Raw genomic sequence first — 72,089 nt, 5'->3', positions numbered from 1 at the left:
TACAAAGCAATGTCACGCACTCCTTTTTCTGACCAAATTGATTTACAACCAGCTCTTCGTTCTCACTCTTCTACCTTTCCTTTTTCTTTCTCTCTTAAATTAATGAACGCGTTCTCGCCCACGAGGCGCTCACGAGCAAATAAGCAGATTAAACAAATGAATAAATAAATATCGCCCTTATCGCCATCAACAACGACGACGACGAAGACTGTGGCCCACCCTCCCTTCTTCTTTCCTCTCAAAGTACCTACCAACCGATGGATTGAGGTTTGTTTTGCTGCAGGCGCTCCATGTGCTCCGTGGGTGGACCTCATGTGCATACATACTCCCTTCCCCTGTATTTTGTTTCCTCTCCTCTTCTCTCTCTCGCCTTGTATTGTAAGTGGATTCGAAGAGGAAGAAGAGCAAGAGGTTTGTATTGAGATATCAGTATGGCAAAAAGGAAGGAGGGGAGAGACATGCCGGCCGGTAATGGCCTGGTCATTCTCGGAAGAGAGCATTGCCACCACTGCTCTGGGATAGAGAGAGAGAGAGAGAAGAAGAGAGAGATGAGCAGTCCATACCACACGTATACTTACCTGCCAGTACCACTATACATGCATATCCCTGGAGAGCTTTGGCTTAGATATGCGCAAGCAGAATTGTGTGTTCTTTCTTTCTCTCTCTGAATTGTTTTTTTTTTTTTTTTTTTTTCACTTTCAACCTTGTGTTGGCCATTTATGCGCTTTACATATACATAGACATACATGTATTGCATTGATTCAGAGGGAACTTTAGGAAGCCAAGTTTCAGGGGACTCTTCTTACTTAAATCTATGTGTGTCCACTCTTTCGTTTGCATTTCCAGACATATACATAAAAATCGCAAATTTTCGCTTGCGCATAATTCTTCTTAATTTTTTTCAACGATATATTTTTCTTTTTTTTTCTTGGTAAGATTAGACTTAAAACAAGTTCAATAATGTTGTATATAACACATAGACGTTTAGTGCGTTGAGTTCTCCAATTATTTATTTACTGCCGTTAACGTACGTACAAATTTCGACGAAGCCGTATTTATTATTTAAAAAACAAAAAGTACTATTTTATGTGACAAAAAATAAATTTTTGATTAAATAACATTTTTTTTAAATAACGTAATAGACACTTGATATTTTAATTACAGTATTTTTAATTACTTTGAATTTATTATTCAAAATACTTTCAATACATCTACAAAACTTTTTGTATCTAAATACCTTACTTCAAATAGAATATTTAAAAAAATGTGTTTTGAATACTAAAGATTTGAAACAAAATTATATTTGCTTAATGTATTTTAATACCAATTCTAAATTACAATAAAAAAATCATAGTTTTAGAGGTATCCAAAAGTATTTTTCATATCATTATATATTTTATATTAATGCATGCAACGATTTAATCAAACAAAACCGATTAACATAGCTAGATTTTTGTTTATTATAAGATAGTACCAAATATTAACCAAGTAAAGTGTGAAAAATGCGGATTAAAAAGTAAGGAAAAAAGGTCGGCTTCGAAAAAGTGGAAAATAGTCACGTGCGACGGTCGCAAATCAACGTGGTTCATAAATCACCATCGGAAACCTATTCTATTCAAATGAAATCCTCTTGCGCTTCTCTTTTTCCTTCTTATCTCTCGCTTCTGGCTCTTCTCTCTCTCTCTCTCTCTCTCTCTCTCTCACCCTTTACTCCGCTCTTTCTTCCTCTAACTTTATCCTTTTCTCCTTCTTATCTTCATCTTAATCTTTCATTTGCAAACGCGTTCAATGCTATCGATTGTTGTTCTCTGAACCGTTATCCCCAGCATCTCGATGAATTTTTCAACTTTATGTTAATAAGCGATCAACCACAGAATTTTTTTCGGAGCTCCATGGAAATGAAAATGCAGGTTTAAATCTACTGACCAGCATCTACGTCGACTTGCTGTAAAGGTATATTATTTTTGAAACTATAGAATTATTGATGTGGGGGAGAGCATACACATATTAACACTTTCAACTGTGTAGTAGTGTTTGTTTATGAGAAACTTAAAAGTTTAGAAGTGATTGGTGTGCTCAGCGATCTTTTGCAATTGAAAAGATTGAACAAAGATTTTGAATTTAATTTTGTATAAAAAAATGGATTTAAGTGCTGTAAAACTCTTGAAATATTGTCACTGGCATATGGTGAGTCTACTCTGAGTAAAAAAAATATGTGCAAGTTACACAAGCAGTTCCGAAAAGATGTCAATGATTAACAGCGCATGGACGCCCCATTTCACGTTCAAGCAGTGAAAGAAATTATGTTAAATAATCGTCGACTCACCATAAGAGAAGTTACTGTAGACTTTATCATGTCAGTTGGATTTAGCTCTACAAATCTGCCAGATGCTTTGGTCATGAGACGTGTGTTAGGGAAATTCGTTTCATGATAGCTGAATTTGCCGTATAAGTACGGTCTGACGAATATCGTTCAGAAGCAGTTAAGTAAAGTTAATAATAATCCTAATTTTCTCAAAAGGTGAAAAATCGTGAGTATAACTAAAGCCTAATTAATCAAATAGAAGAGAAGAATCTAGAAAAGCCAACACCGAAAAAAGCACTCCAAGTTCGATCAAATCATTTTTTGAAAACTTTTAAGATGATTTTGAAACTTAATAAAAATAAGTATATGTTTTGTTACTATGATGTTCCTTTAAAAAATTTTTTTTTTAATTTACGTGTGTACACGTATTTTTTTATAATATTACAGGCTCAACTTATTCAAGTTAAATGCACTCCACACCTTGGTTATATTCCTCCCACTAGTAGGGTTAAAGAAGTCATTATCACTAGTTCAGTTTGACCAAAAAAATATGTTGTTAGGTAAAGTAATAAGTAGCTTGAAGAATATAATTTTTTGTACAATTTTTAAGATGAGTAAAATGCTGATTACAATTTGCATAGGCCATAATTAACAGCGTTAGCACTTTTCTTGTCGGAAGTGTACCCCAACCACTCTAAGGTTTTATTCAGATAAAAAAATTAATTTATTTAATATTGCGATTCCCGCAATAAAATTTAAATAATATAATAGTATTGTTTGTGTACAATAACATTTATGTAATGACATAATGTATTTTTTATAATTAAATCATAATGGATTGTCATGAATTTTTTGTTACCTCATACACTTAGAAAGCCGTTTTATTATCTCTATAAAAGAGTAAAGAAACTATAATCCTGTAATTACTTTGAAACTTGAGTAGTGATCGATGCTAACAGTTTTCTAATAGTTTGCCTTTAGTAATTTTAATAAAAATTACTAGGACTTTCCACTTCTTACGATAATCTTATCCATTAAATAGTTATGAAAATTAGCAGTCAATAATTCCAATTTCATTGGACGATTAAATGATTCTCAATTTAATTTTCAAAATTCATTTAAAGTCAGATAAATGTGCTCAAGGTACAGATAATACCTCAAGTGTTTTTTACACATAGATGCATGTAGTTTAGCTTATTCTTCAATGATATGACAAGAGTAGCTTGCTTAAAAACTAAGGCTGAAAGGAACAGTAAAGCTCACAGGAAAACAGATAAAAACATATCTTTACCACAACTGGATACTCATATGTGTGTATTGGAATTGACACCGAAGTCTAAACTGCAGTTTCGCAATCGTTATAAAAAAACTCTTGATTTTCCGTACACACCAAGGGTCAAACCAGCTAACCACTCCTAGTAGCCTTTTGCTCGCACTCCCACTTCGAAGAAGTGTGGAATACACTATAGAGCTGATGATCAAACCACCTCCCACGTTTTATTTTCTTGTCCCTGGGGCACTTACTGTCCCCATACGTACTTAGACCAGTGCAGGCGGTCGCGCAGAAAGCAACGCTAATAAAGTTGCATGGTTATCGGGCGAAGCGTCTCTCTACTCTTTCTCTGTTTTTGCTTCTTGTTTTTGCGACACGAGGGTCCAGTTGATAAGCTGCGGCTACTGGTGCTGCGAAGCTATGTTTCTCTAGGGTTAATGTGATGCAGTAGCTATTGGGTAACGGTTTTATTTTTGCAACAATGTGTATACGTGTACCATTAAATAATTGACAAGTACAAGAGACCACCTTCTTTTAACGAATTTTAAGTACGTCCACTATGCTTTCTTAACTTATATAATGTTGAATAAGATATGGTTATCATATACTTCTAAGATGAAGATAAGTAAGAAAGCAGTATCCAGTTATCTTGTTCTGCTGGTTTTTCTTTGGCAAATACTGCAAATAAATTTTCATCATCGAAAAGCAAACCATAACATATCTTATTGTAATTTAATAACTCAAATAGTTAAACTGAAGTGCGAATTTACAATATTTCGTAATTTTGGAATTGCATGTCTGACTAATTTTGTGGTTGGATAAGCAATGGGATAATAATAAAAAGTAAGTGATGAAAGAAATAGAATCGTAAATGAAAAAATCAAATCACACGAGGAAAAGTTCCTAAGGAAGAAGTAAGACCAACATGAAGAGACTCACTGTACTAAAAGACATGAACGAATGTAACTTGGAAAAAACATACTTAAGCCTCATCTTCTGAAATTTTTAGTTATTTTCAAACATTTTTTCCACTATGCTGATCCATGCGAAGTTCCTTGTTTCTATCTATTTTCATGGGCTATATGTTCTAATAAACTCAGCTTCACGTTTTTTTTCATTCCCCATATCCTACTTTGTAGATGCCATAAATCGTACATTTTTCCATCTTTTCCGTACAAATTTTGACTTTCCGGACTCACATGTTATTCCAAAAGTAGCAATACCATAACTCAAAACTTGGCTATCTTAATGTGCGCATTAGCAGTATAATCCAGGTGTGTTTCAAAGATGTGATGGCCGATAACACCAAGCGAGAGATTAATAGCCAAAAATTTATATAACTCCTTTATTTGCATTTAAGGTAACACTCCGCGCGTTATCTAAAAGGCGTGGAGGAAAACTAATATACATAATAAGTGCACCGTGGACCGACCTCGTGTATGAGTCAGCTCGCGTGCTATGACATATTAATCTGCTCTAGCGACAACTTGCATAACGATTATGTGTTGTGCGTGCAACGTGTGTATCATTACTCCGCAAGCTCAACCAGGCCGTGGATAGTAAGCCAATTTCCTCTTATACGTCACTTTCCGTAACTCACGCTCTCTGCACCTTTTTACATTTTCTTTTTTTTTTCTTTTTTTTTCCTCCACGCAGTAACAATCTTTCGCTATTTTCTTCCTTAAGGTCTGCAGCATCCACTTTTACCTCCCACTTGTTCATCGCTTCATTCACTTCTTCGCGTCTTCACCGCATCTTACGTTTTTTGTCGGAGTTGGTTCATCATCGCTTTACTGCTGTACACGAGACGCGTACACAAAGAAGAAGAAGACGAAGAAAAAAAAGAAGCGCAGCTAACGGTAAGACCGCACGCATATACACGCGTACCACATGTTACGCTACCAGTCTCTTTTCTCCGGGACTCTACAGGTTGTTTCTCTCTACGGACGCATGTTTGGACACACACGGGCGAACGTGGACGTATCGCGAGCACGTGTAAGTGTGGATTCAAAGCGTACACGTGAGCGTGCAAATAAAGAAGTGTGCGACGAGACGAGGAAGAGAGCATTAAAGTGGCCGGTGGCTATAGAAGCGTGAAATGAAATGGTTAGAAGGAGAAGTTGACCTGCCTCCTGGGGGAAATGTGCGCGAGTATCTAGGTCAGTTGGTCTTTTTTTTTTTCCTTTGCTAATTCCACTGTGGTGTCGACTCAAGTTGCCGGCTGCTGTTACTTTGTTCGGTAAAACAAGATGCAATGTTACTAGATGTTGACTTGAAATGATTTGGTTATGAAAAACAGGGCAACCTATTGTTATCTGAGAACATCCTTCATGAAAACCTGCATGATTTAGTCAACTGATCTTTATTTGTAATATTCTTTTATTGACCTAAATATCTCTTCTTCTAGAAGATTCAGTAAATAATAGATAGTTGTGATTCCAAATTTCAATGCTGCACAGATCATAAAAATTAATCTTTACAACTGACGTGAGACTATTATACTTCCTGCATTAAGTAAATTATTAAGGTAAGTTAGTAATCCTGCAATAAGTAAAAAATTAAAAATTTGGAAATGAATCCAAGTTTTTATTAGCTAGTCGATCTCTGTTCCTTTCTTTCCTAATGACTTCGTATGACATATTTGCATTTGTTAAAAATTGTCCTAACATCCATTGAAACAATTGTTTTGGAAATCATTAATAAAAATGGACAATGATTTCTTTTGAAGAAAATAGTTATAAATTGTAAGAAGATGGAATTAAAGGCTGTAATAACTAAGGAACAACATGGAAAAATGTACTTCGATGTAGTAAGCCTAATACGATATAACAAAGTCCTCGAATGAAAAGGAAAATAGAGCCAGTGATAGCAAAAAACTGCATCATTTGCTTGCGTGTATGCAAGTGTGCTTCGTAGTCATAATGTTGAGTTATCAGGACGACGTAAGGCACAGTTTTACGTTCTAATCCAATTATTTAATGTTATAACATGTATCTATTTCCCCTTCTCTTTTTCTTGCCTTCATTATTATCGAGCCGTGCATAGTCATTACGACAACTAACTTGGCTCATCTTTATAAGTGTGTAATTGAGGAAACAAAAGCTTACCTGTTGTGCAAGATGGAGTTACTTTAATTAGCATTTAACTACTACAAATGGTAACAGATCAGCTATATCTGTAGGTGAATTACGTTTTCAGAAACATGCTGCATTTCATTACGTAGTACCAATTTATTACTAATTAGTTAATTATGGCTTTGGTTCTTAATTCAAGCTATTAACAATACCAAGCTTATAAAGTGCCAGAAAGGTAAATGTCTTACATTAGATTTTAAACTGGCAATATTCGCAAGTTTCTAGATCCAATAGTTTATTTCTAAAGTTTAAGCCAACTGTACCGCAAGAGCTAAAAAATTAGGAATGACTTGAGGTTTTTTTTGTTTAACTCAAGTAAGAAACACCTACAAATAGTTAACCATGGACATGGTGATATTCAGTTCGTTTGAGACCAGCAACTGACCTCACTAAGAATTTAATACAGAAACAGACCTAAAATTTGTGTCCATAAGCTTCAATCTGTTCGCAACTTGTAGCTTTTATAATATTGACACACATTAAATATGAATTTTAAATTCAAGCTAGTAACAATACAATACACATAATAGGATCTTTTTTTAATTATGTACAAATGATACGCTAAGGCTCTTAGACCTAGGTTAGCAAAGTTTTAAAACCCGTCACTATACAGACAAAGAGAAACATTTAATAGATTCAAATTTTTCACAGCTCCATAGCGTTATGAAAGACGTATTGATGTTGAAAATCTAGGCACATCAGGTAATAAAAAAAGTGATAACTGGTCCATGCCTCGAACCTGGAATTTTATTCTAACCAAGAAAACGCGTTAGCAATTTTGCTTCCTCAAATCCTGCCACTAAAGTAGGGAAATTTCGTCACTTGGCTTTATTTGAGGGACAGATGTTATACCTAAATTATTTTTTGATGACAATTTTTTTCAACTACGTTGAATGACAATTCCTTAGCACACCCGTTGTTTTAGCTAAATAATTAATATGATTATTCGTATTTACTCGAAATTCAAAAGAAATATCGGGAGGATTAAGATGTAACGAATCATCGGAAAACAAATCAGCCAAATGCACTTGTATCACTTTCATTGTCAAACAAACAAAGAGTTTTTTACCTAAGCAATCAGTTCTTCTAAAAGTATAACAAGAACCTGCATCTGTTAACGTGTGCTCAACTGCACAGCATCATGTCATTGCGATGATAGTTTGGTGACTAATGCTAACAGATTGTGTTTTTGAGACTCTAAAAATTTTTCAAGAGCTCTTTTTTAGTAAAGTAAAATATTGTGAGGTAATCAATGGTTGAATACCCTCTAATAAATTGGAAATATTTTATCCTCAGTAAACTACAAGTTATATCATAATTCAACCATGACTAAGTGACACATCTTTTTGGAACAATATGAAATAGATGGACTGAGATATTGGGAGGAAAATTAGTCTCTGTTTTACAATTTACGGAAGTTATATTATTTTAAGATGGATAGCTCTCTTATTCTTATGAATGTGGTATAAAAGGTTACTTTTGGTTAAGATGATATATATCACAAACATATTCCATCAAAAAAGGATTAGAAAATTAATAGAAGACAGAAAATACTTATGAGTATTATTTATTCCTTGATTCAACTTACCACTGTGACTGACCTTATGCTTATTAACAGTTCCTATATAAAATCTATTATTTAGTCATATTGATCTTCACCATACCTTCAAATGATCTCCGAGCTAGTTTCATACTTTTGTTCCAAACATGAATGTACAAAATATTTTATTACAATGACTTTTAATGCCTCGTTGCATACGAACGCATATCCAAGCGCTATGTAATAGATGATAAATTTATTGGAAAATCTTTAATAGTTAATGACAACGCTAACTGACATAGTAAGTTATAACTATAAGACTATCGACAAAAATCACGGACTAACATTGTACAGAGCGTACAATGAGTGTCTATGTAAATACACTCTACTAAAACTTGCTTGCTCTTGTTGGTCGATTCCAATGTTTCTTCACTGGATCGGCAAAATTGTATATTATTTTTCTTTACAGCATTTAATTTCGTTACTTAGGAAGAAAACTTTAAAGCCAGAGTAGAAGCAAGTAGAAATAATGAGAAAGAAAGAGAGCGAGGGAGAGAGCTCTCTTCATACAGGTTGCTCGAGCTGCTCTACTTTTACTGCATTTTCGCGCCTCGCACACTTGCTCTATGAATGAGAGCACTTGAACGATGATGTTGTATGTAAGAGATCATTAAATTCGAGGAAATAGTGTTTATTCCTTTCTGTATCTTTATCTCTGTCTCTCTCTCTCTTTGTTTCTGGAAGCAAGTAGGCGTTCCACAAGTTTTATTTCACCGCCTAATGGAGTGCTTGTGCCACTGCAAAGCTATTACAAATATACGTGAGTATAAGTATGACTTGCACGTAAATGAACTTAAGAAAAAAGAAAGAGCGTCTATATAGTGGCGGTAGTGGCGTCCTCGGCCTTGCCGAGCACGGCTCCTTTCATTCAGCGCTAATATACCCTCACCACAGTATTCCGATCGCGTATACATACCCATACATAGGTGTATGTACGAATGATCACTTACGTACAATCACTAGGCAGTCACGTTAATTCGCACACTTATTTAGCTTGTAAACAGACTTGAAATACCTTTTACTCAAAATTTTTTGTAAAATTGACATTTTGTTTTTTCGTTGGCACTTCAAGGAACAAATTTGTCTTATGTAACTAACTGACTCTACAGCAATCCCTTTCTTTTTTTTCTGTGACATACACTGTATCTAAAACGTCAGTGCTTGCAGTCGTATCAGCAAATCAGTTTTTTTTTCTACGTACTAAAAAAATGATCCATCACAGTTAATGCAGTAAAAACGATTGCCATTGTTAAGCATCGGGGGCTTTACTGTAACTATAAGCTGATACATATCGGCTACTCGGTCCTTCATATTTCTAAGTGATTGATTGAGCTTCTGCGTTTTGTACAACAGACTATAAGGCAGCTACCAAAATTTCTGATGATTTGCAACACATCCGTATTATATAACAGGCATACAACACTTTCAAGACTTATCTCAGTGGTCTTCTGTAAATGAAAGTCATTCAAATTGATTTTGGATCAAGTAACTTTTACTATCCATTTAGATGTAGCTATTTCCTACTTCAAATTTTTTTTTATTTATGGTTTTGTTCCAAGAAGTTTTGCAGTGAATGAGTCACAAAAATGCAATATTTTGATGTAAATTGTAAAAGTCCAAGAATCAGATCGTTTTGAATTTCATTAAATTTAACATCAGTTTTAAAAGGCTGAAAACTTTTAGTGGTGTGTCTCTAATTTTGTTTAAATGTTTCTCTATTTTAGTTTTTTTCAAGTTTTTGATCTTGAATTTCTATGTCTAAAATTTTCTTCTGATCCCCTATAACTTATAACAATTTCTTGTTTCTTGATTTATAAGTTCAACTTTATACTTCTTATTAAGAGTTTGTTGGACTCTCAACTTTAGTTTTTAAATTCATTCAAGTTTCTTAAAAATTTTTGTGGACCAGCTAACCGTATAATTTTAATTATATTCAAACTTTGTCTTTGTGTCTCCAACTTTTTTTTTTTTAATTTTTTTTTATGTATTTTTTTTTTCTTTTTATCATGCTTTTCTTTTTGTAATAATCTTTGCTTGTACAATATTTCTCTTAGTTTACAAATTAAATTAATGTCTAAGTGAAGAATCACATTGATTTCAAGATAATGGTTACAAATTATTCTCAGAAAAACCATACAGATATCGATTAACCTTGAAAAATTTCTCTCTGAACGTTCTTTAGTCTAAAATCGTTCGTATTATTTACAGCTTCTAATTAATGATTTTAGTTTCTAGAAATTGCAAAATTTTCTGACCACACCTCCAAATTTGTTTACGTGAAAATTTTAAATGAACAGTCGTCAAAGTACCTCTGCCCTTCCAGTTTGTTAACTACACGAAAACCAAATCACAGACATTTTCAATGCAGTTTTTCTACAATACAATATTGAATAAAGTGAATTGTCGAATGAAAGTCGAAAAGTTGAGATTGTTATTTTGAATTCAGAGCAAATGACAATCAAAGTGTACAGTGTATGTATTCCAAGACGATTGAACACAAAATCTCTTGGCTCATCTAAAATTACGATTACTCAGAGATTTATAAACTAAAAATCTTAAAATAGGAGAAACTAGTATTGCCTTGTGTCGGACCTTATCAAGTATCCGTTAATTACAACTTCATTAAAACAACGAGCATGGAAAAGCAGTGTCTTGCCTTGTTACAAAAAAGAAACAGGGGAGAAAGGAGAATAAAAGAGAAACAAGCAAGAGATTGTGGTAATTAGTATAAACTCCGCGCGACTGTGCAATCTTTACGGTCATCTTATAACGCCGTGCGTTCGTTAAGGTTGAAAGGCGTAGACGCACACCTAAGAGGAAGAAAGAGAGAGAGAGAGAGAGAGAAAGAGCTTCCTTAGAAGGAGGGAGGAAGGATGGAAAGAAAAAAGGATTAATGGTGCTGGGCAAAAGGTTAGGGAAAAAGAGAAAGACTCTGAGGGTTGCAACAGCCTCTAGCTGTACTGTCACTGGTAGCAACGGGTAAAATGTATTAAAGGACTGAATCATACATACTGAATAGTACACTGTAACGCTTTCTCATGTTGTCCATGCCACTACTATTTCGCTTGTTTGACATATTTCAATCACTTTATGTTTGTTTTTTTTAAATTATAGGTACTCTTTTCATCAGTTTAAAATTCTCCTTGGTTTGTTAGTCTGAATAAACCAGTCGTAGATGTGTTTGGATTAAATTCATTGATAGTATTTTGAAAAGAAGGGGATGTATTACTGTATTGTACACTTTTTTCTAAACAATTTCAACAATTTTTTCAAATATGTTTTAATTGGTTTGCTAACCAGGATTTAACTTAATAAATATAGTAAAATTGTTTTCTGAATTATTAAGATCATGGCCTAATGGATTCCCGATTATTCAATCACTATAAGGAGGTACATGTGGTATATTTTTTCCACAACACTTGATTTAGATTTTAAACTGGCAATTGTTGAAACATTGGAACAACTACACTAGATGTTGGTTGCTCCAAATGATTGTAATGCTTGACCATATGACAAACTGTCAAATAAAGAAATTTTGAATAAATTCAGTCCTTCCTCTTTTTTTTCTACTACTGGATTACTTTACACTACCCGATAAATATTTGCAGTTGTAACATCTTCCATCTATATACGAGCTTATTTGACCAACTTTTTATAACTTGGTAGCAGAATTTGATTTTGCTATCCTCCAGTTCAAGTGCTAACGTGCCCACTACACTTTATATTTATGATAATACTAACGTAGGCCACATATAAAGTGTACCAATATGGGTTTGTGTAACTGTGCATTAGGACGCAATGTATGTTACTGTATTGTCGTTACCTTTCAACGATGCGAGGGGTTCTGCTCTTAAAAGGAAGCCTTAAAACCAGTACGATGGAAAAGGAAATAGAGAAAGGAAACAAAAAATGAAATTGCGTATCATCCACTGGCTATGAGTGGAATTATCTATCTCACAAGCAAGCTAAGCCACAAAAGATTGCAAAACAGATTTTTTTACGATGTGATATGGCTACGCAAATGATTAATATTGTATATAATAGCTCAGAATTCGTTGCTTATAAAAAAGGTACGAAAGCGAATTAGAAAAATTGATTTTTAATTGGTATGTTGTCGGGTATAAGAACAAATGAATTTTTCGAACAAAGTGACTTTCTAATTTTTCGATGGATACATACTATAATTTATAACCTATTAAATATTACATAAAAATTTTTTTATACTATTTTATGGTTGTCTCAACGTCCAATATATAAATCATTTTTTAAAAACAACTTTTTCATCGTAACAGCATGGAATGTTCAGGAATTTTCAAGTACGCATGTGGTTATATAAATATTTTAGAATAAATAAAAAATACTTGTTAATAAATTTTTCGTATAGAATATGCTTGAATTAAAAAAAATATATATAGATGAAAATGTTATTTTTCTTTCAAAACAAATGGTTGTAGAAGAAATATTTTTTAAAAGGAGATGATAAAGATAAAATATTTTTCAGGTATGTCGAAATCTATAATTTTACTCCGGTAGTTGAAGAATAAGAGAAAGATAAATAAGGAAATTTCTGCCTCTTGCAAGGAAATCGTAATCGCTTACAAAAAGTTAGTCTTATTATTGGAAAAATTGTTTTGTCTAACTAAGGCGTTGGCTTTAATTGTTATAAGGTAGTGTAAGAAAATAAATCGAATTTGTTTTACATTTTTGCTTGTAACTCCTTTTTTTCTTAACTGTTAAGAAAAAGTATAGAAGAAAAATTGTTCGTAATAAAATTTCCTATTAATAACGTCCTTCCAATTGTTCAGAAATTTATTTGGTGCAGTGTTATCTTACAAGGAAGCGTGAAATTTTCTGTTATTAAAATCAATTGTTATGTGTTCGTCATTTTTTCATTATTGATAAAAATGATCAAAAATTCGGCCACTCAGCCTTTATGGATAATTTTGCAGTTTCTTCATTTATTGTATTAAATATGTTGTGAACAAAATTTTTTGTTTACTTTACTTCTTAGTCATGTCCAAGAGTGCATTACGCATGAAGTTGATTACTCACTTACCACTCACAGACGTCAAAAGATAAGTCCTTATTAATTATCTTATCTTACTAATATATAGAGCAAAGTAGCTAAAACCGTTGTAATAGCTTATCGCAAAAACCACTCAACTATTCTAGCTAAAATTTTGCACACTGATTATTGACACTTCCTAGATAGTTTTAGTATAGCTTTCGGCTTAAAAAAATTAATAACAATAGCAATAAATAAGCTTAAAGTTTTGCAAAAATACGTTAGCTTTTCACGTTAGTTCAGTTGAATCCGCTAGGTGGCATGGACGTCAAATCGAAACAACCTGCAATAAAATAAAATAAGCGTGATTATAATAGGCCCAAGCATCGCGGCAATGTCCACAGACGTTCACCGGTAGTATATTATGAATAAAGTTGTAAGTCGTACAGCTGGGTATCCCGGCTACTGACAACACTCTTCTACAATGAACAAACGACCTACGTCTAATTTCACCCTAGAACCTCCACGATTGACGAGTGCCACGAATATAAAAATGTTCTAACCGATACCGTCTCGGGCGGAATACCAGAAGACGTGTCTGGCCAGAGCACTACCTGCTCCAACTCTTTAGAGTTTTGAGGCCGATCAACTATCTGGCCTGGTGACGTCAGATAATTTTTTATTACACATGTAAACCAGGGGAAACAGCCCTGAGGAGTACTGACAGCTACAACGGCCTTCTTCTCAGTGGTCGTCCCAAGTTCCAAAGGCATACTCACAGAGAAGATATTCTCCAGGCCCACTTTCCCGACTAACGATGAGCGGTTGGTTATCCGGGGAACGACCTGAAGACGAAATATTCTTTGGTCAGCGGCGTACCCCCCCCCCCCTAGTATGGTCTCAGTACACAGAGACTCAAAAGATAAGAGTCAAGCTACCCACAGCTGGCTCTCTATCATCAAGAATAATAATAAGGAATAACTGGAAATTTCACCACTGGCCTTTTTCAGGGCTATTATGAGTATTTACGTTCCCTACTTGATCATCAATCTCATTGGTCCTCTTCAGGACCACCTTGGTTTAAATTACCTTGCCAAAAAATACATTTCTACTGCCGTTTCCGGAAACGATTCGTCGACTAAAAAACTATGTAAAGCTGGCCTACCAGAGCAGATTTTCCTACAACAGCAAGCCAGGGACAACAACCCTGAAAAGTTTGGGCAGCCACAACGGCCTCCTAGAAGTTCGTCGCAACGGCATACTCACAGAATAGGTATTCTCCAGGCACACTAATAGAAATATATATTTATTTATGTGTGCACAAATAATTTATAAATAATAATAGCAGATTACCTATGAAACAAAAAAAATTCAATGTGTCTAAAAATTCAATATTTATAATTGTTTGTTATTGTAATAACTAAAATGATGATAATAATTTATAAAGTGTGAATAATTATAAAAAAAACTTTAAAATATGCTAATTTGCTTTTAACATATTATCTCAGAAGCATCGTGCAAAAATCAATTCCTTTTTTTAGTATGCAGAAAACTATTTACGTTTATAAGGAATGGGTAACATTTCTCTACATGCAATTTTGATGGAACGATAAGTATTTGTTTGATTGGAAAAATCAGTTATTGTTAAAAAACTGTGTTAAAAGTTTAAAAAAAACAACTATTTCTCATAGCATCACAGTTCTTTGTATTCCTAAAAAAATGCGTTGGAATTTTGGATCTAGCTTTTTTTACGCTTTGTGCGGGTAAACGAATTTTTGAATATTTACTGCTAATTTTCTATCATTTTTATCAATATTTAAAAATCTACAAATACATCAAGATTTATTGTCAAATCAGGAAATTTTGCGCTTTTTTTGCAACATAATATTACAAATAACAAATTTTGAAGAATTAGAAGGATCTAAATCAATAGAAAAATTTACTGCGAACATTCTTCTTTCATACTTTTTTTAACTGACCGATAGAAAAGGAGTTAGAAACCAAAACGTAAAACAGACTAGTTTATTTTTACAATTTATTTGATAAAGATTAGATCTGACATCCTGTTGGACAAAATAATTTTTTCCAACAATGAAACTATATAAGTAAGCAATTAAATCAAGTTCCTTGCAGGTGGAAGAAATTTCCTTGTTATATGATTCAACAAACAGGGTATTTGTTTATTCCCTTACTAGTGATGTCTATATCGAGTAACATATGACTCCAGCATCACATCTGACCTCATAACTATTTGTTAACACATAGAAAACCATGGCACTCGTCGTGAAATATAAATAAAATTTCACAAAATGTACAAAAAATTTTCTGCTGACAAAAACCTTTGGCGACATAAGAATAAAAATGAAACAAATATTTTTAACTACCAAAGTTAACGGCGAGAGAAAAAAAATAAGCATGAGCAACCGGCTTGCGTGCACTCGATTCCCATGATATTGGCCCTGATGCGAGTCAATGACTCTGGACCGTTTAATCGACTCTTGAACCGGGCTACATGCACTTTGTCAGAGAATTTTTTCAAGGTAACTCGGTTGTTGCACCACATTTAAGAAATCTCTTGAATATCGAACAAAAGGTTTAATGTGCTAGTACAATAAAAAAAAGCTCCAATGCACCTCCCAGCTATTTGAAAAAGTATGTTAAAATCAGGAAAAAGGAAAAAAAACTAAAGAACGAGTAAAGAAATAAAAAAAGCGAGAGTATCGTCAATCGGCATGGTTCAGTACAATACCCTTTTAAATCGAATATTCACCCAAGGTTTTCTCGCCTCGAAGTATCTCTTTCTCTTGCTGGCCATACGATGCATGCCGATATATACATATACACTCACACACACACACCATTTTTCGACAACAGCAACGTGATTATATAAGATAAACTCGGAGTAAACAAAAGCTCAGACAGCTCGAGAGATTTGCTTATACCTTTGTATACCCTGAAACGAAAGGGAGAGACACGCGGAGACTGGATGATGCATTTGCATAGAATGATAAGAGGTACTAAAAAGGACGGAAAGTGAAAGGGAAGGAACCAAAGGATACGTATACATAAAGGAAAGAAAGAGGGGTGGGAGAGTGTGAGAAGACAATGGTAATCGAGTAAACTGAAGTTTCTATTTATTTTGTTCTTTTACTTGTTGTGAAAATGAATCTTTTTCTTTTTATTTACTATTTTAAAAACGTACATGAACGAAGGTTAGTAAAAGATCTGAGTGCACTGGAAACGATTATGAAAATGGGAAAAGTCATCAATTTTATTGATGGTTTACTGTGGATTTTCCAAAATTTATTAGTTTTAACTGTTAGTTATTTTAGAATATACTTCTTAGGCTATGCCAAAAAACCCGTTTTTGTTCTTGTTTTTATCTCTACTTCAGTGATCTACAATCATCCGAAACCGTTTATCTTTGAAGGCCTACATATTTATTTTAACAAAGTCTCTCTCTCTCTACGGATATTCATTCAAATTGGTCTACATCTTCTAGACACATATTATTGTAAGTGAATTTTTTTTCACAAATTAATCAATCATACCTTGTCAAACCAAAACATGGGAACGGGAAGGTGAACAAGGAGAAAAAGAAGGCGAGAGAGAGAGAGAGAGAGAAGTGTCTATAAAAACAATTTTCAGATAAAAACTGAGCTTCCAGCCGATTTTAACGATTAAACGAAGGACGCAAAGTTTATTCACCGGCAAGAGAAGTATACATTTTTTATTTCAGCAATACATCGACCTCAGCACACACCGACGCGAGAGGAATTCGACGCCTGCGGTACTTTGCGGGCTTGTACCTTTCAAATATTGGCTGAACGTCAGCGTCATCCAGCACTATCCAAGGGTATATCTATATCACGTTCGCGTTCTTACTCTCGTCAAGTACACGTTTGGCCTCGCCTCGACTTCAATTTATTACAGTCATCTTGTTTCAGATACGTATGCGAATAGGGCCTTTCTCTCTAATTTTTTTCCCTACAAGGTATTTTTTTTTTTTTTTTTTTTTTATCATCCTGATTAGCCGTTTTCAATGACTTTTTGTAGTATCAAACACCTACGATTATAACGCCGGTAATTGTTTACCGATTTTAATCGTATTTACGTTTATGTATACCAATGTGACAACTTTTTGAACGTTGTTTGGACTTTTATTTACTTGTCATAAATTTTTGAAGTGTAATAAAATTGTACGTACTCCGATGTTTGGAATAGGTTTAAAGTAAATCAAACAAGTAAGTGTTTGCACCTCTTGCATTTACTTATTATTCCGATTGAAATATTGGGTGTGATAAATTTTACAACATATACCAATATAATATTATAATGTGGATTGATCACTTAAAATGAAAATCACATACTTACAACTGATTGGTGAAACAGTATTTAGTTTGAAAATCCTTATAACTGATTTATTAATCGATCAATTTTAGTCCTTACGAATAGGTATTCCTGTAAGTATCTCTATTTAGTAGCAACATTAGAACAAAAACCAGAATGCAATTCATTTACAAATATAATGTATCTATTATTATAAGTTGGAATGTCTTGAGTGATATAATGTTTAATGCTTCATCACCGATAAGATCACATTTACTTGTGAAGAATTGAAGCTGATCCTAAAAGACAACATTATAAAGTTTGTGAAGGTTATCGATATAATTTTTCCATGATACGTTCAAAGAGTCACGTTACTGCTTCGAAAGACACTTAAGAACAATAATTTCCACTCATAATTACCTAAACTTCTCTCGATAAAAGCTATTATTATCATCTCATGTTATTAAAACATAAAAAAAAAAAAAAAAAAATGATGCAACAAGTGCAATTATGAGGTTAGTAATCCGAAAAGGAATTTTAAACATTGAGGGGATAAAAAATGAGAAAATCGAAAAGTGTATTGTAAGTATCCTAACCTCATCACTTGTTTCAACAGCATTGCTCTACTTATTATTTTTCTAATAACTCCCCTCTCGATCGATGTCATTTTTGTTCCACAGGATCATTTTTCTATTATTTATTACCTTTTTTCTGAATCTATTACCTCCATCCTCCTTTTTTGTACATTTTGATACTTTTCTTTACGTCACGTAGATATTTTTGTTCATCTAATTTTTTTTAACACCATATAGGTTTGCTGTTGCAACATATTTTTTTCAATTCCAAAAGTTATCTTTATCCGTTGCTTCATCATAAATACTCAAAATTATCTATGTGAATACAAAAAAATCAATGAATAGAAATAATAAAAAAATGATTTTATTCACTGTTAAAACCCCAACATTTTCCAACTGGGAAATGGGCAGTATTGAAATTATTTTTGTTATTTCCAGTCGTTATTATAAGACTCGTACCAGCAAGTAATTTTCTCAAACTCACATGATAACGACGTAAAATTTTAAAAGTACCCAGTACATTGGTTGTAATTAGCACCTTTCCGATTTTACTCGAGAACACATCTTCGTCATAAAACATAATTTCAGATCTCCACCCAAGTGTTCCTCTTCATCCCGATTTCGCTTTCGTTGTCTAGCACATCTACATTGCTGCTCTCATTATCTTTAATCTCAGGTTTTATTAAGGTCAGGCCATTGTAAACAATAATTTATGTACCTTAATCCACCATCAATCGGCATAAGAACCTGCGTTAATGTCAGGTTTATCTACTGAGACCCTTCCAACTAAGATGGTAACTAGCAACTGCAGCCATGATATTATCGTGCGTCTTGTTCCTACTTAATAAATCTGCACAACGTTTAATAGTATCTCTAGACAAGAGTGTAACCATATACTTGCATTCGTACGTAATGCATGTGTTGATTTTTTTATGAACTTGGCGAAAATGGCTATGGAGATTGATTTTCAGTCTTTTGACACATATTTCTCAGGGAACAAAAATTATTACATCCTAATACATCTAAGATAATAAATTATACAAGTGAGACAGTTACTTCCTGGATACATAAAATTATATAACTAGTATAAGCACACATGTTTACAAACAAAAGGTATATATCAGTAAATGACATTTTGAGTATTTCATCTTTGTTATGTCTCTAACATAGAAAAGAGTTGCCAAACAGAAGATAGTAGCTTATTCATTGTGACTGATGTAATTTTTCGACCAGAAACGAATGTCTTGAAGCAACACATTTTTTTGTACTCCAATGTTTCTATATTACTGAACATTGAAACTAGATTTCCTTAGAATACTTTATATTACTTACAAAATTTCGTTCACTATTCTATGATTAATCACTGCTGCAAAAATAATTTAATATAAAATATATTTTTATAACCGTACGGTTTAATTAAAACGTTAAGGTGCAGTTATTTTAAAATGAAAGTTTACAATACAATTTCTAAATCGTATTTTCAAAGCTTGCAGTGAAATTTAGGATATGGTTACTTTTAAACCTTTCTAATCTGATGGTAATAGGGAGTGTAAAAATCGTCCACAAACAATAGACTAGGAAATCACGTAACGGAGACACTTAGCGACTCCAACCATTACCAGTATACCAACTACGACGATGAGGACAGAGTTCACGATGAATTAGGCTTTGCAGTGAAATTGAAAAGTTAATGACGTGAAACGTCGGAGATCAGAGAAGCGGATCGAAGTAGGATGTAGGTGAAAAAGAACGGCCTGTGGCTTGAGCGAGCCTTTAAGATTTGGATCGTGTCACGTTTTCGGGTTTTAGGGGATATGGGGGCTGTTGCGAGTGATAACGTCTTTTCATTACGTTTAAAGACCCTTATTTTACTCATTTGTTATTCTTTTTTACTTTTTCACTGATTTAACTAAGCATTTTTCTTTAATTACTATTTCTTTTTTTCTTTGTCTTGAGAATTTTGAACTCGTTGGTAAGGAAAAAGCTGCTTTAATACTGTTCATTTACACATTTTTGTATTGTTCTAACCATACATTGTTATCTACATGGTATTAACAATGATTAATAAGATAATACAAAATACTTAATCGTAGACATCATACCAATGTTTGTTTAATTACTTATCTAAAAATTGTTTTCAATTACCTTATTGTATGCTTAGTGTTTGAGAACTTTCACATATGCTATTTTATGTCAAATAATTAAATAAATCCACAGTATTGAACTGTAGATCAATGTTGATAGATTCAGGAAGTAGCTACTTTTTTGAACTGTAAAAATAAACTTGGCACTACCCATTCCCTGTCCTTTTGTTTTTCCGTGCAAATCATTACACAGCAATGATGCTTCTTGAGAAGCCGCTTTCTCTGTCATTGTCCTAATGAGATTGAGAAAAAAAACCGAAGATCTATTGATTGAAGATATCCCAACTGCTGGAGGAGATTTGCCCCTTTCAACTAATGCTTCTACTGTTGTCGTCGTCATCACCGTTAAACTAGTAATGTATCACAAGTACACTCATCAAAATTTTTTTGTTGAATAGTTAAATTTCGATGCTCAAAGAATTTGAAAATTATTTGTTTTCTTTTTATAAGAAAATCTTTTTTCTTATGCAGAAAGAGTAAGGTAATCTATTACAACTTTAAAGAAAATGTTGATTTGGATGTTTGTTCAACACTAAGTAGTGCCAATTTAAGTTTTCTTCAATGATAATTCAATGACATTGTTGACAATCAATATTTATTGACTACAAGGAAAGACAATGCAGTATCTGAGGTCCTTATCAACTGGGGCCACCATAAAACTCGAGTTAACGTCGTTCATGCACAGAAACAGGCAGGCAATTAATTCTATTGGCAAAGGGAGGGCTTTTCCCACGTTGTTAGGGGATCGAAGTCTCTCTCTCCTGTTTTTTTTTTTTTTTTTTTTTTTTTTTTTTTTTCCTCTCTTTGTCGAAGGAAACTGTTCAACAGGACAGCCAGGCGCCAAAAGAGGCGAACTCTCGCGCGTTCTTTTTCCTCCCCCACCTAGTGGCGACTCCCTACTTCTCCTCTATACCTCTTCCTCCCTGACCTCTCTCTTAACTACCACCGTCTTGTGTTGCGCACCAGCAAGATTTCAACTAACCAGTTTGCTTCTTTAATGAGGGCCAAATCACTTAGATCGCCTGGCTCCTCTTTTTAGGCACAATAGCTATACAGAAAGGACCTGTGTTTTTACTTGAGCAAACAATGTTAACAGACAGGGCATTTCATGAAAAATGCATATGCTATTACATAGAACTACTTTATTATATCTAAAAAAAATTCGATTACATAAGCGATATATTTCTATAATAGCTTCATGTTCCCAATATACGAATAAAATGAACCATAATTCGTAATACTTTCTTGAAATAAAGAAAACTTACTAATCTAATAACTTTAATGATAAAAAAGTTTTCTAAGCTCTAGCTTTTCAAAACAATATACTATATTTTTTGTACACATTCTAGAAAAACTATAGATTTTTAGAAAACAATTTTATGAACTGTTTGTGAGAAAAAAAAGCTAAAAGCTTCATATTTCTAAACTAAAGAATATATTAAAAACTTTTGCTATACATTCAACATAAAGCTTTCTCAAGATTTACGTTCCCAATATTTTCTTTGAAAACACATGTGTGTTTTAATTATACTTGTCCAGTTAATCTAATATACAGGTTTAATTTTCAACCATAAGATTGTAAGCCTGAGAAAGAATTGTTAGTTAGTTATTCATGATAGATATTGAAATTAAATATACTAAAAATTCACAAACAAATATACTAACAATAATAAGGTTCAATGCTTAGACACTGATTCTCTAGTTTTCAGTCAAAATTAACTCTCCTTATTAAGGGGGCTCCTACGACTACTGCTGAGGTCAAAGACAAACAAAAAATGAAGTTTTGTTTTTCAATAAGCAAATGTGTCTGAAAATCATTATGATATTTTTAATAACGTATGAAGTGGGAAAAATGATATTTATGTGTGCAGTTTAACTTTGTACGAAAAATTAATTATTGTTTTGACCAGTCTAGTGCATACGAGGGTACACCACCAGACCAGACCACCTGTGTTGGTGTAGTATAGCGATGTAATATATAGGTATATGGTATATATATATGTCGTGAACAAGTACGTCTGCTACCCACGTGACCTCCTGACCTCCCGGACACTGTTTATTTATTTCCATCACAAATATCTCGCTAAAATGGTCCTTTATCCACAATTTTTAATACAGCATATTACAGAGGAAGACTTCATCTACAAAACGTATACATTCAGTCTGCTGGGACTTTTAATTTAGGTTTATTATAAACGAAAAAAAATTGTTTTTCACGCTGCCCCATAGGAACACGTGCTAATAGTTACAACTTTGAGCTCGGATTTCTCAAAATTTTGACCCATTCGAAATATAATTTAGACCACCATTAAATTCAGTAGACTTTTATTTACAAGAAATAATATATCTCTGTTTGGGGACTTTCGCGAAGGAGCCCCCTTAAGTAGTTTTTAACAAATCTATTTAGCTACACCTTTCATGGGTAAAAATTGAAGCTATAGCGTGACAACTATTGTCTGTTTTCTGTACACTACGAAATGCTGACATTTTCATCAGTTTTTGTAAGCTATATTCTATTTTTAATAACATTATGTGGCTTGTAGAAAATATTGATAATTTCAAGAACACTTAAAACAAAATAGGTAGACTGTAGAATAATCAATATGTTATTGAAAACAAAGTAAGACTTACATCGAGTTAAGGTACATGAAATAATTTTGTTTTTATGAAAGTAGCCAGTGAACCAGTTTGTTACAGAAATCTTGGTCACTGTTTATTTTTATTTATTTTTTTTTTCATAGATAAATATTGAAAGATACAAGAACTTAAACTATTTTTTAACACAAATTGAAGATACTAACAGAAAAATTTGTTAAAAATTTTTTTACCATGAGATTTAAAATAGAGAGTGCACAAAAAAAAAAGAACAAATACCCAGTAGAATGACTTTAGATACCAAAAATAGAGACCGTCAAAGTTTGAAGTAACATCACATTGTACAATAGTTGAGTTTAAAATGTCTCTACAATTAGAAAGTCACTTTGTTAAGGATTTTATGAAGGTAAAATCATTGCAGTAGACTGATGAAGTCTGTCGAGTCATTGCTTGACTAAGTTCTGAGGTGTACGGTTGATAGACTGGAGTTCAATACTTCTTTACTACGAGGAGTATATGTTCCCAGTATGTGATAAGTATAGTGATCCATTGTCGATAAGCTTAGAAAGTTGAGAGAATTTAATAAAGACTTCTACGGGGAGTCCAAGTGTGAAAGTTGACGATCAGATCACTCAGACGACTTTTCACATAAGCAGCACTGGTAAGATTTCTGTCTTTGTATGTTTTTTATGATTAAATTACAAACAAGCCTTAAAAACTTAAGAGATACCTTGGATTTATGAATTCTTGCAGGAGTTGTTTATTTCTTAACTTGATAGAGAGTTTTATACCTATAGTCATTACTTGCATGTGTGCACTGATGGTGTTTCTCTTATTTAGATGTCGAGTTTCATGGTTTGGCATGGTTGAGTAAAGCGCTTTGATTGATAGGTGCGTTCTTATTTGCAGTAGTATTTCGAAGCATGGTACTAAGATCTTTAGAAAATGGTTGGGGAATTTACTGCACAGTTATCTTAGCAAATGTGTGTCTGCTGTGGTGATGATACTCAAGGGTTACCTTTTTTGCAGATTAATGGAATTGGATGTTCCACAGATATACCATCCAGCAATCTTATTACAGTTACTAAATATTATCATTCGGGCCTGTATTTATATATATCAGTATGTTTTTACTCTTCTAAAGGACTTGGTAGTACAGATTTTAAGAAATGAGACCTGGGCTTACGTTTATTGGAATTAGGTCAAACTTCTTCTTCGGAAATAATTTGTTTTTAGTAAGTTAATTCCATGCGTAGAGATGGATACTTTTTGAGTGGCAAGATTAATTCAGCATTTTTCAATCTACGCATTAATTTTAATCATTATTTAGTATTGTTTAGTCGTAAATGACAATTAATACATAAACAAATAACGCAACTCCTTGTAGCCCAGAAAGTATTCCATTCATGAGTAATTTATCCCGAATTTCTGTAACATATAGTAAGAAATAAGGTGTCTTTCTTGTTTTGTAACTTGATTCTTTAAAATCTATGACTAATAACCATGTTTTATTTCCCTGTGTTTTTAGTTGCATATGACGTAAAAACCTCAAATGATTCAATCAAGGAAGATTTTGTTGTTTTTGCTAGTTAAATTTGCATATTTTAACTTAAGAACAAAAGATTCTGTACTGTTATTCTGGGAATTCGATACCTTATGTCGTTAAGGTCTATAAAAAAATCAGGTATAAACCACGTAAAGTGTTTTTTCGCAGAAGAGATTTATCTGTTCAAAGGTGTTGATAAGTTTGGAGTTAATTTCCACTAGTTTTATAATGGAATCCCAATATACTTGTTAATTTAGTTTTTAAAACACCGAGTTTCATGATATTTAGTTTTGAACCGGTGTTCATCGAGAATCTGAGTCTATCATCCCGTAGGTTGGAACTTTTGAAAATGAATGTTGGGGTGGTAAATTTACTAGCCCCACTAAGAGTGATAATAACTCAGATTTAGGTATCTCTAATTTTGGTTGTTACGCATATTTAGCTTCGAGACTATTGATTGAGGCTCAATTTGGAGGTCCAACCCCTTCCGGGGTAAGCCCCAAACAAAAATAATGGCAAAACGCGTGCCAACCTCTGGAAAATTCAGTGGATTCGTGCGATTAATTTGTAAAGTAACTGGACGTAAAAAATGTGTGTGCTGAAAACGTATAGTGTGTAAAATTACTGGCAATAAATGTAGGGTGGGGACCACGCTGCATGTGTGTTGAGGGTCTCACGCATTGAATGCTGATTTTTTATCTCTGCATGTATACAACAGTAAAATGACGTTCGAGCGTTTTCCACTATTGCTGGAGGACTGTAGCCAAAATTAGTTTTTAAGATAAAAATACGGCTTTAAAGAATTGTATCCCTGACTTTAAAACAGCTCTATAAATTATTCCACCTATTCCAAAGATGCAAGGAGAACTACATTTAATATTTCTTTAAAACCGTATAAAGGATCACTTCAACTGGAATGGCTTGTATGCTCACTTACAAACACCTTAAATGCATGTACATTATAAAGATATGGGCATGAAAAGGTGAGCCCAGAGAAAGAGAGAGAGAGAGAGAGAGAGGGAGATCGAGCGAAAGTAGCTATCACGCCTTCACTAATGCGAAAGGGAGATTTGAAAATCAGCTTGCACGCTGCGCAAGGACGACGACTGGCATCCCCTCCTCTTACCTTCCTTGTACCCTTTCTCCATTTATCTTTCGTCGTGCTTCATGCCTATCTGTCAGTCTTTCTTTCTTTCCACCTTTACTTTACAGCAGAGCTGCTCATGATCTGTTTACGCAGTCGAGAAGATAAAGAAAGCTCGACTCTGATTCGCTACAGAGTTTTTCAGGACTGCCTTTTCTGTAGAAGATAAACAGAAAACCACACAGGTTAAGCTTTAAGGAAAAAATTTTATACATCTTTTTAACAATTTCAAAATTTTATCAGAGAGACTATACCCATCATGCATTTTCCATATATCTTGAACTAGCAAGCACGTTACCAGGAACATAAAATCATTCAAGACATCATCTTCAATGTATCCAATTTTAATGTCTAAATTGCATCATTGGCAATGGCGATTTTCAGTTGCTTTTTACTACGGAAAACTAATTATAATCGTTTTCTTGAACACGTAACTTGCTGTTCCAATTCGAATTAGCCGTACAACATACTTAAAATATAGATTGAACTACTGCAAATAATAATGACATAAAAATTTAATTTAATTCCTCGCTTACAATGAATTTTAATGGCATTCACGTGTAGTTTTTAGACAATTTGTAGTCAGTGATTATATTTTAGTTTTAACTAGTAGATAAATTACGGTTCAATGCAGCAAATTTGTTTCATGCAATAAAATGTTCATATTTTTACACTAAAGTGTGAAATTTAATGAAGAAAAATTGCATGTAACGCGTCAACAAAACGTAAACCTTAGTTTAAACCAAGACCTTTTATTTTTCTTAAAACATACGATATTAGTTCCACAATTAAAATCTTTACAACTGAACAACATTTGTCAACATTAACAAATCATGTAAAAAAGACTGTAGTGCATAGTATACGTACATGATGAGGTAGTGTATCTAAAGTTACAGTCACACATTTTTGTAAACCCTCATGATATTTTGATTCTCATAAACATGTCTTCATAATTTTTATGTACAAAACTTTTAGGATAAGACAAAGACTAGACATTATGTATACCTACATTCCCAGGCCAACGCACGATATTGTATATCAAGATTTTCCAAGTTCAACGAGACTATTACGAATTTTTCCTTACTTTGTCTTATGTAAACGTTGAATCTGGCTTATTTAAAATTTTCCCAAAGTTTAACTTATAAATTCGCACTTCCGCAAAATTTTATCCTACAAAAAGCCGTACAGAAAAATAATTCCTTACAAAGACTGAAAGTATTAACTATTGTCTCATCCACTGACAAAATTTGTTTACGTACAAGCAGTAAGATTTAAAGCCAAGCCTGATTAATAGATTAAAAAGAGTACAAGCAATCCACTCTCATGCAATTATTAACCTTTGCTATTCTTTTGTTAGTACTGAATCGTCGTGTACTATGTAGCATCATTACTTTACTCTTAATCGTTGTTCGTGGATGCAACCATACGTTAACAGAAATACAATGCCGCAAGAGATTGGGGATCGCAAGAGGAACGAAAACGAGTCGATAATCGATATTGTTATGGACCCTCTTTTTCAAAGTCAATTATTATTACGACTCAATCGACTTGCCGACAATCTTGCTACATGCTCTGCACTAATGTTTGTATCTATATAATATTTGTACAATAACGAGGTGGCCTCGAGCGCACAGTTGTCTTGAGTACCTTATTTGTTTATTTATTTGGGTACTTTTTTTTTTATTTAACAATTATTGAACTTATTAAATAACTTTCACTACAACAGAAAATGTTGACATTAAGTTTTTAAATAAGTAGGACGCTCTAAGTCATTATTTCTTATTATTTATTACTAGAATAAAAATCTTACAAAAAATGTAAGATTAAGATATTGTTTTAATTATATTCACCGCATTGAGTAAATACAGGCCCATCTACCATATTTATCCTGAAAAATGAGGCTGCTGAGTTTTCAGCTCTACATCTATTTATTAAGACTTCAATGTTTCGATTAAAGTGAGAGCTATGAAACCAAGTTTGAGGTGAATTATTGTAATAAAGTTTAAAATATTGAGTACCTATGGAGGTAGATTGATGTAGGCAACATTTCTTTGTATTAATGTAAGACATTTTCTCTTGGAAGGAGTTTGTGAAGGGTAATATAAAGTCTCTTGTGAAAATATTTGTAAATGACTTTGCAAATAAATTAGCAGCCTTATTGAAAACAACTTTATTTCTTTGAAGGGTGACAAAATGATTGTATTTTTTTCTAAGTATCCAGTTTTTTTGAATATTTTTACGCACACTGTCAGTTAAAGTTACAACTACTGTAGAATATTTTTCTAATACACAAATTAGGATCAAATTTTGTTTTGCGTTAACGATACGTCACTTGTATATATCACCATATAGGATAAATTTTTTGCTCTGTAAAAATATAACGCATTCCTGTAAAGCAGTTTCGCCGAAGAATGTATAAATAACTATATAATTTCGAATGAAACAATAAATCTTTTCAAACAAAAACTTACATCTTCGTTTGTAGATTTCTTATCCTCATTTAAAGGGTGTGCTTGTTTTCTATAAACCGTATGGATTTCGGTACTTGATAAATATTGGTAAAAAAAAGATCCATTCCCACCACCATCGCTGTATCTACTGATATTATGAATTACATGGGTAACAAAAGGAACGCGGAAGACAAGGGAAAATCATGATGTGCACTTAATTGCTTTGCATTAGACGATCAGTGCTGTCCCGCAGTATCCAGCGCCGCGTATACACAGTACCCAAGTATACAATACGTATCTGTCGGTGACTCCGGTGAAGGAAGAAAAATTGCTCGTGTACGTACAAGCACTGGGTTGGTGATTACACTGTAATTGCGGGCCGATTATCGTTGGCACAACGATACACCCATACGAGCCATTTACAGACAGCCTATGCTCATTGTTACAATCTCGCTCATGCGTACGCGTTCAGGGACGAGGAGAAAGAAAATTATAACGGCACTCGTAGCCCCGTGTCGATTATTATTCGGCGTTACGCGCGAGTAATGGATAATACTTGTAACGCCATGCGCTCCAGGCGAGCATGCTGCTAGCGCTGCTTTTTTTCTACGCTCAAGTTTGCTTGTGCAGCGAAGAAGAGAAAGGACGAGGTGAAAAGAAAAAGAAGCTGTTTACGGTGGCACTTACATTGCACCTTTTGCCCCTTCGTACGATGAGCATCGATTTCTTTCGAGATGTGGGTTACTGTTTACTTACTTTTAAGAGGGACTGAAGTACCAGTTGTAGCACGACCTGGCCACTTCGGGCAAATAAGTTTTTCAATGAACGTGATGATATGCCAGTCATCGAGGTTTGAGTTTGTTAATCTTTGTACTCCTGGTATACCTGTTATTAAAGATCTTGGTGACGTTTTATTCAAGTAAGGGATTTGTAATTACTACAGTACGATAGTCTCAGTTTAATCCACATTATGGACTGCAAAAATTTTCTACAGGTATCAAAACAATTAAGTCAGCTGTTTTCTGTCTTTAAGTATTAACCTGTGTTATTCTTTATTGGGTTTGTAGAGGTCAAGAGCTTTTTATACAAACAATATTGTTGGAGTGGCGTACTTAATTTTTTACTGTAGATTTAAACTGTCATGCTTGCTGTCACATAAACAGACTAAGATAACAGAAACTGAGCATTGCATTATTAAGAACAGAAATGAATACAGTCAAAATTATTATTGTTGTTGTTTTTAGATATTTTAGATATTGGTTGATACTATAACCATCACTAAGGGCTAATTTATAAAATTTATAAAATCATGTAACTATTTAAATCGTTTTATTTTATTGGTATTAAGCTTAATAATACTAAAACCAGATGCGATACCTTAACTTTATGCGTTTTTCAGACATCAAGACATTGTTCAAAAACATCGTCTCGTACTTATCAGTACAGCAATTTATCTGCAAACTTTAAGTATATACGCGATGCATGCGAAAAAAAATTTTAAAAATATTCTTCCATTTCATGCAGAAGAGCTTTTAAAAGTTTGGAATGAATCCTATAAACCTTACGCTAACCACGTGATGTCATTACATGAAGGATTTACTAAAGAATAGAATTAGGATAGTTGTCTGGTCCACAAACTTATGAAGTTGCTGAATAAGGGTTTGCCATTGTTCTCCCGCTATTGTGTAAAGTGTAAACTCTGACCTAAAAAATGTGAAAAAAATCAAATCAGTTGGTAGTAAAAACGTATGATGGTAGTTTTTTTTTATTTTCATTGCAAATCCTTGTTATTTACTTTATTTACTTTTTTAGCCTTAAGACTCAAATGTATTGTTAGGAAGCTGAAAGAATTGCAAGCTTCTACAAGCCGACTAAATACCTAAAGGTGATCAGACCGTAAAGCTATAAACATATTATGTTTACCAGTGCAGGAAATAAATATACGTATCTAAATAATTTAGTTTCTAAGGCTTGTTCTTAGTTTCCCTGAACTTTCTGAGCTCGAATAAGGAAATATGTTTTTTTATTTTTTTATTTTTCTTATTTAACGTAAATGGGGAATTAAAACATGTTCGATAATTAACATACTTTGGTCGGTTTATCTACCAGTGAAAATTTCGATTAAAAACGATCCAAGTAGTATCTAGCTTATTTGTATTTTAATTGAGTATCGGAAAATTAAAATGCATGTACAGTGGATACAGACGTAGGAAGTGATAAATCTTATTGGTTATAAATTTTCGTACCAAGCCCGACATCAAGATGCATTATTTTCGAGCAACAAGATTAATTTACGCGATTATCATTTCCTTACACAACATGCAAATCGTTACCGCACAATTATGCTCCTGCGATACTTTATCAGTGCAATAAGTGTGCGATGCAAGTGCGAACATTAACTAATCAAATATTTTCAAGGTTGCTGGTTAAAGCACAATTATTTATAATGTAGTAAGTAAGCGCTTCCAAGGCTCAAAACAATTGCGAGTTTTCTTCGAGGATTAGATATTTTTATGCGTGGTCGTACCCCCCCCCCCCAAGACTCAGTACAAATTACCGCTCTGACCATACGGTTACTTTCAATACATCGTAAACAAAGGTGATCTGCTTTCGAACGGAATTTCAGGCAACGAGACACCGAAATATGCATTTGTCGGGCGAATGTGACGTAAACCAGTTAAAAACGTGTAATTGTACGTAATGAGCTTAGGTCACATGAAGAAGGTGAAAGTTGGAACAGTACCTACGGAGAACGAGTCACGATATACTTGCGATGGAATATCCAAAGCTCCAAACGACGGAAACCCGAGAGCTGAAACGAAACGCAGTAAGAGAAAGTGCGCGCTTGGGGCGAGGTTTCTTTGAAAAACAGAAAACGAGCACTGCAACCAAGGGATTATGATTTTTCAATTGGCCATCTGTAGTACACAGCTGGGGCACCGAGCTCTCAGCGTCATGTGCATTCAACAGCCCTACACCTAAATTTATTGTAGCCATTAAAAATCGCAGTTAGTTCATTTGATTAGTACTTTGATCGATTATTGACGGGAGCAGCAATGCATAACGTTTTTATTATTTTTTTGAATACGAGAGAAAACTGCCATACAACATCCAAATATACAATGATACCCTGATTTACAGGGTTTTAAACAATACAAACTGAAGCAAGATCCCTACTTACTTATCTATTGGTAAAAAATGATTCAATATTGGTGAAAAGCAAAATAAAGAAGTACGGGTTTCTTATTGAATTTAAAGATCAAATAATTGGGAACGTATAAATCAAATATAACCTACTTGTGAACCTTACGTACAGAAACGCATTGTGAAATAAGCATGAGTTTTTAACCATACGATTCAATTTCGTGCTTCCCGTACTTAAATTATTTTGTAAGCAATAGCACGTAACCTACAAACATAACCTTCAAAACCCAATAAGCTTATAAATATACAAGCAAGTATGGTGGCTCTCAACTAAGAGAGCAATTTCGAATATTTTCAGGAAGTTGTTAAATTTAGTGACTTATTTCAAAGTAAGTATACAGTTAACGACGAAAAAATATAGACGTTTGTCATTCAGGTTTGTAATATCCTAGGGGTACATGACCCAATTATCAGGCTTTTAGAGAGTCATCAAGTATTTAAGATTTAATACTTTTACAAAATTGGGGCATTTTCACAAATAAAATAGACTTTGTAAATTAAGGAAATAGAAAGTCAAAATCAATGGCAGAAATTAGATGATTGGATTTGCAGTGGATGCAATTGGAGTTATAAAACAAAAGCAAAAAATAAACTACGTTTGGCCACAACTTTTGGAAGCAAACGGAAGCCCAGATAACCCGATTGTAGGGATAAGATACAGTAAAACAAAAGGAAAAATAAAAAGAGTTCGATGACAACAGCGGAAGAGAAAAGTTCGATGTGTATGTGCGTTAGCGCGTATTTGTGTGAATTTATACACAATCGCACCTACATGTATACCCAAAAGGTTTCGAGGTGGAGCGTGCGTGCGCTTACATCGCGGCGCTTAATTCTCGATCTGGTGACGACAAGGACGATGCGCCACGCGAGGCTCCAATTAGCAGTACATGGTCCCTGTGCCTGCCTTTCTGGGCTCGCAGTCCTTTTAATAAGGGGTACGTCGTTCACGAGCCTAAAAAAAAAAAAAAAAAAAAAAAAGAAGCGAAGAAAAAAGAAAAAGGAGCTACATAAAGCCAGATTGGAGTACACGTAAACAAGATTATGAATCGATATATTGGTGTGGGTCGAACTCGCAGGGAGGAAGAGGGAGTGATTATTGCCGAGCGACGTGGAGTATAGTCGTAACTTTTTGATCTCAAGTTGGAAGGAGGAGCTACCACGCGTCGAGGATAAATCCATGTGGTGGATAAGCTGTTTTGCGTTGGAACTCTTTACTCAAAATACTTGTCTTATTGGAGCACGTATTTTCAAATGCAAAAGCGTCTTTCCATCACTTAATAGGGGATTGAAGGATGTACTTGACTTATTTTTACTTGGGAATAAATTTTAGTTCGATCAACATACGAGCATATTTTTATATTATCATACAAATGTTTCATTTCTAGTTATACCAGAACCAGGTGATACATTGTTCGATAATTTTATGCTGCCTGTTAAACCAAGAACCAAAAAAAAATTATCATCCTCCGTCTACCCTTCTACAACATACACGTCAGCATGGAGTCAGGGATACTTGGATACATGGGCTCGTAAATGTTACGATTGCATATTGATTTACAAAGAGCCAAGACAGAGAGAGAGAGAGAGAGAGAGAGAGAGAGGAAGGGAGAGGTCAAAAGACACAATATACGAAAGAACAAAAAGGTCCTGTTATTCGCGTACGGCAGCATGGCGAGGCGCGAGCGCGCGTTAAGGTTACCTCACTTCTCCGTCAGATGTATATTATACTTGTATTTGCGTTATCCCCCATAAATCGATGCTGTGGATTTTTTCTCCATTCCATCCTCCCCGGCATGACTGTTACGTATGAATATATCATTTCGTAGCTACGTATGTATGTTATACGTGCGCTTTTGAGCGAACGTGTGTATATACGTATTTGTGTCGAACGCGAGAGAGCGCCTTGTTTATTGTACCACGAGAGCTAAAATGTTTTTTTGTTTGAGAGATTAATGGCTTTTATCTGGAACTCTTGGCTCTGATTCCTTATCGGTGGGTTTATGACTGTCATATGGTTTCTTGATCGAGCGTATACACGGGTTGTTTCACAAAACATTCGGTGTCTTATGTTCCCTAGAAACTTCTTACAACTTTTGACAAATGCTGCTACAAAAACCATATTTTTTTGGGTTTTTTTTCGTAAAAAAAAAAACATGTCCAGAGTATGCTAGGACTACGCATAGACTATGTCCAGTATAGAGTAAGCATATTTAAGACATAATCATTACATTTAGACATAAGGTTAGCAGGAATTTTTCATCTAGAACTTTACATTCCTTTAATTGCTTCTCAGCTTTTATGACAAAAACAAAAGCACTGACAATACTAACATTAAGGACTGCTTCTTCTTTACAAAGTTGTTTTTCATCTCTAAGGAATGCTGATCTAACCAGTTCAATTTCATTGTCTTTACAATCCTCATTAATTATGAAACATTTAACAAACATCTAGGAGCCATCAGGCTTCAGCAAATGTAAAAGGCCTCTTTGTTGAAAGATGGTCAAATCAGGAACTCAACTTCCAGAAATCTTGTTTAAAAATGATATTATATCACCTGGCTAGATGACAGTCATTATTTTTAAACTTTGGTAAACTCTATGGTAGGACGAAGTGACAATTTGATAGTGCAAATTTTTTTATTCTTAAATGGCTACTTTATAACAGTGGATAACTGCACGAACTGTTTTGAAATTTTTGATACATATTAATAAATTTCTCATAACCTCGTCATTACTCAACTATACACATTCTACAAGACAGGATTTAAAAATGATTATTAATAGAAAATCACCTGTATTGTGTTTCAATTTAGCGATTCTAAGAATAATTCCTCCTTTACAATAAAAAGTACTTAAATAAGTATTAGAAGTAATACTGTTGCCAAATTTGTAGGTCCAGTCTCTTAAAATCATTTAAATCAACACATCACTGAAGGAAAATTCTTTGCTGGTTGCTTTAACTGATACATGGCAAAAGCTTATTATTGTCTGAGTCGTTATTATCTGTTAGTGACAAGAATTTTAATGTGCATCTGCACTGCTTATTATTTTAAAAATTCATATTTTAAAAGGTCTGGCATTTGGTTGTAAAGGTCAGAGGGCCTCGGGACCTCTGCGTCCAAGGCTACAAGCACAAACACAGTTGCTGTGTTTGCGAACAATTTTCCTTCTCTTCGAAATATTTGACATTGCGGGCATTCAGCCGCATGAAAGCAGAATACAGCATCACTGTGCTACGCCGTTACTAGAAAAATTGTTTGTTTAATTTCTTATGCAAAAATATTTAACAATAGAAAAAAGGAACTTTGATCATCCTGGTTTCAAAACTGTAAGCTTTTAATTATTGTATTTAATTACGCCCTTAAATTAAATTCCATTATTGTCTCTTTACTTAAATTCAGAACACGAAAAGCATGAGTAGAATTTTTGCTTGTGTAACTACGATCCATTTCTACTAAGTATGGGATTAAGTAATTTTAAATGGCTTGTTGCATTTTACTTTTACATTTTCTTTAGCAGCACTTTATTACTATTACTACTGTCGTCTAATACACTTCTTCGTGGATGAGGCTTTCCCATCGCGTCCTATGTCCAGCCCACGTCAAAAGTAATATTTATGGGGGAGGAAAATGATAGACCAGAGTCTAAAATTTAGCAGCAATATATTTACAATGTTTTGGTTATTAGTTTGCACATTAGCTGACTAAGTAAAGCATTCACACTGTAAGAGCAAATAAAGTCGTCGAGCTAACGGCTGATTCCACATGAACAAAAATTAGACTTATTTGTTTGTAGAATGAATCTATGAATTCCACTCTTTACTTAACAACTCATATGTAATACAATCAAATTACAAAAAAAAAAAAAGATTGAATAAGTTTCTTAATAATTTGGCACATTATAAATATAACTAAACATCAAATAGTAGTATTGTAGCCGTATCACAGGGCTCTTAGTTACATTATTTCGTCAGTGAAAGATTCTTTATCGATAGTATTGACGTATAATGGTTTTTTGATTTGGAGTACACAGTTGACGTATTCGTGTTGAGTCGGACCAAGGGTTGGATGATCTGAAGACGATGCCATGGCCAAATAGTCATACTGACTCTCAAAATTTCGTGCCTGATTAGGAACCTGGTACGTATGATTCAGATTCATATAGCGCAGTTTGACGTCATCCTTTAATAGCTCACCGATTCTCTCAATTAGCTCTGTGAATGATGGCCTTAGAGTAGGCTCAGCTTTCCAGCAGCAAAGCATAATATCATATCTAAAAATATTAAGGTAAGGTAAAAAGCCATAAAAAAGATTTTTGTATATAAGACAAAGGACTAGTTGTTTCCTTTACTAACATGGTGCTGGTTGCATATTTAGGCTGCTCCAACCTGTAGCCATTGATAAGTCTTTTTAACTGTTCTATGATATCCATACCTAAGAATGGTATATCTGCAAATGTGAAAAATTCCCATAGTACGACACCAAATGACCAGACGTCTGACATAGTCGAAAAAATCCCATTTCTAATTGACTCAATAGCCATCCATGCCACAGGCACTGCCCCATTTCTCTGTTTTTTATAATAGCCGTCTTTGTAGATCATTTTTGCTAGACCAAAATCACAAATTTTGACAATGTTGTTCTCTGCCAAAAGGATATTTCTTGCTGCTAAATCAGCATGCACAATCTGTGTATCAAGTAATATAAGTACAATGATAAGGTACTTGTAAGTAATAATGGAAAAAACATGAGCAAGTAATTATGCGCATACACTTATATGTCTATACCTTTCTTTTGGACAGGTATTCCATTCCATGAGCTACCTGAAATGCCCAGTACAATAGATTCTCAGAATCTACAAGTATGCAAGTCGCTTCATTACAGTCATTTTGGTAATTAGATCGCCAGCCTGGTTGGGTGTCCCTGTTGTTAAGATCATGAGCAATGCGACTTTACAATTACAAACAGATTTAAGTATCTTTAATACAATAAAAGTAGTGATGAATACGTCTTATTTTTTTTTTTTTTATTTCAAATTGTATTGAATAATGGTACCTTTGCAATTCCTGTCTAACAGGTGAGTTTATTTTACCAGTCAACGAATTTGGTTGATTTATCAAATTTCTTCGATTTTGCAAAAGTAGTTCTTGTAGGTTTCCAAACTTACAAAATTCCAAAATAATAAGCAATTCACCTTTAACGTATTCAAATGTATTTAAAATTAAGTAAACTCTCAAGGTCAGATTTATTTACACTTTTGTGCCAATCCTTACTTTGTGCAATATTTTTGGTACATACACCCAGAAGATTGACAATGTTTAAATGCCTTTCTAAATGAATCATAATTTTGAGCTCCCTTTTTAAAGCACGAAGGTGAATTGGTTCAGCTTCATTGTGGGCGGATTTAACGGCCACAGTTAAAACAGGCTTATCGGTCCAAACTCCATACGCTTTAGCCTTCATTACAACCCCAAAATGTCCACTACCAAGTTGCTTCTCTATAAACAATAACTTATGGTATTATTTTAATATTCACTAATTACTCACGATGATTAATCATTGCATACCAAACTTTAATTTCTCTATGGGGATTTCACACTTTCTATTATATAGGAGGAGTTCTGATCGATCGATTATCGTTAGATCAGGATTTATGCGGTCTAATGATCCTTGATCAAACTGTTTTAAGCGAGCTTTCAGCCACTGTTCCTTAATATTCAATAAAATATTAAATAATCAATTTAGATTTTCTGTAAAATTTGATTTATAAATCTTCGTTACTTAAAAAACGTCCCTTACCTTTTTATGACGTAGTTTAACATGAAAGTATAACAAAAATAACATAATAAAACTGGTTAATAAAGCCATAATGATAATTTGAAGCCAAGAGTTTTCAGCTCCTGAAATTTGAATATCTCATTGGGCGTTAGTGTTGTGTTTCATAGATTGTTAGTTTTAAAGTTTTTTTAAACAAACATATGGTATAATACTAGATAAAATAGTTATTTGTTACCTTTAACAGTAAATTTTACTGATCTTCGGACTTCTCCAAGATCGTTTTTAGCAAGACACGCATAATTTCCACTGTCACCTTCTAAGAGATATTTTACTATGAGTTTTTGGTTTCTATCCACTAAACTAAATTGTTCTGATAACTTCAAGGGTGCATCATCTTTATACCATGTGATATTAGGTTTTGGTGTTCCTATAGCTTTGCACAATAAAATGATAGTTTTAAAAAAATCTCTCCATGGTACAATTATTTCTTCGTCATTCATATTTGTATCAATGAATGTCGGTATCAATAATGCTATAAATAAAAAGAAAAATTTTGTAAACGAAATTTATTTTACAAGACTTTAAGGGAATCATGGATTTAAATTTTAAGAATAACTTTTTTGCAAAATGGTGCAGACAATCAAGTATTTAATACTTTTTAAAATTTACGAATGTTACGTCACTGTTCTACGAATCATATAAGCTATCTTTTGATACTCTACGAGGAAAAGTTTTAATTTTAAGTGACAGCACATAAACGTGATTATACTAGACTAGTGGCCCCCCCGTCTCGGCTTCGCCTGAGACTTATTAGATGGAATCCAATAGCTGGTATAACGTCGAAGACGTTGGTGTCTAAAGCACCTTTTTTTTGCAGACTCAGTTGTTTTGGTGATTTAAGGTGGAGAGGTTAGTTTGTGATGCATGCCCGTTGGCTCACGTTTATTATTATTTCTTCATAGCTGTTAGGTTCTCCCAGCGCCGACCTGGGAGAGGATCGGTGATTCCTTGTTGAATACTTTAAGTCGAGAGGATAATATAGGGTCGTTGGTCACCAGGATTTCCAGCCTTGCGACAAGCAACTCTGCTCGTGACGTCTGCCAGAGAATGACTGACTTGGTTCAATAGTAGCCGGCTTTATATAGTCTTTTAGTTGACAAATCGTCTCCGGAAATTGTAGTAAAAATGTATTTGTTGGCAAGGTCATTAAAAGTTAGGTGACCCTTAAAAGAACCGATGAGATTGATGGTTAAGTAGGGAACGTAAATACTTATAATGGCCCTGAAAAGAGCCAGTGGTTGAACTTGCAGCTATTTCTTATTATTATTCTTGATGATGGAGAGCCAACTGCAGGTATCTCGACTCTTATCCTTTGAGTCTCTGTGTACTGAGACCATACTGGGGGGGGGAGGGTACGCCACTGACCAAAGAATATTTCGTCTTCAGGTCGTTCCCCGGATAACCAACCGCTCATCGTTGGTCGGGAAAGTGGGCCTGGAGAATATCTTCTCTGTGAGTATGCCTTTGGGACTTGGGACGACCACTGAGAAGAAGGCCGTTGTAGCTGTCCGTACTCCTCAGGGCTGTCGCCCCTGGTTTACATGTGTAATAAAAAATTATCTGACGGCACCAGGCCAGATAGTTGATCGGCCTCAAAACTCTGAAGTGTTGAAGTAGGTAGTGCTCTGGTCAGACACGTCTTCTGGTATTCCGCCAGAGACGTTGTTGTTTAGAACATTTTTATATTCGTAGCACTTGTCAATCCGGGAGGTTCTAGGGTGAAATAAGACGTAGGTCGTTTGCTCATTGGAGAAGAGTGTTGTCAGTAGCCGGGGTACTCAGCTGTACGACTTACAACTTTATTCATGATGTATTACTGGTGAACGTCTATCGACATTGCCGCGATTGTATAAGAAAATACACAAAAAACATCCTGTTTTTGAGCCTGATTTTTAAATAACCTTGTTTTTTGTGTCACGCCTTTGAAACCAGGTGTTTTTGAGGGTCGCGTGTGCCCTCAGTAGAAAAAATAGGATTCATCACATAAGCACTTTTACTCCACGGCTATCCGATTCTCTGGCTTCGCAGGTCCCTTGAGCCACAAAATAGCCCCAGAAACGATGACAGTTATCCGACGAGAACTATTACTTCTCCCCAATTTTCAAACAAATCTTTTTTTTCTTTTTTTGTGAATCATAAAAAAACGGGTATCATCTCTTCTAAAACCCGTGTTTATAATTTTTCGCCCATGGTACATAAAATTGCGAACAAAGTAAGCCTGGTTTTAAAGGTGTGTCACAAGAAACAAGATTATTTAAAAACCGGGCACTAAAACGGGATGTTTTTTGTGGATTCCCTTATATTATTATTTATAAACTTGTACAGCTAAATTATCATTATGATTAAAGTGTCATGATTTTAATATAATCGGATTATGCGCGATTGTTTCATCGATTGCTCTCTGTATTAAATTTATAATTTCAGAACGAAGCTCTTTATTTCGTGTGCTTGGGGGGCTGGAATTTTAAAAACGACAGATTTTCATGAATCGGAAGTCACTTTCCGGAAGTCTCTTCCTCGTAATTTATTTTATCTCCCCCCTTACCCCGTCACCCTTCCCATCAGTTCCCTACGCACTACCCCTCACCCTGTCTCTTCCAACCGTGTAGAGCTAGTCTCCTGCACATCTCCTCTCATCTCACGCCGTTTTGCCTGACCCCTCATTCCCCTTCACACTACACCATGGAAGCACACACACACGAAGCAATAAATTTTTATTAAATCATAATTTTTTTTCCCCACAATGATTATTATACAACCCTGAATTTTTTTCTTCAAAAATTGAAAAAAAAAAAAAAAAACTTTCCAAGAGACTTATTTCCTCGACCTCCTACATACGAGCCGCGTATTTTATCCTTTCTGCTACGAGCTCTCCCAACATGACAACTTCGGTTTCTTCTACTTATAGTGTGGTTCGTAACTGAATTGTAATTTAAATATTTATTTACTGATTATCAATTAATTTGGTTCGATAATATGTTATATTAATTATTAAATTATTTCATTTTTCTATAATTTCCTTTGTTTCATTTGTTTTTTTACTTTTATTTAATCTTCTTTTTTTCAATTCCTTTTTTTATTTAACTTTTTTTTCATTCGATTGTATTTTTTTATGTCTTTTTTAATTTCATTTAATTTTTTTTTAATCATTTTTTATTTCATTTTTTTTTATTTTGTTTTTTTTTTTTCATTTTTTAAAAATTTTATTTTCTTTATTTTTATTTCATTTCCTTTTTCATTTTTTTTTCATTTTATTTTATTTTTTAACGTCTTTTTTTTATTTCTTTCCTTTTTTTTTATTCTTGAATTATTTTTCATACTATTTTCCATTTCATTTAGAGAGGTAGGAGGAACGCAAATTTGTAGCAATGCTGGCTATCATTTTTTTCATATGGATATACTTATATACGCGCTTTTACGAATACCTGACTCTTATTTTCTTATTTTATCAAAATAACTAATTTGTGGATTAATTTCAAAATTTTTTAAGTTCATACAAAAGTAATCTATCATACAAAACATTGGAAGCTTCCAACAGATCATTTCCTTATAAATGCAATTTTACGTGATTCTTCCATGAAGTTAAATAATAAACTGAGGTTTTTTTCAAATTAAACATAAAAAACTGTACAGTTAAACGATCTTCAGTTTTTTGTGAGTATTTTTTATGCTATTACAAATGCACGTTTCAATGATATCTATCAACTTTCAGTTGCAACTCTTCTTTGAGTTGCAACTTTTAGTTTTAAGTTTTGGCTTTTTTTAGCTTAATATTTCGAAATTAAAATAATGATATAACTTTGAAGTCATTGGTAGTGATACAGTGGACTGCCTAGAAGGTAATTTTAGTTGTAAATAAATTCAACTAAAATGGGTTCAAGTCCTTCAACATCAAAATCGAAAAAGTCAAAGGAATTAACGAATTAAACAAAATGCAATTATTAACAATTAAAAATAAAAATAAGAAGAAAGGTATGAAATCAAAACATAATAATTAAATAAAAAAAGGAAATAAATTAATATTAAATGATGAGACAAATTGAATGGGAAATACTTAAAATATGAAATCAAAAAAGGAAATAAAATTTAAAAAGACATTAAAAAATAAAACGAAATAAAAAAAAGGGAATAAAATCAAAAAAGACATTAAAAAACGACATAAAAAAGTTAATGAAATAAAAATAAAGAATAGAAAATGTAAAAAAAAAATGAAAAAAAGAAATGAAACAAAAAAGACATGAAAAAATACAATCGAATGAAAAAAAAATTAAATAAAAATAAAAAAAGAAATGAAACGAAAGAAATTTCAAAAAATTGAAAAAAGTTAAAAGAAATTAAACATTAAATGAGTGCCAAAAAAGAATGAAACATGAGATGTGTGTTGAAAAACATCATAAAATAAAGAAACACAATTTCTCAGGTAACAAAGGGGTCGCAAGACCCATAGGAAGAACGAAGCTATATAAGAATAAGTACTGCATTTATATAGTTCAGTAAAACAAAAACTTAAAAAACGGATAGGAAAATTAAAAAAAAAATTGGCTCAGTACTCACGATGGTTAAACTTTGTGAATACTGTATTTATGCACGACGTACTTACGGAGTTAAACCATCGTAAGTACTGAGCTTCTTTGTTTTTTTTTTGTATTTGTCTGTCAAGTTTTTAATTTACTAAACTACATGAATGCAGCACTTATTGTTATAGAGCTTTGTTCCTTCTATGGGTCTCGTTTATAACTGTTTTTTTTTTTTGATTCATCTATCTGCGTATTGATTCATCTTTTAGGTAAAACCAGCTGCGAATTTTGGCTTTCTGAACAGTAATTTTTGGCCTACTTGAAATCTCTTACCACCTACGGATTTTATCATACTACACTTTAAACGATTTGCTTGTAGATGGAACTGGTTTTCGGTGATTTGTAACAAATTCTAGCAACAATTTTAATAAATTATTATTCAGAGTTAATTTTAAGTATTTTTTTCATGACGACTTAATATATTACAGGGAATAATTAATGAAGAATCTTTTTAAAATTTCTTGCATGACATAACTGCGAGGTAAAAACTGGTATATAGTAAGGGATTGTTGTAATCGGTCCGCTGCGTATATGCGAAATCTGCGTTCACTGAAATCACGTATAATAAGGGACGACTGTATTTAATAAAAATCTGTTGCGAGGTTGAATTTTGCAGGAGGGGACACTACTTCTAAAAATATAATTAGTCCGTTCCTAATACGATAATAAAGAAAAAAAAGTGAATGAAATGTCAATAGTTTGGAAATTTAATCACTTAATTTATTTTTAGCAGACAATCATAGACTATTACCTTAAAAAAAAACTTAAAATTGTAAAGTTATAGTTATCTCACAAAAACCGTAACTCAATCAATAACGGCGTATTACTTACTTGGGAAGAAAAAACAACTAAAGTTTCGGATCATAGGCATTTTATAAGTTCATGAGGCCAAGCTGAGGGTTACAAGTATGTTAACTGACTTTTTATGGACTGTAGATAATTTTTTCTTAACCTTATCACTTTGTTGGAAGAAACTTCCTTCTTTTGAGGCAGCATGGTAAAAACTAGATCTTTTTGCGATATTAAAATAGAAAAATATAAAAATAATAACAGAAAATATTTCAAATCACGTTGTTGACTGATTCCTTTACGTATTTTTCTTAATTTTTTGTCCATATTATACCTCAAATACTTATAAAATTGGTAAATATATATAATAATAAATACATATCATATCCTACAAAACGATATAATTGTATTTAATTCATAGAAAAAATGTATTTATGTAAAAAACAATTTTAACACAAACATAAAAAAACACTGATAAAAAAGTTGTGTAATTAATGCTCTAATCAGACTTCATAAAATTGTAAAAGAAACTGTTAGGATCAAAATTATTATTCAATAAATTTCAATATTTCTCCAATGATTTCAAGAAAATATTTAAATCGTTTAAAAAATATATAAAAATTATGAAATATTTTAAAACATCAATAATCTTTATTAATTTTTGAGACTAAAATTTATTAAATTTTCAGGTTTCTTACATATAAATTTACATAAAGTTGATATCACCACCTGAATGGAAATCCTTTAAGCAGAGACTTGAAATATTTTGTGATAGGGTTTCAATATAATGGCTCATTACTCTCTTTATTCAAATAATAGCAGAAATACTATACTAAAACTAAAGTTTAGCCCTTAGGACCCGCAGCATAAGTAAATTTTAAGTGAGGTTTTTCTTAGTGTTTGAGTTATTATACCTAAATTAGGCTTGATATAAGATTTTCAATGATGAAATTCTGTAACAATACTTTTTTTTCTAATAAAGTAGTTATTTATTGAGAAACTTGGGATTATAGCTAAATAGTTAAAAAGATCGAATTAATCATGTGAAAAAATTTAATTGCTTTTGTATTTTTCATATTTTATTAAATATCGTTAATATTTATTGAAAAATCAAGTAAACTTATGCAATCGATATATTACGATGGACTATACTGCCGCCCAACAGAAAAAAAAGTATAAGTGACATTTTTGTCGAAAATGAGTTATACCAATCGATTTGTCAGACAATTCTGCTACTAATAGCATATCTACAAATTAAATATCTTATACCGTGATTGAGTATTAGTTGAATAAAAATTGGAACAATTTCTAATAATTTTCGTCAGCAATCAAAAAAAAAAAAAAAAAAAAGGAAGTGACCCAAAACGTGGAAATCGCGCTAGACAGACAGAGTAAGAGCCCTTATCCTTTTTTTACGTTGTAAAGTCGACGATTACCGCTTCGGATTGCAAACTAGAAAAAGGGTAAGCCCCACGGAATAAGCTGTATTTTTGCGCTACTATAAAATATTACATAAAGTCTGTTTAGATTCATTTTATCTGTTTCTGTTTAAGAATTAATAATTACTTTGTAACAGTCAAATTGATAATTAATTAACCATTAGATGATAAAATATTTTAATTTTGCGGATATAAACTAGGATACAATAGAATTGACGCTGTTGAGAAAAAAATTAGTGTCAACTCAGTATAATAAAGGACATGGTAGATGGTTCTGATTGTCAATGCGGTCCTTCTCTTAAATCATAATTATTATTTTGAATTCTTCATGGCTTTGTACTCTAATTCTATTTTTTTTTATCAAAAAGTAGCTTATTTTATGTTTTATCTCTTTCCCATCATGCTGTTATTAATACCTTAAAGTAAAGCTTTATATTTTTGTTTGACTGACTGCTTGAGATTTTTGAAAATAGTAATATAACGTAGATTGTCAAAAATAGCAATTTATTGCTAGTAGATGGTGACCGTAGAACTAACCGTACTGGCCACACTAGTATATTCACGCGTAAGCTTATACCATTTAAGAAAAGGTTTTTTAACATTCAAATCTCGATAGTAAAAGTTTTATCATCTGAAAAAGTAAATTACTTTTCTCAGATTATTATAGAGTAGTATCAGTTTATATGAACTTTTTATGTTAATTTCAGCACCTTACTCTAGAAAAAATAATCATTTGTTCGTTGGTATGTAGGTGTATGTTAACAAATAATTATTTAGATTTCTAGATTCACTTGATGTAATTGAATTCAAAAAGATTCATTTGTTTGGTTCAATATGTATTCTGTTTGGTTAATGGCTTGGTCACATACATATGCTTTACTTATTTTAAGTTTTACTAAATTTTCGTTGCAATCATTTACAAGAGTAGAAATTAACACTACATTTAATATTATAACTTATTATTTTAGACATTATTGAAATAGAAATACTCATTGAGGGATATTTTACAACAGGTAATTTCTATCAGTATAACAAACGTTGACTGAGTAATTTTACAAAAAAACAAGAGTTAACGTCCAGTGAGCACAGTTCAAAGCAAAAACGAAGCTGTATGTATATAATAGTTGTAATTTGTGGAAAAAACAATTTATTTATGTCCTTCTCTCACGATAGTTAATTTCTCGTTTTTTCCATTACATCTTGATAAATTTAGAAAAATTTACTTATTAAATTGTTTAAAAAAGTACTTTAACTTTCTCTATTCCCATAAACTAGTTAGTTGTTTAACAAATGATGTTATACAGCTCTAAAAAATATTAGATTAAATATTTTAATTATGCCTGGACAGCCCTTACCATAATAGTTGTTTTGTTACTTTGTTTTCACTATTATTAGTATCATTAATATCATTATTATAGTTAGTGTATTTTGTTACCATTGACTGTGAGTCTGCAAGTTCGATATTCTTCTTTGCCATGTATATTCATTGCTATGCAACTGTAATCTCCTTGATCTGCTATAGAGACATTTTCAATCGAGAGAACCGCACTATGCATGTAATTGGTATTTTTCATTGTAAAATTCATTTTTTCTGAAATTTGATAAAGACGTACTGAGAATTTTGGTTTGAAGTATAAAATAGTTTTTATAAATTTAAGTGAGTACTGTCATAACCTACCATAAACGCCGTACCGAATCCGTTTCACCCATGTAACCCTTGGATACATGTATTTTACAACAGTACATGTTACGGAAAAATTTTTGCCTTCAACTAAATCTTGATGAAGCTTATTTATACTAAAAGGTTTGCTAAAATTTTCTTCATCTTAAAAAGAAAAAAAAATATTTTTAACTATTTTAACTATGAAATAGATACTTAATAAAAAAAAAAAATGAAAACAAAGTAGAGAATCGCATACCAATAATACGAATATTATTCTCTTCTGAGTGACAAAAATGATGGCTGCAAGCGGTGCAGATTATTCGAGTAAACGTAGTGACGTTTATTGTTATTTTTGAGGTTGTTGCATCTTCACGCAAATTTTTAGTTTCTGCACTCTTAAATTGTTAAATTAAAATTAGGATCGCATAGCGAGAATGATGGTATGCTGGATTTTGAGTATGTTGGAACGTTTTTATGGATGGCAAAGAATTGAGAAAATATCACTGCAATTAGTGTTTTTGTCGATCTCAAAGTTCATGCTACATGAATAAAAAAATCACGATAATGTACACAATTACTATTGGAGTCATGATATTTCTAAATTTTTTCAAGATCATTATGGCACTATCATTATTACTGTAATTATAATTATTATTATAAGTATTATGACGATTATAAAAATAACAATATCTTCTATTATAAGTATTGTTTTTGTTATTATTTATTATAATATTTTTATAATTACAATCCCCCTAAGAAATAACGTAAGTAAAACCTTTGACAAAATGGTAGTTTTCCTACGAGTTTGAAAAGTCTCTGTTTGCGAACCGAGAGGTTTGCGGCCCGAGCCGAAGGCGAGGTCCGTAACGAGGTTCGTAAAGGAGACTTTTCGAACGAGTTCCAGAAAACTGCTTTTTCGCCCGAGGAAGTACCAGCCTCCCAAAACCACCCGAGGACGGAAAAAGCTATTTACATCACATAAGCGCCATCCAACGGTGAATATACATCAGAAAACTGTGAGGCAATAAGTATCTTGAAAATTAGAGTTTTTATGTTGCAATATTATCATATTTGATTGAAGTAAAGCTTGTCTAAATACGCTGTTTTTTTTCCTAATAGGTTTTAATTAATATGGTTACATTGGATATCGGTTCTAACACCATTACTTTAGTGTTTCAAATTCTAATCCTGAAAAACTTTTTATTTAAGTTCACTATAAACTAGTCAAACTATATTCAAAATTAAATATAGTATTGCTTGCATACAAGTTTTTAAAAAGACTTTACCCTAGCATTATCTTACTTTTTCATAAATATTTCCGTGACCATAAAAATTGTGACTATTGTTATGTGACATAAATATACATGATTATGAATAAAAGATGTTATATCATGTTATGGTTAATTTTCAATTTGTAATTCTGTCAAAACTTTGTTACCGATGAAAAATCACGCTCCATCATCCTCAAATTTATACAACATGCACATATCTACATAGTTCAAAAAATATATAAACATAATTAAGAATAAATAACCTCTAACTTCCATTCCATACAGCCACGACTTGAATAATACGTCGGGCACTGTTTGTAAGTCCACGAGATATTAGGCTGAGGATAACCAACGCTCATACATAAAAAAGTGGAGTTTTTATTTACTGTGTGAAACGATGCGGAGTAACCACCTGTATATAATAATGACACAGTAGGTGTATGAGGTCCTAAAATTTAAAATTGAGCCTCACAAAGATGGATACTGCATAAAATGGCGATAGAAAATATCATAGTAGTAGTAAACGTACTGTATGGTTTCAGAAAAAAATCTAAAGATTTTGTTTCGGCAGTGTTATTTGCTTGAAAAGTATAACTTCCTTGATGGAACCATCTTACCTTTTTAATTGTCAAGCTACTAGTTAATTCTTCATCAGTTACCACGATATCCTCTTTGGATGCAATCACTTTCTTGTAACGGTCCAACCTTAGAATAATAACAATATTTTTAATACAGTGATTGTGATGATGTTGTTAACAGTATAATTATAAATAGGCATAGATTATTACCATTTAATAGTTGGTCTTGGATAGGCATCCACACGAACTACAAATGTTACCATAGCACCAAATTCCACAAAAAATCTCTTCCCGTTGCTATACGCTAGATTGATGTATGTATTTTTTGGATCTGTAAAAACAATACGTAGCATAGATATTTCCTTCTATCATCGAATATTCAGTAAACATATACGCATTTGCCACTTTACCATGTATTTTGATAAACATTCTAGCACACACTGGTTTATTGTATAAGAATCTCACTTGGCACGTATAATTTCCTTCATCATTAAATGTGACATTATTTCTGACAAGTTTGGAAGTCACGAATGTGAAAGGACCTTTGCCATCTTTCATGGAATTGGAAACTTTCCTGAAACTCTGATAATAGCACTTTGTTAGTCATTAATGGGTATATATAAATAAACCTGACATTATTTAAAGACTATTAACCATGTGTTCTCTGGTGAAAAAAATTACTAATGTTTAGATATGCTTTTATGTTGTTTGTTTTATGTGTTTATTATGGGTATTCATAGTAAAATAATCAATAATACATGTATTCTATAAAATTTTACACAAAGTATGAATCTTTTTAACTATTTATAATTCTATTACCTTTTTTTAAATTAGCTCAACAAATATTTAAGTAAAAAAAAAATGATTTAAAACACACATATTGACATTCAAATAAGCTTTTTTCTATAAGTAAAAAAAGGCTTCAATAGCCATGTTCATGAACTTCTAATTTTACCGAATTATGAGGGGTAGTCCAGTAGACATCGTAGAGATTATGTTGTTCTATTTTAATTGTGCATTTAATATTTAACGTCGAGCCTTCAACGACGTGGTGTGGACCATCTATTTCAAGTACTGGTTTCCTCTGCTCCCATTTAACTATTGATAGGCTATCTTCTCCTTCAATGATCTTTAACTCTGTCAAATTTCGATGCACAGAAAGGTTTTGTCCACGGCAGCCTGGGTAAAGTAAGTACTAAAGTAATTACAGCATGTCATTAGCTATATCTTAAAATATCAGACAAACAATCCAATGAACTATCAAGTTGTTAACACTTAGATAATGTGTGCATGTTAAATTTGAGGCAGTTTTTTAATGTGTCAATGATAATAATATTGTACGTATAGAGTAACACAGCAATGCAGAGCATATTGGGAATAGTTTCCAGAAATGAATGTAAAATAAAAAAAATAAAAACTGTGTACGTGCTAGCTTCTTTTGAGATAACGCTTGTCTCATACTACAATAATTATATGATGAAGTAAGGTTTAAAGGTGTTAGAATCATCCCTGTGCTCTTTCTGAGTCCTTTCTTGCTATTGTTACAAAATTTCATTATTTATGGGATATTTTCTCTAACACTTTGTATTATTTCACCCATCTTATGAATAGTTCATCCCATGTAACGTGTAGCCTTATAAATTTACTTCATTTTTTAATGATTTTTTTGCATAAAGCAAATGTAGAGTGTATTGCATATGATAAAGTATTGTATTTTGTATGGAATCTAGTAAAGCTCCACCCGCCCCCAGTAAGTTTCACGAGCCAACCGAATTTCATCGTAATTACTAAGTTAATAAATTTCTCTTCTTTAAATGATGCATACGTAACTGTCAAGGAAAAGGTCTAATATGAGTTAGTGAATGACCTTTGCCATTCACCATATGAGACCTGGAACCATACTTTTACACACATCCATGCTTTAAATTACAATTTATACAATCTACTTTGTGCATAAGCTTATGACTGTGAAGAAAGTAACAACAGCAAATCCCAAAGGTATAAGCTGTTACCTGCAGTCTTGCCAAATAGTTCTACGAAGTTTACAAGCATTGACTTACTACAACTTTCAAGTTACACTGTAATATTAATTTTCAATAGAACTTATAAGTTGGCTTACCTAACAATAAATGGATAACAAAAACTAGAGCTGACCACTGCAGTAGTCTGAGGGAGTTTTTCCATACACAAAAGCACAGCATTGCAATATCTCTTAAATTATTTTTATAGTTAAGATGTTTTTTATGAATTCACTCAGCTGGACACGATAGATACAGTTAAACTGTTTAAGCTAGAAACAAATTATTTTAATACTGAAGTAATAACTGAATCCAACTACGACTTGATTTACTCTAATAGTTTTATTTTTCTCCTTGATTAGCTTTTGATTAATTGTGTCTTCATAGTTCATACACTAACATAACGCATTATGAGAGAGGAATGTCCACATGAGCAACTTAATATAAAAGAACAGGAAATGAGGGAATAATATCTAATCGATGCACTGATAATGATAATTACTTAACGAACTAATAATTTCAACGAACAACGCAGCTGGGAGAGTACTAAATCTTTATTGTATTTTAATGACAATTCTAATATAGTTACACCTGACACTTTTACACAAAAAATTGGTACAAATTATTCTTCACGATAATGATTTAAATCAACTTGTATGGTTGTAAAGAATCTTCAAATCGTACTTTGAAACGTGCGAAAGTAACAACATGATTAGTTTGTCATTTTTCTTTAACATATTTAAAAAACCAAAGTAGTGTTTTAGAAAATTCAGAATCAGTACTTTTCCCAGAATAAAGAAAAATTGAGTTACAGTGTACAATTAGTAAAACATAAAACAAAAAGTTTCATAGCATTCACATAGTATGTATGAAACTTTGCAAAATATACAAGAGAAAGAAAAAGAGCACTTAAAGAAAAAAATAAGATAACATGAACATAATTATAAAACCAAACCTGTGGTATCAACTTTCAAACAATTATATTTTCAAATGGGATTATATTAGAATATAACACAATGAGATGAATTACAAGAGATGATTAATTTCGGAAATGCTGCAAATAGCGTCAGACGACAATATGATAAATAAAAAAAGAGGACCTTTACACATCGGGTCACACTTATAATTGTTTTTTGAAATATACTCGTTACTGACCTTATCTATTACGTTTGATACATTGACCGGCACGCTAAAGTTTGTATGTATAATTTGTATGTTTTGTATTAATTTATTGTTAAATTTGATAATAAAGCGTAAAGAGGTCGAAGCTCCAGTTAACCAAAGTCGTATATAAAAAACGTGTTGTATTTTTGTTCCAAAGTTTACCCCATCAGAAGATCAACAAAAAATTATTAAATTATACTAATGTAGAGAGCGAGCAATATCATAACCATCCTAGTTTGATAGTTGTTGCATCATAGAAATTGATTTTAAACTAATATTGCAACACATCGAAAAAAGTTAGACTGATACATTGTGCTACTTCCAATGATAAAAGAACGCCCTGTTGCTTCTACAATAGAATATTCTAGTGCTTACTAGTACTGCCAGTAAAGTATTTGGAATTATTTTTTTCCGAGCCGTCTAGTACCTATTCCTTCATATGGAATTTTTAATCATACAATGCATTTCTCTACCTTGAACGTTTTGTGTGATATAAAAGCACTTATTGCACCATAGAAGGAAACCTAATTACCACAATAGCTTGCATCCGAGATAATACATGTTGAATCTGATAAGCATATTTCAATAATAAAAAATATACAACCGCCTTATAAGATAAACTAATAGTTTTATAGACACATGTACACTATGCGTACACTACTTGTACAGTGAGCTAGCAGTTACAGTTCAGTAAGCTCGTATGCAATTTTTGTAGTAAGTAAGAAAAAAAGTTCTAAAAACTTCAGTTTTTATTTCTGAATTTCTGGCTTATAATCTCTAGTAAAAGCTATACATCTTAATTTTTGCATTCTTTTTTGTGATTTTATCAAGGCAGATGTTTTAATAAACTAACTTTCAATTTTTTTCATTTTACTATCAAAAATGTTTTTTAATTTTTTTAATTTTTTTTATGATAATCATTTTAGCCAGCGTTTTTTGTAACACCATATATTGTATATAATAAAAGATTGTTAATACAGAAAGAAAAATCTTGTTGCATCTTAAAAGTACCAAATACATTCAGATAAATCAATAGCTTATTCCATCTTCAATATCCAAACTCAACTGGAACTCTGTAAGATATTTATTTATAGCCCCTTATACTTCTTCAAAATCTTAACCTCTAAGGAAGTGATTACTTGCTACATTGGCTAGGCCCTGAAATTTAAAAAAAATTAATAATATTGCATAATTTTCAACCCTCAAGTATCTAATTTTTTTTTACAGAATATAAAACCTTAAAAATTGTATCTTTTACCTTTAATGATAAACTTTTCGGATTTTCGTACTTCTCCAAAGCGATTTTTAGCTAGACACGAATAGTTCCCACTATCGGTATGGAGTAGATATTTTATTAACAGTTTTTCGTTATTGTTTACTAAATTAAATTGTTTGGATAATTTCAAGGGTTTATCATCCTTGTACCAAGTTATGTCAGGTTTTGGTATCCCCGTAGCCTTGCACAATAATACAATAGTATTTAAGGTATCCTTCCACGACAAGATTTGCTCTGTGTCATTCATGTTTGTATCAATGAACTTAGGTGTTTCTGGCCCTGTAAATAAGGTAACACTGTAGGTAAAATAAACTTTTAAAAATACATAAAAAAAGACTGTCACAGACACGATCATTGTATGCTTGTTGTGCTCAAGTTATAAAAGACGTTTTCTAAGGTTTGGACAAAGTGCTGTTATCTTCATGTCCAAATACTATTTTACTTATACTTCAGAAGAAAAACCAACAAATGTCTTAGATCATGGTCATTTGACTAAAATGTGATCTGAGGCTTTCTTTGTTTTCTGCTTTGGGTTAAATGCGATTTTTTGATAATTCTGTGCAAAGAAACAAAATTTTCTTCATAGGAAGCAAAAAAATAGTTCTTTCTATTGTCACAGCCTATCAAAAGACTTATTATATTCTTTTATTATACTTTCTGGGAAAAGAACAACTTTTTTTACGAACACTTTTTTGGACTTTAATAAAAACTATTCTTCTTTTACTAATAGAAGTCAGATTTTTTTTAGTTTGGAGAACAACCCGAGTAGAAATGAATCTACAGTTTGGATCCAGTCTGGATCCATCTACTGTAGCTTTAGATTCTGCATGGATCCATTAGATGGATGAGGGCAGGATCAATTGTGTTCTCAGTTTTGGATCAATAATGGATCTAGGCAGCTGGACTTACAGAGAATTGATGAAAAATGGATCAAGCCTTGGTCCAGATGCTGTATTATTCGGTGTGTTATTTATCGTGAGAAAAAGTATTGTCATTTATATAATAGAAATTATATCATAAAATAACTAATTGTGTCGTTCATATTGTAGAAATCATGTCATAAAATAACTAATTGACAATGATTGTAATTTAAAACCGTACGTAAAAATATAACTTATTGAACAAATTAATAAAAACAAATAAATATAAAATTATTAAACTCTTTACAGATTTAAAAATTAATAAGAATATATGTATAAAAACAAAATTTGCTGTCAATTATCGACTTGTCCAAGTTATTTTTAGTAGTAATCCAATTTGTTACAGACAGTAAATCCTGGTTAAACAAATAGTTAACTTTGTACACTCCGAAACTTCAATCATTAAATGTATACGCCCAGCTTGGTTTTTGCTATTTCTACTCAACTTTCCAGGTAACATAACCTTATTACTTTTATTTACAGTCACAGAATTTTTATTGTTTAGACTTTCCGACGATACTTAACATGAACAGTGTCAACTGTAGTGCGTTAACGGGGTGACGTTTTCAATAGTTAATTTATTACTTAAGTCATGGCTTCATGCACTAATTATGCATGCGAGAATATATATATATATATACATATATATATATATATTTATATATTTATATATTCATAAATAGTTAGGCAGCCAGTTAGCCAATATATGTTGTGTGTGTACGTATCACGTCATCTGATTATCCAGTACTTTAGCTAAAGTGGATCCATTATGGATCCAAAACTGCGAACACAATGGATCCAGGGCTTGATCAATATAATGGATCAAGTCTGGATCTAATCATCCATTCCCCATAACATCTTTCTACTCAGGAAGTAACTCCTTGTAAAAAAAAAATTTTTGCAAAATGTAATTAAAAATGTGTATTATTAATATCTTTACCTCTAACTTCCAATTTAAATAACTTATATGGTTCTGGCTCGTCATTCTCATTCCATGCTTCACAAAAATAGTGTCCTCGGTCTGATATGGAGACATTTTTAATTTCAAGTACAGCTCGATGAATATAAGTGTCATTTTTCCATACAATATTCATTAATTCTGAAATTTAATAAAACTCAAATAAAAATTGGTATTTAAAATTTTAGTATTTCAATAAATATTATTAGACCCTACTATCAGTGCCGTAGGGATTAAACTTTGTCCATGTAACCTTGGGAAATAAGTAATAAACAATAGTGCAAGACACAGTTACAGTTTCACCTTCAACTACATCGTCAGTTCGCTTATCAATATCAACAGGTCCATTAGGAAGTTCTTCATCTTTATTACAAAAGAAATAATAATAATAACATTAAATAAAAAGGAAGTGAAACTAAAAATCAATATCAAGCAGAAAATAAGAAATAAAACGATATTTATCAACTACATATACATACCGATAATACGAATGCTTGTTTCATCTGAGTTGCAGAAGTGACGGCTACAAGCGGTGCAACTGATTCGCCCAAATGCAGTAATGTTTACTGTTATTTTTGAATGTGTTCTGTCTTCATACTGCAAGTCAGTTTCTGCGTTCTGAAAAAGAAAATATATATTACGACAGACGCTACATTGTCCTCAACAATGTTGGCATACTTCTATTGAGGAAAAGAGTGTCACATGTGTGGTTATTTTTGACCTTGAAAAGGGCTCGCGTGTGACTTTGAACATACTTGTTTTGACTTTTAAAATGTAAATTTATAAACGCTGTTCTTCATACTAACATAACAGACTTTTTTTTCATTAAATCGATTTTTTCTAATGACCAGGATTAAAAGTACATGAACTTTGATGGTAAGTACTTTAGGGCACTTAACTAATGACGTAGAACTACCAAGATAGTATCACTTAAACAAGAATCAATACGATATGAGAGAAACTTTCATTAACTAGTTAATTTGTACTATTAATTTGGTAACAGTTTTTTAATAACAGATGGTCTTGAATGTTTTTGTCAGCAAAAAAAAAAAAATGGAACTAAATCCTAAAACAATTTTTAACTGCAAGAAATGGTACTATAGCTGATGCTGATGAAAGTGTAAGGCTAAATATGGTATTAATGAAAGAGTATGCATGTGTTTCTGTCTCTCTCTCTCTCTCTCTCTCTCTCCTTCTCTCTCTGTGTAAGTGTGCGTAGGTGGGTGGGATGTTGGTTTATGTTATGGAATGGTTTTGCAATAAGGCCAATTTTGTAATATAGTGTAATTGAGATTGAAAAATACCATATAAATTATAAGTCAAAGTTAAAATTGAGTATACTTTTGCTAGAGGCCTGATTTTATAAGGTTTTAAAATTTTATTAATTGTTAGAGCCCTTTTTACAATCATCTACTGCACCCTTATTTTAAAAACATGGCATGCTGAAAAACCTTCTTGATTGCGTAAAATTATGTTATATTCAGCTTTACTTGCATTATCCCTGTAACGCCTCATGCAATCTACGAATGCCTTCTAATAAGAATTCTGAGCTCAATAACAATGTCACAATACCTTTATCTCAATTTTCTTGCAGTCATCATGGGAATTATATGTCGGGCACTGTTCATAGAACCATGTAATATTTGGCTGAGGATAGCCGTCACTTTTACATGTGAATGTTGCATTCTTGTTAACAACATAAAAAGCTGTTGAAGTATAAGGTGCGTACAAAACTGTATACGGCTTGACATGAGCTGAAAATTTAAAAAAGTTTTACAAAGAAAAACAAGATAGAAGATTTAGTACAAAAAACTATAATTGTGATAATAAAAGTACTATAAAATTTGACTCTAAAATCCACGGATTTCACTCCAGCGCTGTTGTTTGCTTGAAGAGTATACGTGTCTCGATAGACCACTTTTTTGATTGTAAGATTACTGCCAGTGAGGGCATTATGTGATACGACAAAATCCTTTCCTGTTACAATTTCATCGTTGTAAAAGTTTAACCTAAAATGTAACTTACAATTTATAGAAAACTTATGTATAAACACAACGAGGAACTTTTTCCAAAAGAGATTTTTTACCATTTAAGTGTTGGCTTAGGATATGCATCAACGTGAGCTACAAGAGTCAATGGTTCACCATATTCTACGGCAATTTCTCTGCTCTTTTTTTCACGTTCTAAATTTATGTATATTTTTCTAGGATCTGTACCAACAAATAACAGTAACACGTCAATTACAGGGCATAACACATCTTAAAATAAACTAACCGTATATTTTTATAAACATATTGGTACTCTCTTGTTCACTCAACAAAGATTTCACTTGGCATGTATAGTTTCCTTGATCTTTGAAAGTAACATTATTTAAGATGAGTTGAGATGTCACGTACTTAAGGAGTCCCCTATCATCTTCAACGCATTTTACAGTTTTTCTGGAACTCTAATAACAACATCACAGTATTACAAGGTCATGAAAGTATTAGATTCACTTTACAAAACATAATTTTTTAACGTGCAAGCTTAGAGTTGTTACGTATAACGACGGATAAAAGAAATTTTTCAGCGTTGAAAAATATTTTGTTAATATATATCGACAAGCTGGACGAAGACTATGACCAGATCGATTCTGGACGGAAACTATGCCCTTTCGACGTCCTGGATGAAGACTATGCTTTTTTCTCAAGCCCAGACAAAGACTATGCCCTATTACCCCTACGCTGAAAGAAGCTCACAAATACAAAGCTCCTGAAAACACAACACGTAATCGTTATTCTGCGCAGGTCTTGTGGCTTCAGTACTTGGAGTTTTAGTAAGTGTTTGAAAAAAAAAGAATAAGCTTTTTTGAAAGATTTCGTTAAGTGTACATTACATTAACTGTAGACAACAACCACTATATGGATATATATATATATATATATATATATATATATATATATATATATATGAATATATATCTAATTACAAACACAAATGTAAGTGAGCTAAAATGAATTTCACATTATCCGGGCTTAAGTGAAAGGCATGAAATAATTTTCACCTGGACTAGAAAAAAAGGGTGTAGTCTTCGTCCGGGATACCAAAAGGGAAAAGTTCTCGTCCAGACTTGAAAAAAGGCATTATTTTTATCCTGGCTTTAAAGCAGGGCATAGTCTTCGCCCAAGGCATCGATATGTTGTAAGTTTTATTTATAAGTAATCAATGTTTTCTAATTTTCAGGCTTCTTTCTTGAACGTTTTGTAATTAATTCATTGCATTCATAAAAGAATCATTATGTGGACTATATTTGCTCAAGTAGTGGACAAATTCTACTCAACTCATGAATATGAAGATCGTTCAGAAGCCTTTTTCTGATGCTTAAGAAAAAAACAATATCTCAATAAGTAACATTTTGAAGCATATTATTCTTATGATTTTCTTGTACATAACCTTACTATCAAAGAATAGTTCTTGAAAAAACCTTATGTTAAAGGGTCTTTTTATCAGTACAAAAAAAATGTTTTTCGGCTAGCAATTTTTTTTTTGACCAGTGACTTTAATGTGATTAAAGTGTATTTCTCCTTTTACCGTATTGTAAGGTGTCTCCCAAGAAATATTGTAAGGATTGTCCATTGCGATTTCGACTATGCACTTGATGTTCAATGTCGAGCCAGCAACAACGTGTTTCATACCATCTGCTCCGATCGAGGCTTCGATTAATGGTTTTTTCTGATTTTTCTTGATAACTGAGAGGTTGAAGTATAACTTCTGCGAAAAACCATCTTGGTTTACTTCACAAGAATAACTTCCACTATCCGAAAACTTTGAGTTTTTTATGATAAAACCAAATTTGGGATCGAAAATTGTCCTGTTGCTAACCACTGGCTTAAACTCCTGTAAGGTTTAAATAGAACTATGGTGTATCCTTATACATAGCTATAAGTATCTAAATAGATTAAATAAACTTGTACATGGCCGTGAAGCATCATAAGAGTCACATTAAATTCAGGGAAAGTTGGACGGCACGGCAGAACAGCCCGATCTCCAACATGTACTTTACGTTGTAAAAATTTGTCAGAAATTCTGACAAATGCACTTCTGTTGGCTGTGTCAGAAACATGTAGCATGTTATTTCTAATTATTTCTAACATTTTTATCGTTACGTGTTAAAATTATCATCTTTTTATTCTTACACTGAACATAAACATAAACCCAATGAATATTGGCATCATTGCAGTCAATTTCTACTATTGTCTCGTTCTTATGGGTGCATCCATACCAGCTAGTATCGCCAAAGGTAGTTGACACTTTTTGGAACGTGGTAGTACCATCTGACTGATTATAAGTAGTTTGATTCTTGGCAGCAGTTACCTGCAGATGAGTTAGAGGTTTAAATAAAAATTTAATTTGTGTATTTGGTAGTGAATTCGTTGTCACGAATCTAATATTTGTTACAGCTATTTGGGTGTAGGATTGAATAAGCTTTATTATTATTTCATACAATACGTAAAGAATATTTGAAGACCAAAATGTAACCTTAAAAATAAAAAAAATTGCATTATGGACTCAGGAAATTGCTCATAATTGGTAAGTTAATAAACCATTTTTTATATTGGAAGCAATCGGTCCTATTAGTAAGTGTGAAATATTTAAACTTTTACGTTAACTTTGTCAAAATTCATTCAATTAACTTTATGAAACTTCAATTAACTTTAGTAGATTTGTGATATGAGTAAATTTGAACACTTTGGCTTGATTTTTTTCAGATAAAGAGCTGTCGTTAATGTTTTGAATATAAATGTTTGTGTTACCCATATTCATGAACTAGTTTACAGTAAAACGTTATATATAAAATGTCTGAATGATCTTACTTTTTAACGATATGGGATATTATGCAAAAAATCGATAAAAACAAACACTTAAATTACTCAAATTGTCATGGAACACACGGAATTTTTGTAAGTTGAGTGTTTTTTCTGAGCTCAAATAAATGTAATCTGTTCATGCAACTCACAATTTCTCCATTTTCATCCATATACTTAAAATATAAGTGATTTGTGCTTTTGCATGTAATTTCCAGGACATCTCCTTCGTATATCTTCAACTGTGTCAAATTGGAATGGAACTGAGGCCTATATCCACTGCGCTCTATACGGTGTGAAAAAAATTTCAATTAAGCTGCAAATAAAAATTTTTGGAAACTGGAAGTCTAATTGCAAACGTTTTATTTCTGTCACCTTGAATGAGAAATTTTTGAGATTTCCAAACTTTTCCGATGTGATTTTCAGCAATACACGAATAGTTTCCGCTATCAGCACTTAGTAAGTACTTTATTATCAATTTTTCGTTATTGTTAACTAACTTAAACTGTTTAGATAATTTCAAGGGCTTATCATCCTTGTACCAAGTTATATCAGGTTTTGGTATCCCCGTAGCCTTGCACAATAATACAATAGTATTTAAGGTATCCTTCCACGACAAGATTTGCTCTGTGTCATTCATGTTTGTATGAATGAACTTAGGTGTTTCTGGCCCTGTACATAAAATAACATTGTAGGTAAAATAAACTTTTAAAAATACATAAAAAAAGACTGTCACAGGCACAATCATTGTATGCTTGTTCTGCTCAAGTCGTGAACGACATTTTTTAACCCTGGTAGAAAATTACTACATAAACTGGCTAGAAACTCGTCAACGTACATGCATAAATGAGCTTATAACACGTTGACGAGTTTCTAGCCAGTTTATGTAGTAACGCTTCTACCAGAGAAGGTTTGGACAAAGTGCTGTTATCTTCGCGGGCTAACATTATTTTACTTATACCTCAGAAGAAAAACTAACGAATGTCTTGGATCATTATCATTTGACTCAAATCTGATCTAAGGCTATCTTTGTTTTCTCCTTCAAGTTAAGGGAGTTCTATCGGTTGCAGAATTAACAGTAAGAAATTGATAAAAATTCATCTACGAATGAACAGTCATGAAATGGCAGTTTAAAAATTTTAAGGTACGAGGGTTCCTAGGAGCTGAGTAATTAATATTTGTATTTAGATGATTTTTACACATAGGCTTATGGGCTGTCGTCTTTTTGAACGCTTCTCTTGTATTTATCTCGATTGTTAACAATGAACTTTAGATGAAAATTTTATCAATGATAATAAAATATCTAATGATCGTATTGAACTGTATTGAACATCTCGAGGGTCCTTGTGAGAAAAGAAACTAATAAATAAGCTTGGTAACAGCTACAAAAAGATATGCTGTCACAGGAGAGCGAGAAAGACAGACGACGTACAAAACGATGGAGAGCGTCTCGTGTACTGTAGCGAGGGATTAAACCAACTTAAATGCGAGTTTTTAATAATTACGCGTCTAAAACGGAATTTCGTTTGTGGAAAGCCAAAAAATACTTCCTTTTATTGTCACAGCTTATGAAAATACTTAGACACCTGTGGGCGTACAGGGCATTATTAAGGCCAAGGCCTTCGTGCTTATAAGAGATTGGTTATTTTTGTAAAAAGTTATAATACACCAATGAAGACTATTTGAAAAAAAATGAAACATTAGGTAAGCTTGATTCGTTAAATTTAAATTGCTGTAAGAATTTCATTAGTTAATTTTTACACAAGTGATAAATTTCAATCTTCTAAATGCATCAGTAGCCTTCCGAAGGTGTGGAATCAAAATCTAGAAAAATTAAGTTGTTTTTTGGTTGACCATACTTTTTGTATGATACTCTTACTGTTGTACCGTTATGTTTTTCTATTTTAACAAAATTAAAATAAATTACCTTTACCTTCGACTGACACAACATGTGAACCAAAATTCAAATTCATCAACTTAATTTCCTAACGTTTTCATGAACTTATAATACAACATGACACTGATGTATTTGATGTGGAGTTTGCGTATAGACAGTACTATACGTGATGTAGAATCAGTCAAAGTAAAAATAATGTTGTGCAGATGCGAAAACTAGATAAAAAAATTTTAAAAGTGTTATGCAACAGTTTGCTGAGCCGAAAAGAAAGCTAAAATTCGCCATTTATACTTTTAATTTTACGACTATTCTTAGCAAACGGTTTATTTGAAATAATAAAATTTATATCTAATGTACGTAACAGCTACAGAAGTTGTATTAAAAAAATTTTATCAGAAAATACTATTCATAAAAAATTTTATCATCTCTCGTAGTTGGAATAAATGAGGTAGTTTTCTTAGTACAGGCTAATTGACAAGCATAATTATAGAATATTATTATTTTACACGTAAATAGTTATGCCCAGTAAATCTGATGTGGTGTCTTTCAGAGTCCAAGTTATAAAAAATGTAAATACAAAAAAATTTATCTCCTACATTTTCCTTATACTGATACAAGTCAGATTTTTTTAGTTTGGAGAACAAGTAACTCCTTGTAAAAAAAAATATTTTTGCAAAATATACTTAAAAATAAGTATTATTAATATCTTTACCTCTAACTTCCAATTTAAATAACTTATATGGTTCTGGCTCGTCATTCTCATTCCATGCTTCACAAAAATAGTGTCCTCGGTCTGATATGGAGACATTTTTAATTTCAAGTACAGCTCGATGAATATAAGTGTCATTTTTCCATACAATATTCATTAATTCTGAAATTTAATAAAACTCAAATAAAAATTGGTATTTAAGATTTTAGTATTTCAATAAATATTATTAGACCCTACTATCAGTGCCGTAGGGATTAAACTTTGTCCATGTAACCTTGGGAAATAAGTAATAAACAATAGTGCAAGACACAGTTACAGTTTCACCTTCAACTACATCGTCAGTTCGCTTATTAATATCAACAGGTCCATTAGGAAGTTCTTCATCTTTATTACAAAAGAAATAATAATAATAACATTAAATAAAAAGGAAGTGAAACTAAAAATCAATATCAAGCAGAAAATAAGAAATAAAACGATATTTATCAACTACATATACATACCGATAATACGAATGCTTGTTTCATCTGAGTTGCAGAAGTGACGGCTACAAGCGGTGCAACTGATTCGCCCAAATGCAGTAATGTTTACTGTTATTTTTGAATGTGTTCTGTCTTCGTACTGCAAGTCAGTTTCTGCGTTCTGAAAAAGAAAATATATATTACGACAGACGCTACATTGTCCTCAACAATGTTGGCGTACTTCTATTAAGGAAAAGAGTGTCGCATATCCTGCTATTTTGGACCTTGTTTTAAAAATGGCATTATAATATAGTTGGAAATAATTATGGGTACATAAAATACTTGTACATGCTATATTTAGTATGTGCTAATAAATCTGAAACACAGTAAAAACTTTTAACTCGTAAGCTTTGAAGAAAGATGAGTATAATAAAAATAAAATGGGATTATTAACTTTATTTTGATAAAAGCCTATGGAAAATCTTAGATATAAATATTTGTTTTGACAACCCAAGGATTAGTTGTGTTTTAAATGTAAGATGTAATGTTATTTACAAATTTGAGCACTTGTGTTACTTCGTTTTTCTCACTTTTTTTAAATATTTTCCTCTAGCTGATTTTTTCCTACTACATAACTTCCTTTTTACAAAGCTGTTTTTCGTTGGCATAGCGAAAACTTTTTTTCACACACTATGACAAAAAATATTTTATACGCAACTCGTGTTCAATGATTTTAACACTCATGTAATAACGGTGATAACTTATTTCTTTTAATAACACTCAAATATTTATTTCAAAAATAGTCAACCGAATTCCACCTGACAGTTACGCGTCAACAGTTAACCCGCAGCTTAGTCGTTTTTCTGGCCTTACACACTAGGGCTCATTCGTAAGCTCCATGATTCCATGTAAGTAGCAGATGTATAGAGAGCTTACTAGATAATGAAAGAAAATTAGGTGAATAATCAGTGAAATAAAAAAATTAAAGAGGGCTCACGAGTGACTTAAAAGATACTTATTTTCACAAATTAATTATTTTCAATTACAAAGATTAAAAATACATGGAATTGGATAATAAGTACTATAAGGCACTCAACTAATTAAATAGGACTATCGGAATAGTATCAGTTTAACAAGAACCAATATGATATTAGAAAATCTTTCATTAATTCGTTAACAAGTACTTATAATTTGGTAAACGTATTTAAAAACGAATAAACTTGCATGTTTTTGACAGCAATAAAAATAAAATTGAACTAGATTCCAAAACAATCTCTAACTGCAAGATATGGTACTATAGATGATGGTGATGAAAGTGTAAGGCTGAATATTGTATAAATGGGAGAGTATGTCTGTGTTTCGGTCCTTATCTTTCTCTCTCTCTCTCTCTCTCTCATTCTCTCTGTAAGTGTGGGTAGGTGGTGGGGTGGTGGTGTGTGTTAAAGTATGGTCTTGCAAAATGGCCAATTTCCTAATATAGTATTATTGAGATTAAAAATACCATACAAATTATAAGTCAAAGTTAAGTCAAAGTTAAAATTGAGTATACTTTTGCTAGAGGCCAGATTTTATTAGGTCTTAGAATTTTAAAAAACCTTCTTGATTGCATAAGATTACTTTATATTCAATCTTACTCGCATTATCCCCTTAACGCCTCATGAAATTTACGAATGTCTTCTAACAAGAATTCTGAGCTCAATAACGTGATCACAATACCTTCAACTCAATTTTCTTGCAGCCATCATTGGAATTATATGTCGGGCACTGTTCATAGAACCATGTAATATTTGGCTGAGGATAGCCGTCACTTTTACATGTGAATGTTGCATTCTTGTTAACAACGTAAAAAGCTGTTGAAGTATAAGGTGCGTACAAAACTGTATACGGCTTGACATGAGCTGAAAATTTAAAAAAGTTTTACAAAGAAAAACTAGATAGAAGATTGAGTACGAAAAACTATGATTGTAATATTAAAAGTACTATAAAATTTGACTCTAAAATCCACGGATTTCACTCCAGCGCTGTTGTTTGCTTGAAGAGTATACGTGTCTCGATAGACCACTTTTTTAATTGTAAGATTACTGCCAGTGAGGGCATTATGTGATACGACAAAATCCTTTCCTGTTACAATTTCATCGTTGTAAAAGTTTGACCTAAAATGTAACTTACAATTTATAGAAAACTTATGTATAAACACAACGAGGAACTTTTTCCAAAAGAGATTTTTTACCATTTAAGTGTTGGCTTTGGATATGCATGAACGTGAGCTACAAGAGTCAATGGTTCACCATATTCTACGGCAATTTCTCTGCTCTTTTTTTCACGTTCTAAATTTATGTATATTTTTCTAGGATCTGTACCAACAAATAACAGTAACACGTCAATTACAGGGCATAACACATCTTAAAATAAACTTACCATGTATTTTTATGAACATATTGGTACTCTCTTGTTCACTCAACAAAGATTTCACTTGGCATTTATAGTTTCCTTGATCTTTGAAAGTAACATTATTTAAGATGAGTTGAGATGTCACGTACTTAAGGAGTCCCCTATCATCTTCAACGGATTTCACAGTTTTTCTGAAACTCTAATAACAACGTCACATTATATAACGCATAACGATAATAAAAGAAAATTTTCAGTGTTGATAAAGGTTTTGTTAATCAATGTTTTGCAAGTTATATTTATAGGTAAACAATATTCTCTAATTTTCGGGTTTCTATCATGAACTTTTTATAACTAATTCGTTGCACTCATAAAAGAATCATTATGTGAACTATATTTGCTCAAGTAGTGGACAAATTCTACTTAACTCATTTTGTAAGTAACATTTTGAAGCATATTATTCTTATGATTTTCTTGTACATAATCTTACTATCAAAGAATAGTTCTTGAAAAAACCTTATGTTAGAGGGTCTTTTTATCAGTAAAAAAAAAATGTTTTTCGGCTAGCAATTTTTTTTTTGACCAGTGACTTTAATGTGATTAAAGTGTATTTCTCCTTTTACCGTATTGTAAGGTGTCTCCCAAGAAATATTGTAAGGATTGTCCATTGCGATTTCGACTTTGCACTTGATGTTTAATGTCGAGCCAGCAACAACGTGTTTCATACCATCTGCTCCGATCGAGGCTTCGATTAATGGTTTTTTCTGATTTTTCTTGATAACTGAGAGGTTGAAGTATAACTTCTGCGAAAAACCATCTTGGTTTACTTCACAAGAATAACTTCCACTATCCGAAAACTTTGAGTTTTTTATGATAAAACCAAATTTGGGATCGAAAATTGTCCTGTTGCTAACCACTGGCTTAAACTCCTGTAAGGTTTAAATAGAACTATGGTGTATCCTTATAAATAGCTATAAGTATCTAAATAGATTAAATAAACTTGTACATGGCCGTGAAGCATCATAAGAGTCACATTAAATTCAGGGAAAGTTGGACGGCACGGCAGAACAGCCCGATCTCCAACACGTACTTTACGTTGTAAAAATTTGTCAGAAATTCTGACAAATGCACTTCTGTTGGCTGTGTCAGAAACATGTAGCATGTTATTTCTAGACATTTCTCACATTTTTATCGTTACGTGTTAAAATTATCATCTTTTTATTCTTACACTGAACATAAACATAAACCCAATGAATATTGGCATCATTGCAGTCAATTTCTACTATTGTCTCGTTCTTATGGGTGCATCCATACCAGCTAGTATCGCCAAAGGTAGTTGACACTTTTTGGAATGTGGTAGTACCATCTGACTGATTATAAGTAGTTTGATTCTTGGCAACAGTTACCTGCAGATGAGTTAGAGGTTTAAATAAAAATTAATTTGTGTATTTGGTAGTGAATTCGTTGTCACGGATCTAATATTTGTTACAGCTATTTGGGTGTAGGATTGAATAAGCTTTATTATTATTCTATACAATACGTAAAGAGTATTCGAAGACCAAAATGTAACCTTAAAAATGAAAAAAATTGCATTATGGACTCAGAAAATTGCTCATAATGGGTTAGTGAATAAACCATTTTTTTGTTGGAAGCAATCGTTCCTATTAGTGAATGTGAAAAATTTAAACTTTTACGTTAACTTTGTCAAAATTCATTCAATTAACTTTATAAAACTTCAATTAACTTTATTAAATTTGTGTTTATTTGTAAATTTGAACACTTTGGCTTAATTTTATTCGGATAAAGAGCTGTTGTTAATGTTTTGGATATTAATGTTAGTTTTACCTATATTTATGAACTAATTAACAGTCAAACAGTAAAACATTTTATATAAAATGTCTGATTGATCTAACTTTTTAACGATGTAGGATATTATGCAAAAAATCGATAAAAACAAACACTTAAATTACTCAAATTGTCATGGAACACACGGAATTTTTGTAATTTGAGTGTTTTTTCTGAGCTCAAATAAATGTAATCTGTTAATGCAACTTACAATTTCTCCATTTTCATCCAGATACTTAAAATATAAGTGATTTGTGCTTTTGCATGTAATTTTCAGGACATCTCCTTCGTATATCTTCAACTGTGTCAAATTGGAATGGAACTGAGGCCTATATCCACAGCACTCTATACGGTGTGAAAAAAAATTTAATTTAATAGCGAATAACAATTTTAGTAGCATGTGTTAGTAGCTTTATGTTTTACCGTCAACAGGGTCAAATGTGGGAATAATATTTTAATAAGTAAGTGACAATGAACTTAAACATTAATTCGCCCGAACATAAGTAGTGTTTTATCATTATTATTTAGGTTTTTAAGAGTTATATACAGATAAATAAGTATGAGTTAGCAAAGGCTTCAATTTACGAACTGATAGGTTTATCGCACTAGCCGAAGGTCCCCCGTAACGAGGTTCATAAAGAAGCCTTTTCGAACGAGTTTTGTTTACTATTTTTCCGCCTGAGAACGGTTAGAAGGTGAAAAAATATTTTTTATACTTTATTAAGAGTGGGTCAACTGATTTCTCAAATGTCAAACTACACAACAATTTTGACATACCAGGGCAGACCAGGGCGTACTTACAGTAATTTATAAGACTTAATTTTTGTAATTTCTCGAAAAATAATATTATTTAAATGATAGAGTTCTTTTTAGTTTTTAATACTGTAATTCTTCCTCGTTGTCTGGCGTATTTTAGAAATTCCTTATGTATTGTGTATTAATTTAAAACAAATTAATGCTTTGGAAAATAAAAAAATGCTTGAATATCTTAAGTTGTATGATAAATGAGATAATTGTATCGCATTATATAAAAAGAAATGGTTAATGTTAGTTTAATACATCTATCGTCAGAATTTTTTAAAGTGTGCCTTGAATGGGCAACTAACGACTGTTTTTTAAAAGTGATTTAAAAATCCAAGCATTGCAACACAACAAACGAATGTTTAAGATGTCATTAGGCAAAAGAACAAAAAATTACGAGTTCACTAGAAAAATCATAAGTTTCTTAAGCTTTTTAAAAAATTACCGAAACTTTGATGAGAAAACATTATCCTTTCGCATTATAATGAGACATGAGGGATGCATTTTTTATAGAAGCAACAAATTTCATTGTTAAATTTGTGGTAATGAGATATAAAAATCTTTTTTTTTTTTTCGTTTTCATGAAAACCATTATTGGTAAATTTTTCATTCAGTTTCTTAAAAATATACATTGTCTTACAGTGAAATGCGAAAATATTAAATACGATTAATTACATTAGGCTGACCCCAAAAAATCTGTCTATCCACGGAAATTAGAGAATTTTAGAATAATTATTAGTGGTTGTATGTAGACAGTAAATTTTTCAAACATGGATAACCAGGCGTTATGTTACCATTTAAAAAAGCCAAATACTTACATTTATCTTAACAAGTTCTAAAGCCTTAGATACTCCCAGACCCCTGATATACGTATTGCCCTTATATTCATGTATTCAAAGCTCAAGATTTGCGCATTATTTTTCTATTCTCTCTTCTAGTTTAACCTCTTCAATTGCTATAAATGGAAATAATTTTAGTAAATACTGTCATAACTATTTGATGTAATGTACCAGACATATAATTATATCGTCTGATCTAATATCATTTAGTTCGTATCTTCATGGAATTGAATACTGTAGTTTAGTGGGTTTACTATTACTATTATCATAAAAAGTCCCTTATGCCAGCTATTACTAACGAATTTGATTTCTAATTATGCAATATGCATGAACAGATGTATACATAAGCTTCGGTTCTCTGTATCACAAGCATAAAAGTATATCACGCCAAAGAAAATAGCGACAGCAAAGGTGAAAATAGTTAGTTAACTTACACATCACTAAGTGAAATTTTATAGCCGTTGTCGGATAAGAAGTTGAAGCATTGACTTATTCTTATATGCAACCTTATCTAGCTTACCTGATAGTAAAGTGAGAATAAGAACGAGGGCTGGCCACTGGAATAGAATAAGCCGATTCTTCCATCCTTTGGGGCGTATCATTGTAATTTCTCGGGCGCTTCACACACCTGGGACAGTTACAAGTTATACTCTGTTCTTGTAAGTAGCTACACGACCAGCTACTGTCCGATGACTCGTTGAGAGATATTCACTGCGATTGCGCACTGAGTGTGAATGAATGTCTGTTATCAATAAAGTGATTACACCAGTAGCTTCGGAATATAACTAGAAAAATTTCGTAATACCACACCTGCAAACGTTGAAGCTACCAAACTTTCATCTTTCTCTTGAGAATTTCTACTTTCTACGTGTATAACAGAAATTTTTCTTTTAATTTTTCCTAAAAAAATTTCGATTTCGTTCCCTTAGACATCATAACATACTTATTCACTACACGTCTAATTAAAGTATAGCATTGAAAAAACTTTGTCAGGAAACATTTACTAAGAAGCTTTTAGGTCAATAAATGGGCAGTGATCTTTTTTCATTGGAGTATTCAAAGAGTTACTTTGTTTTCAAATTTTACGTGATTGTGGAATGTTGAAAGGGGTATTAATGTTTGTGATGGTTGAAATTGGTATCCGAGTCGTAAAAACAAGTGTGTTTTTACAAAACAAGTAATCTACAAAGCTGAAATCTTATAAAATAAACTGACTGTACGGAATCAATTTAAGGATATAAGAGCAAAATAGAGGTCAGATCTGCTCGTCTCTCTCTTGCGCTCTTGCGTGCTCAAATATATAATTACAGCTCATAAAATTCTGACTTCGTAGAAAAACTGTTTTTTTAAATGCTCTCGTTTTGAATTTTTTGATAACTAAATTTCACTGTCACAACCATTTCTACAACTTGCAACGTCCTATAATTACGTAAAACTCATCAACAAAATTTCTCTATTCACATGGTTATTACTTATACCTATTCAGCTTCTCTCACCTCTCTATTGAAAAATACATCCGTGAGATGGCCCGGGCACTTTACACTATAGGTAGTTACCTAGCGTAAACTACAGTCATTCATTGAATGGATCTACATATTTTCTAAATTACAATCGATTACGTTATTACAGCTACAACCCAGACATCAGTTTAAGTGTACACATTGGCAGTATTTGATTTTAACTCTTCATTTTCACACAGTTTCATATAAAGATGTTAGAACTGACTTTATTGTTTAATATAAATCTTTTACATAATTTTATTGTACATTTCATAGCATTTCATACTATCAGTAGATATTTTCACTGATGACAATTGTATTGTTGATTGAAATATTGTTATAATTATTATTATTTCGTAAATTAAAAGAAGAATACGTACAAGTATAGTTCAAAACTCGTGTAAATATACAACTTCACCTTACATAAACCTGGCTCTCATAAAAATCCTCACGTTAGTAAACATTTCCATCATAGATCGGGCCCTAAAATTTAAATAATTGGTTTTAGTAAGATTACTTCCGCTGCGTATGTACTTTATTTATTTGCTCGAGAAACATATGAAAAAGAGATGTATGATGCCCAACGTTGGTTTTCTAAAACCCTGATCAGTGAATGTCGATAGATTATAATAAAACTATTATAACTTTTTTATTCTTGGATAACTACTACTTCTTTGAGATAAAATTTTATTTACATCAACTTTTTTTTTTAATGCTTCACATCTATAACCACTAAATTTTAATGTTGGTCGAAACTCGTGTTTTTCGGGTGCTGAAGTCATGCTTTATGCTCATGGTACGAGGACTTCATTATTCCTATCATTACTAATACTATGAAGGGTTAAGTTAAAATTTTTATCATACTAGTTATACTTTTTTGACTTGAGAGCTGTGTATAAAACTATCTATTGAACAATCACCAATTTTGTTTGAAAAAAGTCACGCATACTCTAACATTACATTACAAATAAATTGGACATCCCCTTACAAATAGTTTTTTACAAACCTTAAATGTTAGGTAAGTTTGATGTATTGAGTTCATATTTCGTAAGTAATTTCTGAAACTTTATACACACTGGCAATAAATAGTATTCTTCCTAATAAATCTGTAGCCTTAACAATTTCTGAAATCAAGACATAAAAACGGTCAAGTTTTTTTTTTTTGCGCAGCATACATTTTGTATGACATTCGTAGTATAATACTGTTTAGTACTCGTACTTTGTTGACTGATATTTCTTGCAAACCCCACATCAAATACATTCATGCCTTGCTATGTAAAAAGTATATAAAAATGTAAGGGCAAAAGGCAATATTACTTAGTTTAATTTTGTTAAAGTACGAGTACTAAACAGTATTATACTACGAATGTTATACAAAATGTATGCTGCGAAAAAAAAAACTTGACCGTTTTTATATCTTGATTTCAGAACTTGTTAAGGTTACAGATTTATGAGGAAGAATACTATTCATTGCCAGTGTGTATAAAGGTTTAGAAATTCCTTACGAAATATGAACTCAATACATCAAACTTACCTTACATTTGAGGTTTATAAAAAACTATTGTTTAGGGGATATCATAACTTTTCAGGAAAACACCATTTTTAAATGTTTAGTTTTAAAAACTTAATAAAATTGAATGTTGCTCATATTAGAAAGTACTGGATAGAAACGAAGTCTGTAAAACATAGCTACGGTGATCTGCAACAGTCTAAATTTCTACTAAAATTTGCTTATTTAAAGATGTTTCAAGTATATTTAAATGCAGTTTATTTTTAGAAACAATTTTTTGATTCACCAAATAAAATAAATTGTCTTAAAAATTACTGTTTCAGGATTTTTATCTTAGATGCTCTTTTCTTTTTCTTTTTTTTATTAAACTACTTTATCATATCATTCTTAGCAATTTTTCTTTAATCTTACTACATAAATTCAATTACTTGTTCCATCAAATTTTTGGGATAAAATACTTAGTAATTATAAACATTAAAAATCCTAAGTTTATCATTTATTTAACTATCTTTAATCATTTTTTTTTTATGTAATGATAAAATCGAAATATTCTAAATTACAGTTATTTTATACCTGAGGTTTTCTTACAGTAAAAAATTATTTATCACGAAAATACGTACGAAAATCGTAACAGTGGTATGTAAGTTACTAAAAGAATTGTTTTTATTGAATCATTTCCTATTTAAATAGTACTTAAAAAATTGATTATTAATGTATGATTATTTACCATCCAAATCGCTAAATCAAATAAGGCTTAGAGGCTCTGGAAAATTATTAAAGTTTTCAATCTAATCGATCAGATTATGTTGATACTGTTACAGCTGTGTTACACGATTCATTTTAAATTACTGAAAAAAGTATACTAAGAAAATAATAAAATTTATTACTTTAAATCAATTTATTTCAAATATTAATTTAGATACTGAAATTAATGTGTTCGCATTTAAGGCACACGAAATTCAGGATTAGGATAAATATTGAAGTATTCTTGATATTTACATTTTTATTCATTTTCAAAATTTTCCCACGGTATGTGTCCTACCTTAACAACACCTCATCTTGTCAGTCGTTGTTTGCATGGCTGGATACATTTTACATTCTTATAAGTGCGCACATATACATTTGACCTCGATTTTCCACATATATCTCATTATTTGTATTATTGATCTAATTAGAGAATGATTTTACTATGAACGAATCATATTCACCACGCCCCACTTCTGATGTGAGGCATCGATGCGTCACCCTATAAACTGCATATCTGCATGCCACGGTGAAATGCTATATACCAATAGCCTATTTAGGTATATGATATCCTAGTGATTAGTTCATATTAAAAACACTACCTTGTTACCTGGTAGGAAGTGACGGAACGGAGTCTCAGACCCGAGCTTTCCAGGCGGGAAGCAAGCGCTCTACCACCTTAGCCACTGAGAACTCCCAACACTGCATGCTATCATCTACTGTGAATTTATAAAATTAGGATATAAAAAGTACCTGTAGCTG

General features: G+C 32.2%; 2 protein-coding genes across 2 annotated transcripts; both read right to left on the bottom strand.

Annotated features, from left to right (window-relative positions):
• Positions 1 to 35,259: 35,259 nt before the first annotated feature.
• LOC106643496 (vascular endothelial growth factor receptor 1-like) lies at positions 35,260 to 36,765 on the bottom strand. The gene is made up of 5 exons (XM_089589131.1): positions 36,576 to 36,765; positions 36,358 to 36,496; positions 36,090 to 36,252; positions 35,658 to 35,989; positions 35,260 to 35,575 (listed from the first exon to the last, which is right to left on the bottom strand). Exons 1-5 carry the CDS (start codon positions 36,763 to 36,765, stop codon positions 35,260 to 35,262), a joined length of 1,140 nt encoding a protein of 379 aa, XP_089445257.1.
• Positions 36,766 to 51,614: 14,849 nt separating this feature from the next.
• Positions 51,615 to 68,201, bottom strand: LOC106643497 (hemicentin-1-like). Its single transcript, XM_089588657.1, has 26 exons — positions 68,095 to 68,201; positions 66,146 to 66,279; positions 65,318 to 65,495; positions 65,096 to 65,229; positions 64,713 to 65,018; positions 64,120 to 64,291; positions 63,932 to 64,055; positions 63,682 to 63,854; positions 63,418 to 63,599; positions 61,744 to 61,882; positions 61,481 to 61,627; positions 61,247 to 61,405; positions 59,013 to 59,309; positions 58,790 to 58,923; positions 57,969 to 58,146; positions 57,747 to 57,880; positions 57,364 to 57,669; positions 56,068 to 56,239; positions 55,880 to 56,003; positions 55,630 to 55,802; positions 55,366 to 55,547; positions 54,273 to 54,411; positions 54,010 to 54,156; positions 53,776 to 53,934; positions 51,898 to 52,194; positions 51,615 to 51,797 (listed from the first exon to the last, which is right to left on the bottom strand). Exons 1-26 carry the CDS (start codon positions 68,174 to 68,176, stop codon positions 51,775 to 51,777), a joined length of 4,395 nt encoding a protein of 1,464 aa, XP_089444783.1. The 5' UTR covers positions 68,177 to 68,201; the 3' UTR covers positions 51,615 to 51,774.
• Positions 68,202 to 72,089: the final 3,888 nt, after the last annotated feature.

Source organism: Copidosoma floridanum, unplaced genomic scaffold (genome assembly GCF_036245765.1).
Source record: "Copidosoma floridanum isolate Cflo_tuat_1 unplaced genomic scaffold, Cflo_Japanese_pri ptg000007l, whole genome shotgun sequence".
Lineage (NCBI taxonomy): Eukaryota > Metazoa > Arthropoda > Insecta > Hymenoptera > Encyrtidae > Copidosoma > Copidosoma floridanum.
The sequence above is the reverse complement of the archived record's forward strand: the minus strand, read 5'-3'. Positions and strand labels throughout refer to the sequence as shown.

Bases quoted from the DNA above. Each gene is read 5' to 3' on its own strand.
- LOC106643496 (XM_089589131.1), bottom strand. From the start codon at position 36,765: ATGAAGGCTAAAGCGTATGGAGTTTGGACCGATAAGCCTGTTTTAACT. The intron at 36,253-36,357 runs GTACCATTATTC...GTAATTGTAAAG, and splicing joins GTTAGACAGGAATTGCAAAG to TCGCATTGCTCATGATCTTA. The intron at 35,576-35,657 runs GTTAGTAAAGGA...TAATATTTTTAG, and splicing joins AAATATGCAACCAGCACCAT to ATATGATATTATGCTTTGCT.
- LOC106643497 (XM_089588657.1), bottom strand. From the start codon at position 68,176: ATGATACGCCCCAAAGGATGGAAGAATCGGCTTATTCTATTCCAGTGG. The intron at 61,883-63,417 runs GTATTGTGATCA...TTTCTTTTTCAG, and splicing joins GCAAGAAAATTGAGTTGAAG to AACGCAGAAACTGACTTGCA. The intron at 55,803-55,879 runs GTAAAAAATCTC...GTTACATTTTAG, and splicing joins CCTAAGCCAACACTTAAATG to GTTAAACTTTTACAACGATG.